The sequence below is a fragment of the Lycium barbarum genome, chromosome 1 (genome assembly GCF_019175385.1).
Source record: "Lycium barbarum isolate Lr01 chromosome 1, ASM1917538v2, whole genome shotgun sequence".
Classification (NCBI taxonomy): Eukaryota; Viridiplantae; Streptophyta; class Magnoliopsida; order Solanales; family Solanaceae; genus Lycium; species Lycium barbarum.
Genome location: NC_083337.1, coordinates 30,270,459 through 30,342,547, shown reverse-complemented (window position 1 = coordinate 30,342,547; position 72,089 = coordinate 30,270,459). Strand labels below are relative to the sequence as shown.

General features: G+C 36.3%; 2 protein-coding genes and 1 long non-coding RNA gene across 7 annotated transcripts; 2 read left to right on the top strand and 1 right to left on the bottom strand.

The window, feature by feature from the left end:
- Positions 1–19,331: 19,331 nt before the first annotated feature.
- LOC132633907 (serine/threonine-protein kinase Nek6-like) lies at positions 19,332–26,387 on the top strand. The gene is made up of 13 exons (XM_060350294.1): positions 19,332–19,836; positions 20,997–21,063; positions 22,559–22,624; positions 22,742–22,788; positions 23,030–23,075; positions 23,151–23,231; positions 23,314–23,356; positions 23,441–23,490; positions 24,279–24,360; positions 24,439–24,488; positions 24,581–24,654; positions 24,771–24,822; positions 24,907–26,387. Exons 1-13 carry the CDS (start codon positions 19,721–19,723, stop codon positions 26,101–26,103), a joined length of 1,971 nt encoding a protein of 656 aa, XP_060206277.1. The 5' UTR covers positions 19,332–19,720; the 3' UTR covers positions 26,104–26,387.
- A 1,929-nt stretch (positions 26,388–28,316) lies between these two features.
- Positions 28,317–35,981, top strand: LOC132633920 (pentatricopeptide repeat-containing protein At2g30780-like). Of its 5 annotated transcripts, XM_060350300.1 has the most exons (8): positions 28,317–28,468; positions 29,630–30,066; positions 30,616–32,175; positions 32,284–32,338; positions 33,667–33,826; positions 34,092–34,228; positions 34,861–35,374; positions 35,456–35,981. In XM_060350300.1, the coding sequence occupies exons 2-3, from the start codon at positions 29,653–29,655 to the stop codon at positions 31,729–31,731; spliced, it is 1,530 nt and encodes a 509-aa protein (XP_060206283.1). In that variant the 5' UTR covers positions 28,317–28,468; positions 29,630–29,652; the 3' UTR covers positions 31,732–32,175; positions 32,284–32,338; positions 33,667–33,826; positions 34,092–34,228; positions 34,861–35,374; positions 35,456–35,981. The 5 variants fall into 5 exon arrangements, with proteins under 5 accessions (XP_060206283.1, XP_060206285.1, XP_060206288.1 ...); XM_060350302.1 differs by lacking the exon at positions 33,667–33,826; XM_060350305.1 differs by lacking the exon at positions 34,092–34,228.
- A 5,397-nt stretch (positions 35,982–41,378) lies between these two features.
- LOC132633899 (uncharacterized) lies at positions 41,379–50,537 on the bottom strand. Its single transcript, XR_009579921.1, has 2 exons — positions 47,778–50,537; positions 41,379–41,592 (listed from the first exon to the last, which is right to left on the bottom strand). It is a non-coding gene; the product is annotated as an uncharacterized LOC132633899 (long non-coding RNA).
- Between the last annotated feature and the right edge of the window lie 21,552 nt (positions 50,538–72,089).

The window sequence follows — 72,089 nt, the reverse complement described above, 5'->3', positions numbered from 1 at the left end:
TTAGCTTACTCTTATACTTACATCTAGGTGATCCACATAATTATACATGCATTTCCATTCATTCGTCAACTAGTCCCATATGGACAACCGCACATTTATATCATCATAGGCATTTATGCCACGTCAATATACATGGGCCAACGTGGCCGACAAAATGATATACAAAACATAGGCCGACAAGGCCAAACACATCTACCCCCACACACACATGTCTACGAGCCTCTAAGAGTATAACATATCACATTAGCGGGACAGGACCCCGCTATGCCCATAATTATATACACAAAAGAATGAGTACCTAAAAGATATGGCTCCGAGGGAAATAGAGCTCTCTATGAAATCTCCGAATAGGCAGCTAAGGATCAAATCTGTCTCCCTGTGCACCTGCGGGTATGACGCAGCGTCCACAAACAAAAGGACGTCAGTACGAAGAATGTACTGAGTATGTAAAGCATGATCAACATCAATATAGAAGCATAATAGATATCATACGAAGATAGCATAGGAGGGGAGACAGTAATATCATCATCATGTCGCTTACTTGCATACATCGTCGTTCGTACCCCATAATAATACTCGTACCATACTTGTGCTCATATTCGTACACATGTCCTTATTCGTATCCCTATACATAGTCTTTTCACATTCATATTCATATTATATACATAGTCATTTCATATACATAGCATTTACATAGCATACCCGACCTCATAGGATCGGTGTCTTATACATACTTGGCCAACCAAGGCTCAAGGTCATACATACCTGGCCCTACCAAGGCATCAGGGTTATCCGTACCTTCTGCAGAAGTGCGCGCGCGTTACGTAATCATATACATACTTTATACATAGTTATATACATATAGTCTTACCCGGCATCATAAGCTCGGAGTCTTATCATAGCCCTTCATAGGCACACATACACATATATCATAGCTCGTAAGCATCTCTAGTCTCATTTTACTCTCATCATCATTACTATCCTCATCATTATTGTTACATTTACATTATAGACTTACTCGTCATACGAGGAACGTAGTATAATCATAGTACATATCAAGGGTCGTGAGCTTATGAGCTCGGAATGTCAACCATGTGAAGACAACATACTCATATAGAGGAATTTAGGAGTTTGGCCAAGAACCATGCCTTATGAAAGAAGGGTTAGCCTTACATACCTTTTCGTCGGACTATTCTACACTTGCACGTTTCCTTCCAATGCTAGTGTTTATACCTTCATTAATATCATAACAATGACCATTAGTCATTCACATTATCCACATTATCTAGATTCCTCACTTTGCCTCTAATTCACCTACATTCATGGTCATTACACCCATCTTCGTCCATTCGTCTAAAGTGTTTAGTTCATGATCTTAATACCATTTATAACACATTCATATCACAACACAACAACATTCATATCTCAATTCAAACTATTCCTCAAAATGTCACTATTCATCATTCATGACCTAGTTGACCACATTTTCTACAATCCGTGTATTTTAATTCTCCAATACCTTAAACATCTTGTAAAAATCATGAATCTTACCTTAGAAGTTGTAGGAACAAGCTTTGGTTGATAATACTCCTTTTTGAGCAAAACCCTAGTTTTTCTCCATTTGGATTTCTTGACTTGGATGATCCTTGATGATTCCCTTATCCTTGTGTCACGACCCGACTAGGGGCCGTGACGAGTACCCGATACTTGTACCGAGCACCCCTTATCTATCATTTTACCTTTACCTCTTAGCAAACCGTATGAACAGTACCATATTTTTTTTTTTGAACATTAACATTAGCAGCGTCATTATGAACATAGACTAGTAAACTTCGCTATCACTTTACATAGCAGCATTAAGATGCCAAAATACCACATATCTAACTGTACATAACTGACTGTGCATATCTGTCTACGAGCCTCTAGACATAGTACACTTATACATAGATAGGGCCGGGTACTGCTGTGCCCGAATATACATACGCAAAATAGTACCGCGGAAGTGGGGCTCCGGAACAACTGGAGCGCTGTCAAGTGCGGCTGATAGAGCTTCTAGGGTTCAAATCCACCTGTCTGCTGACCTGCGCGGCATGAAACGCAGCGTCCACAAGAAGGGACGTCAGTACGAATAATGTACTGAGTATGTAAGGCATGAATGAAAACATAGTAACTAAATATAGAGTGTGAATAATAACAGAATAGACATACAGAGCTTGTCCTGGAGCAGAAGTAAGCTGTACATGTGTATGCCTTGTAGGCAAATACCATGCAAGCTTAGCCCCTTTTTCAGAACACGGTGTTCCTTATTTTCGTATACAGAAAACAGTACATTTCAGTAAACGGTATCTTTTCCTCACATTTACAGACGCCGAATACATCGGCTCTCCCACCCCCTCCCCAACGGTGTCCCAACATATCATATCATATATATCATACATCACATATACAGACGCCGCGTACGGCTCTCCTATATCCCGCGTCCGGGATGGAATCCAGCTGAATCAGGTGGTGATAAAACAGTTGCCCTTCCCCTTTCCCCATATACATATACATACCCATACACATATGCATGTATCTTATAAATAGCATGCATGGAAGCCCAAAGAAAGTCACATATCCATCGGAGTGACGTAAGGTCGGTAACCTCCGATTACATTATGGAACAACCGTAGTCGCTTTGTCTCACCTTGAAGGGACGAGTATTATAAGGCGAGGCTACCAATGAAAAGTGCCATTATGAGAAAAACATCAAATAGGGTCATAAGGTATAGTTTCATTTACTTAGAACCTTTAGAGTAGTCATTCCCTGTAATAGAATTAGGGTATCAAGATATAGTTTAACATTTTTCTATTTTCCTTTTCATAGCAGAACATATCTACCGTAGGCATTTTTCTCATTTTGGACTACATCGTTATCCATATAAGATCATATTCATCATTTTAGTCATGAAATCATCTTTGTCATGCTTGTCATAGGCGTATTCTTTTTTTCTTGACATCATCGTTACCACGGTCATCATGGACATAATTCCATTAGAATGGTACAGTACTTGCCGTTTAATAATCGGAACAAGGGTCAAAAGTTCTCTTTTAGATTCAACTTCGAAACAAGTCAAACGAGTCAACAAAGGAAAACCGGGAAAAACTAGGCCCACCTTGGGTCAACTGAGGCGGCGTGCCAAATTTGTGTACATTCCATTCTATGACGTCACTTATGAGGGTTTTAAGGTAGTCGGGTCCTATGTAGCAAGTTCTAGAGGCTTAGGAAGTTTTTCCAACTTTTTACACCATTTTTAGTTCAATTCTACTGAACGGGAAAGGGGGAAACTTTAGGCGCGGATTCCAGGGGATAGGGTTGTCCCCGAGGCTCATATTCAACTTATTACTTCTAAGACATGCCATAGAAGGAAGGATGAAGCCTTACATACCTCTTGCCGCTCCGTATGCTATCCCGAATTCAAGTCGCAAATCCGCCAAAATCTACAAATTGGTCACATTTACCAACTTTGGTTAGAGCTTTTGGAATTGGAATCTTAAAGTAACATTTGTCTACCGAAATTTCGGCAGCACTTCCCCTATAAATACTCCATCCCACCAAGTTCAACTTGGCCAATTTCAATCAACAACAACCCCGGGAATTCAACCTGGCCAAAGTATCAACAACAATGCCAACAACAATACTAACAATTCAATCAATATACAATTTCCTTCAAGACCTTCCAACTTTCATAAAACAATACTAACCTTATAATATATATATATCAACAACACCATACTAATATCATTGTCTTCTATACATGTAAGAACATAATATTCAATTTACATAAACTTTCACCAAAACCATAATTCACCCACAATGCATTTTTCACCTTCCAATTTCATTAATAACAATCATAATTTGCATCTTGCCACTTTCATTTCCATATTCACATAAACTACAATAAAGTCACATATTTTCCTATAACAACCTCACAACAAATTTTCCATAACAACAAGAACCATTTATCTTCCACATTACACTACAACTATACGGCCAATATCAAGCATACACACTACAACCTCTCCAAATTTATTCAACTTCCATTATTCCACATAGCATTGACAACAATAATAACCAAATACTAGATGAAACAATTGAAACATGATTCCTACACATACATACACATATTACACCTCACGGCCACATCCCATAATATTGTTCTTCATGAATTTCATCCACTTTTGTACACTACAACATGCATAAATATTCATAACATGTAAAAGAGCACAAGTCCTCACATTTCTTTTCCTCCACTTCTTCACTTGACTACAACTTGACAACTTGTATGATTTTGAATTTTTCTTGCTTCAACAACAACTCCACTTTGTTAAGGACCCTCTACTTGGTAGAAAATGATTTTTGAAGGAATTTTAGTCAATTTTTTCTTGTGGAATTCCTCTTGGCCGAAATGGCCTCAAGGCTTTCTCCTTCTTTTTTTTGTTCTTGCTTTTTCTTGAAAGTTCTAGAGAAATAATGAATAAGATGACTAATTAAGTCATCTTATGGACTTATAAATTTTGCTCATATGGGCTTTGGCCCATTTACTATAGATGGCCTAAATGACCCCTTTTTCCTCCAAGCCCATATTATTATTATTTTGTGCTTTTCATGAAAATTTAATTTTTCCACATTCCAAATTTGCCCTTCGTCTCCCTCCACATTTCCACGAGTCATATTGCGAATTTCCTTTTATGCCCTTGACCTTTCTCATTATTTCCACTTTAATATTTTCATAACAACTTATATGCCCAGCAAAGTAAAAATATGGCCTTGATTACTGTCTTCCTGCGATTGTCTTGAATTATCCGATTGTACAAGAATGCGGGATATAACACCTTGATTGACTTGTCTTAATGTTATGGATGACTTATAATCCTTGAAAACTCATATAATAAATGTAGAGAGAAGTTCTAGAGAGAAGTGGTGTAATGTTGTAATGAAATAAAATAAGTCTTGATCCTCATAGTTAATGAATTGGAAAATCTGTGTTGGGTGAACAGTGGTCGTCCATGAAGGTTTACGGTCCGTATTTCAATTTACGGACTGTCCCTCGTGGTCGTTTTTAAGCTTAAGCAGGACCAGAAACTTTGGCCTGCATGCATGGTGATTTACGATCATGGTTTACGGGCCATAAATCACTTTACGGTCCGTCCACCAGGTCGTATTTTAGCCATTTCCTCAGCTGGCAGAAAGTTGAAGTTGGACATGCTAGTTTACGACGTCCAGTTTACGGACCGTATTGCACTTTACGGTCCGTATTTTGCACTATACGATCACTGGGCAGTTTTGCCAACTTTCAATTTTTCTCATTTCTCGACTTTTCATTCTAATCATTCTCGTCCATTTACGCACCTTGATCATGAAACATTATACACTAACACTCCTCGCACACATCATTAGTCCATTTACTTGCGTACCAACGGAAAATTTCCGAGGTGTAACAGTTACGGTTTACTTAAGTTAGACTTTGATTAGTTGATTGTATATATAGTAGAATTGACGGTAGAAAGCATGATTAGGTTTTCGGGCATGAAGTCTGGTTGGATATTACCTAGGTTGGTATGACTTTTGATTATGTGGGCTTGTCGCCATTACTTTACGTATTGAACACATGGGCGGAGCCACCTTAGGCGAAGGGTGGTCAGGTGCACACCCTTCGCCGAAAATTACGCTGTGTACATAGCTTAAATATTAGCTATTATGAGTATATATCTAATTTTACACACCCTTAACACAAGTGAGAAGAAAATTTGCACACCCTTCCCCAAATTTCTAGCTCTGCCACTGATTGAACATGAGGTGTATTTATTGTGTTATTGGAAGGAAGGGGTTAATACTCTTCGTTACTGATTGGGATAGCTTGTATGTTCATGCTATTGTTGAGTTGATTTAATTGAGTCTTGTTATGACTTATGGCATGGTGACTGGTATTTTATTGACACTGATACTATTGATTGATCATGCTTCATATTGGGTTCTGGACTTGTACCATGTTGAGACTTATCTTGTGATCGGATATATATATATACAGGGGGTGAGGATGTGGCCTAGTTATGGGCTCGTGATCCGAGGTCAGTTTCGGAGCGAGTGGTACATGGACACCATGGGTCCCCTGCAGGTCATGACTATCGTGCGAACAAGGCCTTTAGCATGTGTGTACGGTTGAGATACTTATCATTGGTTTTATTTCATTTGACTTCATTTTATTCTTGTGATTCATTGTTATTTGGTTATTGACATTACTGTGGTTGTTGTGTTGTTGTGCCTATCTGCCTATTTTGTTGGTTTTACGAATGTATGCATGATACTAGTCTTCGTCGGCCTATGATATCTACCGCTACATAGTGTTTGTATTGATACTACCTTGCTGCACCCTTTTTTAGTCCAGATTGTGTTTCAGAGACATCATCCAGACCTCATATCTAGCCTGAGGCCATATGCAGTTCAGATCCGAGGGTGAGATCCTATCCATGCCATGCCGCCTGAAGATCTTTCTCATCTGATGTCTTTTTCATGTCACGCCCCGAACCATATCCTGGGCGTAACAAGACACTCGGTGCCTAACTGAATGTGACCGAGTGAACCCATAGGTTGGCTGAATCAACATGTGATATCAAAACATGCAATAATAAGGAAATAAGACTAACACGTGCTGATCTACTAAAAGTCTGACTGAAAATATATTAAATGCAAAAATATTGGTTTAAGTCTGAAACATCTGAATAAATAGCCAACAAGGCTAATACATAAAAGACTGCTAATATATGACTGATTGAACTATGTCTATGAAGCCTCTAAAGATAACTGTCTAAATGCTGGTAAGACTGAAGCAGGAAAACGCCCCGGAGGAACTGGGGCTCACCAATAGCTAATACGAGCAAGTAGGGCTGGGCATAGAATACCGAAAACCGAATTGCCGAACCAACTGGTAATTTCGGTAATTCGGTATTTGGTACCATATTCGGGAATAATATTTCAGAATTACGGTATTTGGATTTGGGTTTGATACGAGATACTAATACCGTTTGGTAATTGGTATTTACCGAATACCGAATTATTTATTAACTAAAGGGAAACCCCCTAATTATAACCCATATTAATTTTATTTTAGAACTGGAGGGATCTCATTTTATTTTGTTTTATTTGTTTGGTAAGGACTTGTAAACTGGGAGTCTGGAAATTGGTATGTTAACTTGAGCATTTGAGGCTATGTTCAGGAGAGAGAAATGATAAACAAAGTAGTAGGAGTAGTAAATGAATAAATAAAAACACTACCTTTGCGTAGCTCTGTGAAACACTACGTGAATTAGCTCAGGGAGTCTACATGGAAAATGAAAAAACTTCAGATCGAGCTGTGACTCTTCAGCATTTGAATACTGCAATAAGACGCACGTCTGTAAAACTACTGGTGTTAAAATTCACAAAACGTGGGCATGTAACTAGTGCAATGTGCAGTGCTTGGATAATCCATTTGGTAGCAGTATTTGGATTATCTTCTAGCCTTTTCTAATTTAATTTTCTAGATGTCTTTTAGTTGTGTCAATTAGCTTTTTGTGATGTCTTCTAACTTGTTGATCTTTCATTATATCGTGCCTCCACATCGAAATATAGAAATAATTGGAGGAACGGTATTAAATTTATATGACAACCGACTCCAACTTTAGTACGCTATTACCGAATACCGTCCCAAATCGAAGTTGGATTTACCGATCACCGAATTTTCGAACTAAACTTTTTTGGTTTGGTATTTGGTATCTACTTTCAACTACCGATTACCGAATTACCGAACGCCCACCCCTACGAGCAAGTCCTAGCTAGCTGGATCGTCAACCTGTATCGATGCAGGCCCCCAAGCAATAAAAGAGACATCAACACATTTGAATTGTACTGGTATGTAAAACAACTGAAAGAAATATAAGTACTGAAACTGAACTAAACAGGAAAGCAAGAATCTGAAGTACTCCCTGTTCTCAATGAAGAATCACCTGTATAACTGTAAATATAAACTGTGGCCTAGGGCCCAAATAATGTGCACAAAAACTGTGGCCTCAGGCCCAAGCAATACTTATGCATAAACTGTGGCCTAGGGCCCAAAAATACAGATACAGGTGTTCAACATTAAATAATTTACAAGGCTGAGACTGGCTATAGCTGATAGCATGATAACTGTTTCTGATTATGGAACTTAAACAAATAACTTATTATATACTGACTGAGACTCATGTGATGTCAATACACAAGTCTATAATGATTACGTACTAAGTTCATGCTATTCAAAGTGATCACCATGAACGAATTATGGAACTATAACCCTAGAAGATAGCAGTGCTACAACTATTCAAGAAACTAGGGCTAAACTGTATTCTGAGTCAAATTACTAATAAGCATGTAGAATGAGGCGTAGGGAGAATCATAAACGTTCCCTAACGTAGATAGTTAGCCTCACATACCTTAGCTGCTTCACAATCCACAATAAAAGTCTGAACTTTGAGAAGAATCCAAAAGCTTGTGTCTCAAACCTTGAATATGGGTTTTCTAGAAAACCCTAGGTTAAGAACAATGATTCCCTAATTAGGTTAGATGAACACATGATTTAATCCACTTGGAATAGGTTAGGATAGCTTACCTTACCTTAGTGTCCTTGATGGTGGAGGAGGAGAGCAGGTCGTTCTAGGGTTTAGGGACTTGTAAAAAAATAAAAATTAGAACTGAAACCAGGTATTTATAGGTTCTGGTGCATATAGAGTTTTACGGACTGAATTACGGTCAGTAATTCTTGGATAGTAATTTTGATGTCTCAAAATAGAATGCCCAGTTAAACACCTCTTCAATTACGGTCACGAATTACGGTCCGTAATTCCTGACCATAATTTTTCATATCAAAACCAGTGATCAACTTAATAATTACGGACTGAATTATGGTCCGTAATTCAAATTACGGCACGTAATTCTGGGCGTAAAATTTCATCTGCTGAACTGAAGCAAAATTCCAACTCCAACATTCTCTATCTGATTTTATACGTCTAAAATCATGGTCAAAGCTTAAGTTAAGAGTCTGAGGTGTTACATTTCATTCTAGACTCTTCAATTTTTTTTTCAGACAGTTGTTTATTTCTTAGACAGTATTATGATTAGAGTTCTTGTACTATGACTTTCAGATTTTGGGGTTGTGATAGTTAGTATTCCGCACTATTTATCTTTATATGGCATGACTAGAAAGTTTTTGGTTGTTTTCATTGTTAATAAGTTATAATTGGATAAAAGATTGAATAACTGGCTAAGGGAATGGTTCGCCCACCAGGGGGGTTAGTGTGGGTGCCATCACGACGGTTTGGGTCGTGACACAACCGATTGTAGGGCTTTAGTAGCTCAGTTGGTTGACTACCAGAACTTTCACCTTGTTGGTGAGGGTTCGAATCCCCACGTTGTAATCTCCTTCCCCATTTCCCCTTCCCCTACCCCTTATGTAATTAAAAAAAAAAAAAAAAAAACCGACCTTTGTCCTCTTGAAAGAGCTGAAGCATAGCTAGAGCTAGAGGTGTCAAAACGGGCTGGCCCTGCCCAACCCAGCCCAGCCCTAAAGGGCCAAAGAGTTAAATGGGCTTGGACGGGTTGGCTCTTTTTACGAAAGGACCTCTAAAATGGCAGCCCTACATGGGCTGCGGGCTAGGATGGGCCAGCCATTTAAGGTTTTTGTTCTTCCGAAATATCATTCTCTAAGTGATATTTTGGACAATCTGAACACGAAAATTTAGCAATTTGAAATAAAATTTTCTGCTGTACCATTCTTACACGAACTCACACTACAAAAACAAATATAAATTACTATCTTTGTTCACTAATCCAAGTCACATCCAAAAAAAATTAAACATAATATGATTTATGAGACTAAAATATATAACTCTCGTTTCTAATTTACCGCTTAGTAGTTAGTACTTTTTTTTTTTTTCCATTAATTCTATCTTTGTGTTTAATTTACTCATAATTTTTTTAAAAAATTAACTAGTTTATTATTTTTTTCCGGCCTCAAGGGCTGGCCTCGGCCCAACCCTTGAGGCTGGCGGGCTAAGAGAGGTTGGGATATTGAGCCTCACTTCTAAATGGGCTAAGAAAAACTTAAACTAACCCTACTTAAATAAAGGGTTGGGTTGGGCTGGTCTCGCGGGCCAAGCCTATTTTGACCGCTCTAGCTAGAGCCCATAGGAATAGGAGGAAAGAAAAAATATTATCAAAAATTAATATAAATAAATATGCATATATAACATAAATAAATATGCATATAAACCCATAGCCCTTACCGATGAAACTGAGACAATTGACAGAAATATGGTATCGCAAGGTAATTAAAAAGAAGTTATGGACTTTAATTTGTTACAAGATCCATCTCTAGGGTAATTTTACTAATATAGGACGTAGTACTTATTATCAGGATTCAGGATAAGAGAGGCTTCTAATTATTCGTGATGAACACTCCAAACAATTAATGATCGTAATTAATAGTGTTTTGTTTGTCCCAAATTCGGTCAAACAAAGAATTAACTAGGAGTTGAGATACAATCCTTTTTTAGTACATTATGGTTCTTTATTATCCATATAATTAACCAATGAATGCCCATTTGTCCTCTCCCCCTCTTGGGTTACTATTTTTTTTGTTTTGTTTTGTTTTTTTTGGGGGGGGGGGGGGGGGGGGAGGAGATAATGTTTGGATGTTTAGGGTAAAGAACCTAATATTAATTTGGGCTAATCAATCTTCACATATAATGCTGTTTTGTCCTTCACCACCTTCCCTACCAAACATAAAAAAGTTATATGTAGTATATAATAATATGAAGAAAAAATGTACTATAATGCTCTTTGGGATCAATCAAATGATTGAATAATTTCTATGTTCCTATTATGTAAGACCCCTCAAATCCCTTAAAATTCTTTTGTCCTCTTGTACCAAGATGCTTTGGGTGCATTACCCACTCAGAAGCTAGAATTAATTTAGTTTAATAAACCTCATAATCTTTTCTTTAAGAAGATTGATTTAGTGGAAGTTGTATCGTTTTAGAAGCTTTAAACCAATAATCAATCAGTGTTTTCAGAGGCGTTTTCGGGATTAGTATCGGAGCGGGGTGTACCAAAAACGCTCCGGACCGCAAATGAAAGGCGTAGATCCATAGGGCGTAAGTCCCCGACGTTAAATTTGATTTTTATTGTTTTAAAAGTATATTTGCTATAAATTATGATTTTTATTATTGGTATAATGATATTTATATTTTATGTTATCATGTTTTCATGTTGTAGTGATTTTTTCCTAAAATATATACAAATAAAGAAAGTAACTCTTATAGAAAATAACACTGCCATAAATTATTATTTTTAGATGATTATGCCTGAAATTGATGTGATAGAGATTTCATAGAATTATGTCCCTGAAGCAACTTTATCCATTTTTTGTCATTGCTCTTACACTTTTTGCCTTTCTACTTTTTTGAAATATATAAATAAAAGTCGGTGCAAATATTAGTTTACGGTGGGAAGGACTAATAGATCTGGAGATTGATGATGAAGTGAATGAAGATTTCATTTTAAAGATTATCTAGACTATTATTATTTTTTGTGTTGTTTTCTTTCTCAAATAATATTTATAATATTTTTTTTATATTATTGGTGATTTATTTGAATTTATTTGCAGAATTTTAATGAAAACTTTACTTTTGCTTATTTTTTAGTAATAAAATTATAAAATTGAAGATACATGAGACATACGCTTCGTAGATCCATGAGACTTACGCTTCGTGTCTCGGGACTTACGTCTCATACCCGTGTTGTGTAAAATGCCTTGTCTCGCGCCCTCGTCTCTTAAAACACTGTAATGAACTTGCACTACCTAACTGTTCTTGATTTTATTCCAAGAAGAATTATAATGATAACAACCGGCTTTGATTAAAGGAAGTCCAATTACCTGATAAAATATTTTGTTTAATCTCAAAAAGGAGTAGAACAAAGGCAAAGGGATATTTATGGTTGCATTGTGAGTCCATCCACTAATATATATACAGACATATAGAATTGAAATACTTTTAGAAATAGTAATATTTTTATACCAAGTTAACGGCCATGGCAAATGAATAGAAAATTCATCATGAATTCGATGATCTTTTTATACTTAAGAAAAATAGAAAATTCATCGAATTAAATTCCTAGATCCTGGGAAGAAATAATAAGTGCTAAAATTAATTAAGAACCAACTTAGAAAACATTGACAAACTAATAAACAGTTTTCCGTCTCCAAACATGTTCAGTATATAGATATGAACGGCCTAATGGATAACAAAACTTAAAATTCCAAGCAGCAAAAATATCACAAATCAAAACTCTGGAGAAAAACAAAACAAAGCTTCAGAAAGAGGGCAATCAAAGAAAAATCAATTAGCTCAAATCCTTGACCCGCTTATAGGAAAACATTGGAAGGTGATGAACTTACACAATTTGTCTCCAGGAAAGAAGTTATTTTATGGCTTAGCTGCGTCGAAAATGAAGTGAGTATTCCGCTATATGATTCTTGTATTGCTCCCAAGAATGCTAGGAAGTTATCACATAAATTGCTTTTAACCTCTAGACGACATTTTAATGATCTTGTCTATATTTACAAGCTCTATTAATCTTTTAATAGCGTGGGCAGGAACATGACCAAAGATTAAGATAATTTCTTAAAATTGTTAGTACAAGAACCGGTTAAAAACGGGAGGTGAAAAATGATTAGCTGCGAATGCGATAACTTAAAATGAGTTTTGTGTTGGTGAGGATTAGGGCGTGGATGAATCAGTTCCTTTGGGATTGGGTCAAAATTTTATGTAGATCAATAAATAAAGGTCATATGTTTAGTTAAAATTTAATTAAATATAATATAATTATGCCATCAATATTTGATATCTTAAACCGTGTCACTGCTCTAGCATTATCAAGTGGTGGGGCAGAGGAATTGGCAAATTAAAAGATGACAAAATCCAACCTTTTTATACGCATATTTCTGTGTCAATCTTTTAAGGAAATTTCCTTTTTTATTTCTCTATTGATAGAGTTGGCCCCCTACCCATCCCCTATTATATATTCCACCGACGAAACTTGAGCACATTTTCCCCTTCTTATTACACAAATGCAAAACTATTCAAACTTACTGTTGATTCCATAGGAAAAAGACATTCTAATCAAGCAAAAATTGAAGATTTCTGACTGGACTTTTGTCGGAAGATTTACAGGAAATATAGGCCAAGCAACTTCCTTTTTTCTTTTTGGGGGTGTATATATTTTTGCTAGAGTTGGTAGTTGGAAAAGTGACACTTGACCCCCCTAATGATTTCGACTGATTGAATATACCACACAGAAAATTTATTTGTCTAAAGGACCACTTATACATTTTCTTGCCCTTTGCCGACTCCGCAGCTGTGTACAATTTCTTGAGTACTTGAAGAAGCTTGTGAATCAATGTGGAAACAACTCAAATAAGGGCCTCACGTCTAAGAGAGGAATACTTCTTTGGTTTTTACTACTTCCTACATCAACCTAATGATAAAATAGAAAAGCAGGAATAGATATGTGGAAAAAGGCAAGAAGTGAAACTTCCAATAAGAGTATAGTACAAGTGTGCAAGCAAAGGTGAATAAAAATTTTAAGTATAAGAATAAGACATTCTAACTCCCTAACACACGTGTAATTGAAAGAGTCATTATATCAGTGCCCTGGGGAAATGCTGTTTGGCCATAGAAACCAAATATTTTTCACTTTATTCAGAATTTTTGAAGTTGGAGTTGTGTTTTGTTATAATTTTGCAAAGAATATTTAGTTGTTTGAATGTACTGAAAGTAAAAACAAGATTTTAGATATTTTTCAAATTCTAGATACAACTTCAAGTTGAATTCGGAATTTTCATGGCCAAACTTTGATTTTCAAATAACGTGGGGAAAACACCCGGAAAAAGTGAATAATTCTCATGTCCAAAGGGGTAAATACTAAATAGATAGAATATTGTGCTATTACTTTATCATTAATATTAATTTTAAATTATTTAATCATATATGTATATAGTCCAAGTTGAAAGTAGTGTGTGCACCTACATTTTACTACTATTTATAAGGGAGAATACCAATTTTTTGTAGCCCTCACATGAATTTTTTATCTTTTTTTTTACCCCTAATTAAAGTTTTTATTACTTTGTGAAATCTTACAAATTTTGGTAAATTTTGAGAACCTCAAGGGCTTTTTTATGCCACTAAAGATGATGATGTAATGGAAAAGATTAGTGATCCCCACAAAATATGCTTATACATATTTGAGTCTTTTATGAGAAATATTAAATTTGTTTAAAATTATATTTTTCCTTAATAATTTATTTTAGACGCTTAAAGAATATAATTATCATGTCAATCAAATTCTATAATATAGTCTTAATTATTGAATTAAAATATTATTTTAATAATACTATTTATTATTTGTTGATGTTAATTACCAATTATCATTTGCTATTTAAAATTTTTATTTGTCCGGTTATAGATAAATATTTTTATTTTCTCCTCTAATTTTATGTCGTACATGCTAGCAAAATAAGTACTTAACAAAGATTTCACTTAAGGTAAGCTTAGGTTTTAAATCAAAAGAATAAATACAAATAGACTATCATTGTTGAATAAATACAAATAGACTATCATTGTTAAATATACTTAAAAATGAACCGAAACTGTAAATTATAGTCCGAAGTACATTAGTTAATTAATCAAATTTTACGTGCCCATGCTTTCAACATAAAACTTATCTAATAAATTACTATATTAAAAGAGGAACTTAAAATATTATAGTTATAAAAACACTGTAGTTAAAGAAACCAAATAATAATAACACTAAACAATTGCAAAAACTGGAGTATATTTTTTACCATTTAACATTAAAATATTTTGCAAAATACCGTATAATCAAAGACAAAATAGTTAAATTCAACATGAAAAAGTTATTACAATGTGAATTTCATAAAATGATTTATTAAATTAAGAAAAACAAAAAGTTGTTATTTTTTAACATGCATCTTTTGGAAGGAAAATGAAAGCTTAAAGTAAGAACAATTTAGTTTTATGGACTTTTCAATATTTTTTTTCGTGTGTTTAATTTGACAAAACATCTACAAAAATATCTTGTAATATCAAGGGTTTTAATTATTTATATTTATTTATAAGTTAACTTTATTGATTTCATCATACAACACTATTTTTTCGCAGTAAATATTCTTGACATTAACTGAATATTGTAATATTTTTTGGTAAAAAATAAGTAAGTTTAATTCAAAAATCAAATGAAATTAATTTAACATATGAAAAGCCGAATTTGGATCATCGGAGATTTTAGTTTAAAAATATTTAAGTAAAATAGCAATTAGAAAAGCCAATATTTGATTATTATTTAAAAAAAAATCTAATATATAAACTAAAAAATGTTTTTCCTTAACGTTCGGATAGAAGTCTATTGAAAGTATCAAATTGATGTTAGAAAAACAAAGAAACAATAGCAGCAAAAATTTACAAAATATCTACAAATTGAATTTTGTAAGATCGGTCTGGACCCGAGCTTAGCACGGGCCAAATGACACTAGTCTTTTCTATTATATATAAGTGTGGAAGAGAAACCAACACAACATTGGTTGCTTGTACCAAAAGCTTTATAAATTATACATGCAATGAATGCTTGTACCAAAAGCTACATAACTTATACACTTTAACCAACTATTCTTTTACCCCGCGTGGACATATGTCATAGTACTTAATATTTATTCCCTTCTCATATATAGACGTATGCACTTCAATTTTAATTCTCCGACACATTTATTTCCTCGATATACTTTTACTTGTTCACTTTTGACTTTTCACGCTCTTGCTGAATATTTATTCTCTTCTCATAACGCCCAAGGTGGACGAACACAACAACAATAATTGCACAAAAAGCAACTGAAAGTCTATTTTAAGCAGAGACTAACATGTGTACATTTCAGAAGTTGAACATTAATCCCACCTCTCGTGTGTTTACTTTTTAAGTCCCCACGGGTCCGCAGTGTTTTAATTGTCCTTTCATTTTCTTCATTTGGCATATACTCCCCCTGTCTCAATTTTAAGTGTCTACGTTTGACTAGACACGAAGTTTAAGAAATAAAGATAGACTTTTGAATCTTGTGATTATAAACTTGACATCTAGGATATTTGAATTGTCAACTTACTAAATATAAAAAGAGGCGAATATAACCAAAATAAGACAATTTTTTATTTATTTAACAACAAACGCCCAAGGTGGATGAACACAACAACAATAAGTTGTACAAAAAGCAACTGAAATTATACTCTAAGCCAGGACTAACATGTGTACATTTCAGAAGTTTAACATTAATGCTACCTCTTGTGTTTTTACTTTTTAAGTCCCCACGTGTCCACGGTATCTCAATTGTCCTTTCATTTCCTTCATTTGGCATATAATCCCTTTGTCTCAATTTAAGTGTCTACGTTTGACTATACACGGAATTTAAAAAATAAAGATAGACTTTTGAATCTTGTGGTTCTAAATTAAAAATGTGCATAATATAATAAAATATCCTTTGAATCTTGTGATTATAAACTTAACATGTAGGATATTTGAATGTCAACTTAATAAATATAAAAAGAAGCGGACATAACCAAAATAAGACAAATTTTAACAACGATTGAGAAATTAAGGGGAAAAATAAGAGGAAAAGAAAAAAATATGGAGACTCACTAAGGAGAATCGCAATATCTTTTGCAAAATATACAAATCATAAAGACTAACTAAATTGAATAACCAAATTAATCATGTTGGCCCCGTGCATCGCACGGGCATAGTTTGCTAATCTGCTATAGATATGCCAAGTTCCGCTTGAGAATAATTGAGTTTGGTAAGGTTTTGCTGTTGCCTTCATGGATAATATCAGATTTTGTTCTTCAGTGTGAAATCAGTTAAATAACTTTAGAATTATGCTTACCCGATTTCCATTAATTACGTATAGGAATATAGAAAGTAGACCAATTAGGGTCAATCATAACTGGATTACGTAATAATCGTGAACTGTTGGATGTTCTTTGGTAATGATCCGACGATCCATAATGACTGCCGTCTATTAATTGAACATTTGACAACCATAAGTAGAACGTGTCCTCCAAATTTCATGATTAACGGCAACTATTCTAGACTTAAGTAGGCAGCACCACCCTAACAAAAGAAATTGAAACACTCAATTGGAGATAATACCAAGTTTGGCCCTTTCATTTCAAAATTGTAGAAAAACATGTACCCAGTACAGTCAATTTCCAATCTCTCTAACTCAGTACAGAAAAACATGTACCTAGTACAATTAATTTTAGGAAAAACATGTACCCAGTAGAAAAACATCATAAGCTTGTTTGGATGGCTAGTACTCATCATTTCAAAACGTATTGTATTGTATTATATTGTTTTGATGAATATAACGTTTGAATAGATTGTATTGTTTTCAGTCGTTACATAATGTCAACACACCAACAAAAGAATAAACTTATACTAACAATTTTAATGATTAAAGAAGGGTACCGTGTAGAGTTATGATAGAAAAGATAGGAAAAAAAGATAAAATAAGTTAGGGGTAAGGTCTGCGTACACTCTACTCTCCCCAGACCCCATTCGTAAGATTACACTGGCCACAGGGTATGTTGTTGTTGTTGTTATTAAATACTACTAATAAGCAAAGGCAAATGAGAAAAAATAATAAGTTAAGTAACTACGGATTTAACGATACGATACAATAAAATTTAAATAATAATCAAAACAAATTTTGTATATAAAGTAACAACACCATATAATACGATAACGACCATCCAAACAAGCTAGCAGGTAAAGCTATTTAATACGTGTGTTGATGAACAATAACAAATACTCAATTAAATAATCGAAGTGCGTGAATGCTAACTCAAATACCATCAATATAAAAAATAAAAAAATTTAGAAAAACCTGTAAGTTGAGGATAGTGACATCATGACTGTGACCCAATTAGAAGATGTTCAATTTTCTCCGTTGTGTGTAAAATGGTCAATTCCCACCCCCTTTTATTGATTCTGGAATTGCAAGCAAAGGTCTTTGGTCCCTCACTTCTTTTGGTTGGCTCTTCCATACCTGTCACCCAAAACTATCACACACACATGTACCTTTTTCTATTCTCCTATAAATTTACTAGTCTAATGTTGCTTTAGGAATTAGGACTATGTTTCACACACACGTACAGAGTTGTGTTTCGAGATTTTTTTTTTTGGAACAACATTTATTTTAGTTAGTGATGATGATATTACGAAACCAACATGGTGCGATAAGACTAAATTTATTTCTAGGCCATTCATGTGTGACAACGCTACATACTTTTCCTAGTCATTAGTCAAAAGATATACTATGAACGTTGAGACCAAGTGATTTATAACTGTTCCTGATTTTGCGGTAAAACTAAAGACTAATGAATTTGACTTGAGTTATTAGCTCCCCCTTCTCACCCCAGGAAAATTCATTCACTCCTGTTAGTATTTGCTTTTCTTTTGCTGAATCCTCTTTTGTGCAAGTTATGAATTATGTCTTTAATTTGAGTCTATCAGAAAAAAAAAAAACAAAAAAAACAAATGTAAAATATCACATAGATGCTCTTTTTGGCTTATTTCTAGCTTTCACACATTGCAACGAGAGTAACTATCCATGTCACTTGACACTACAAGAGACTTTGGACAGAAAATAATATCGTTCAGGATATAACAACAATATCCTATTAGTTAAGTAGGTGTTTGACCATGAAAACCAAATATTTTTCACTTTATTTGGAATTTTGAAGTTGAAGATGGAATTGTGCATGGTTATAGTTTTTGCAAAGAATATTTGATTGTTTGAATGTAATGAAAGTGAAAAAAAATGAAAAAAATGAAAAAAATGAAAACAAGTTTTTAGGTGTTTTTCGTTGTATGTGAAATTCTATTGCCAAATGCTGATTTTCAAATAAAGTGAAAAAAAAATTCGGGAAAAATTCTCATGGCCAAACGAGTACTAAGTATTAAATGGACAAAATACAAATAATTTAAGAGGGGTTTGAGGTATTAATTCTAATCCAACTTAAGTAAATGCTAAATGACCAGCATGGTGTAAAAATTCTTTGCAAGGGCCAAAGGATAAACCAATTTTAATTGACTTTCCAATTAAACTACTCCAATATTGAAAATCCATTGTGTCTTTTTTTGCGGGAGAATCCTTTGTTATAGTTGAATTTTGTTGTGTTCCTAAAATGCCAAGCCCAACCAACCCTTCCATCTTTCTTCCCTATGGGCCCTCTTGTTGCCTTTCTCTCTCTCTCTCTCACACACACGTACACAGAGACACATAGTTGTTGCAGCTTAACATCATTATAGGCCCCTTGAAACCTTTATGCAAAAATTCCAAATATTCCCTTCAAAGAACCCAACTTTGAATGACATCTTTTCCTTAATTTCTGCTTGGGGGGCAAGACCAGAGATTTGCTTTTCTTGCAAAGACTTTGAAGAATTTCTACAGTTGACCCTCAAAGTTTGAGTTGGGTGAGTTCAATTAGCAAAAGATTGTATCTTTGATTGACCCTTTTGAGTTATTGGGGATTTGAGGGTAGAATGGAGACAGAGAGTGGTAGAAAGTCAAAGATGGATGATTATGAAGTGGTAGAGCAAATTGGAAGAGGAGCTTTTGGTATAGCATTTCTTGTTCTTCATAGAGCTGAGAAAAAGAAGTAAGCAAGAAGTTTCCTTTTTTTTTTCTCTTAAAGTACTTTGTTCTTTATTTATTTTGTCGTGTAGTTGGTTTAATCATTCCTAGTTAGCCTAGCTTATGTTGGCTTTAATTTGGGATAATTGGAGTTGGATGAATTTAATTTCATTGATTTGGCTTCTTAAGAGCTTAAAAGGTTGTTTTGTATTTTTGTTTTTCTTGATAAGAATTTGAGGGATACTGTTTGAAGTTGATATTTGCTTAGTCCCTGGTTAAGAAATTTAGTAGAACCACCCCGTGTAAAACTTGTTTCTGGTCTTGATAAACAAAAAAGTAAAACTTGTTTCTGGTAATAATGCATTTTCTGGAACTTCAATGGCAAGTGGGCTATGGCATTTTGCACAAGCGGTGTCGGCCTATTGTCGCAATTTAGCTTGCAAGTGGGCTTGAATTTGAGACACTGGTAGTTTTAAGACATCACTTTGTGTCCTAAATTAATATTTACCTTGTATTGGCTTATTATATATGTACATATTGTTTTTAGAAAAAAATATTATTTACTCAGGCAAACACACTGATATTCTTTGCCAAGTGGTGTGGGATGACACCTCTTACTAAAGGGTGTCTCCGCAACTATCCATGGAAATCTTTAAGTAGCTAGTTTCAGGAGGATATGCGCTTTTTTTTACTTTCGAGGACTATTGGAATACGCTTCTTTCGCATCTCTAATAGTCTTGATGGAGTGTTTCTAACTACTTAAAGTTATAGCATGTGAAGGAAACTTGTTATGCGCTGATGAAGATCTTATCTTCTTCTAATATTGCTAGTTTTTCAATATTCACAATGTAACAGAAAGTAAAGGAATTGAACATGAAGTGATTTCTGCTGGCCACAAGGTAGAAACCCGCAATTAATATTTTCTTGCATTTGCAGTTTTGAAGTGAGAATTTTTGACATGGCTTTTGTGGACTGTGTAGTTGGCTTTAATTATGGAAACATGATGATACAACCCTAAATGACCCTTTTCTGATAGAATTAAAGCTCCTCTGTAGTACTGAACCCATTGTGTAGAACATTGACACTGGGAATAAATTTTGAAAATAATTTTGACTAACAAGGAATAGAAATGTGATTCCATTTGAATGGATAATTGATTTCGCTATTCATTTTTCTCGCTTTTAGGTATGTTCTGAAGAAGATACCTTTAGCAAAGCAGTCAGAGAAGTTCAAACGTACTGCACATCAAGAGGTCACTTTAAATGCTTCTTTATATTGTGTTCTTTTATATGGCTTTGATAATCAATTTGGTTAAGTCTGAGCCTAGATTTCCTAATTTTGAGCTGCCTATTGAATGCACGGGTACATGATTTCAATGCTTAAATTGAGAACCCTAAAGTTAGGTTGCCTGTTTTAATGATCCTTTTTGTTTTTATATTGGGAAGCTATACTATACAAAAGTATTCCATCATAAAGACCTAACAGAAGTGATATCTATCATCAATAGTTTGTGTCCCTTATCCAATATGTTGAGTCCCTAATTGAGGCCAATAAATCCAATGTCTTAGATTTCATGCCCACGTCTTTCCTCGTCAGCCATCTATGTCCTTGCCTTACAATCCTTAATTTGGTCCCCAACTTAATTTTATTTCCAACTGCTGCATTTGCTTTCTATTAATGAGATAAATATTCCACATATTTAAGTTAAGCATTTCATTATCTGCCCTTTAAATTGGTGTTCAGTCATGAATGTCACTAAGACAAAGTTCGGTTCATAAATAGTTACCAGTTAAAAAAAAAAAAAAGAAGTTCGGTTCATAAAGAAGACAAAATTTTCTTCAAAAGTAGAACTTAGTTAATCTAGACCTTCAAAAAATAAGAGCATTTTGAAGAAATGCCAAGGCGTTGATCATCATTCTCATATCTGATAGCAAAGGTTCGCAAATTCAGACCTTACATCATTCTCATATCTGATAGCAAAGGTTCACAACTTCAGACCTTAGTTGAAGGGAACTCTTAGATTGGATAATTATCTGCACATTTTGCTACTTGTGGAGCTTGCAATAAATACTAAAATCACTTTTTAAGGATGTAGAGCTCATTTCATACGTCGTTTTATTTAGGTGCCTATCCTAAAATGTTCTTGTGAAGAACTTTATAAGCCCAAAAGGTCTCTCAAAGAAATATTCCCTTTGGTCTAATTATGTGGTCATTATCCTATCAAAGTTGGGTTGACCTTTAATAAGCAAACCTTCTGTTGCAGCCTTAATTTCGTTTGAGTTTATGATAACAAATAGATAGTGCTGTGGTAACACCTTTTAACTTTTAGACTGCAAATAGTCATTGTAGTCAAGAAAAGTTAACTTTAGTCTTACCTTACTTATACTTTTATTTGAGGTTCTTTATTTTTATTAATAAAACAACCCATCAAGGGCTTCGCCTGGTGGTATATTAGCTTAGGAAAAGTCTAATCGTACCTTTACCGATGAAAAAAAATTTAGTCTTACCTTTGTAACCATACACGTTCGGCTTGTCTTATATTTAGTATTCTCGTGAAGTTCTTTCAGTTTTTGTGACAGATCTGTTTTTGGATATAAATACAAGTGTTACCTTATCAAAAAAAAAAAAGTATTCTCGTGAAGTTAGGTCACTTAAAATGGGATGATACTATGTTGAGTAGATAGGGTTGCACAAGATTATGCTAATTGCTATCTGATGATGTTTGTGTATGTCTCATTCTATGGCAGATGAATCTGATAGCTAAGCTAAGCCATCCATATATCGTGGAGTACAAGGATGCTTGGGTTGACAAGGTATTATGTTATTCAGTTTCTAGCACAGGATTTGAAACAGCAATAGTTATCCTTGACTTGAGAAAATTTATACATCGAGTTGCCTCAAAAAAGGCTTTAACTTTGTTTTTCTTTCAGGGGAACTGGATATGCATCGTTACCAACTATTGTGAAGGTGGAGATATGTGAGTGGTTATCCTAGCCTAGCTAGCATTTTTATGCTTTCCTTATTGACACTTTTATTTTAAGTTTCTTTCAAAAAGATGGTCAAAACATGCTTGTAGAGTGAACTACCCTATGATGCTAGTATATGAAGAATCTTTAGACACCTTTTCCTAAATTTCAAGGTTGAAAGCGATAATAAGATCATAGGAATGTTTTATGGTGTAATATGAGGACAATGACTTTCTTTTTTTGGATAATCAGGGCAAAGATCATAAGGAAGTCTAGAGGAGCTCTCTTCCCAGAAGAGGTAGTTTAGATACAACTTCCATCATAATGGGTTCCCTCTTATAGTTTATGTGTTCACCATCATTTTCCTCCGCAGAAACTCTGCAAGTGGCTGACTCAGCTATTACTGGCTGTGGATTATCTGCACTCCAACCGTGTTCTACACAGAGACGTGAAGGTATAAACATGTCCTGATCTGTTTATGAGCTTTCCTAGTATGACATGTTAACATGTTTTAACATGAACTACTTCGATTTCAGTTATCTAACATTTTTGTCACAAAGGACAATGACATCCGGCTAGGTAAGAATGACAACCAAGTGCTTGATTGCAACCTTCTTGCTTCTATCTTATCAGTGATCAAATTTGCTTACTTTATTTACACAGGTGATTTTGGATTTGCAAAACTTTTAGATGGAGAAGGCCTTGCTTCCTCGGTACGAGTTCTATTTATATTCATACAGCTGTAGTAGAAAAATTAGGTCCTGCTTATTAGCTATGAACTATGATTGCCTAAACAAATGATTCAATATGTTTACGCCTATGTTGCTCGGACTCGGGTGCGGGCATCCGATACGGGTACGGATCTAGAGGTCGGATTCTTCTTCACATAAATTTTAGGATTCGGGGATATGGATCCAAGTGCGGATACAGATGCTGAGATACGTCCAGTAAATGTTTATTATGACATATAAAGTTTATATCTCGATTAATTAAAGCTATTGAACTAAGACTAATAACATTTATCTTTATAAATACCAAAGATTTATTCATAAGATATCTCGTATAACAGAAAAGCATTCTCATACTTTATATAGCTATATAGTATATAACATAAACCCAAAAAAAAGAAAAAAAGAAAAAAAAAGACCAAGTACTCAATCAATCTATACTTCTCGGTCATAGATGTAGTCAAAGCACCCAAGGGAAGTTGCGGTGTGGATCCCACACCCACAACCACGTCGTGTCGACACGGTGCGGCAAGGATTTTGAAGAGTCCAAGCAACATAGGTTTACGTGACTAGCTAGAGGGTACCACATCCTCTCCAAGGTTGAGAAAACCAGGTGTTCTTTTTAGGTATACATAGTATGTATATCTTTTTGTGAATTCTTTGTTACGGTAGTTTTCAATTACAAAAAACCCCACCTTCATGTGTTTGAGGAACGTACTACTAGTTCTTACTTTGCCAACAACTTCTATTAGTGACTTCTTGCCTCCTAACAGGTTGTTGGTACTCCAAACTATATGTGCCCTGAGCTCCTTGCTGATATACCGTATGGCTACAAATCTGACATATGGTCTCTTGGTAAGAGAATTGGCGAAGCAATGCATTTCCTTTTCATTATTTCCTTAATACTGGAATAATAGTTTGATGTGATTGTAGGATGCTGCATGTTTGAGATTGCCGCACACCAAGCACCATTTAGAGCTCCAGTAAGTTGGCCATTTAGCTACCTGTGGACATCATAATAAATTCATTACCTTTATATATTTGTGTGGTATATTGAAAGTTTTTTATTTGGCAGGACATGACAGGACTTATCAATAAAATAAACAGGGGTTCTTTATCACCACTTCCAATTATATATTCCTCCAACTTGTAAGTAGCTTCTAACCATTGTGCAGTGGTTCTTATTTCCTACTAGCACTTATGATTGATCATCTAGCCAAAATACAAGTAATCATCAAACTAACAAAATGGATTAATGCTTCCAGGAAACAGATTGTTAAAAGCATGCTAAGGAAAAGCCCAGAACACAGACCAACAGTGAGTGCAAGCTGCATATATTCAAATGCACATTAAATCTGAAATTGTCATTCTTTCTGATTTGTTTTTCGTCTTCACTTTTAGACTGCGGAGTTGTTAAGGCATCAACATTTGCAACCATACCTCCTTCGCTGCCGCAACCCTTCTTCTGCTTTTCTTCCAGTGAAGTCCCCAAACAGCCCAAACAAGCAATCACCTGGAAAATCTGGCAGTCCTAGATTCATAAGAGACAGACCTCTAAGGCTAAAGGAGAAGAGTCCTGTTTTTCACTTTGATGAAAGTGAAAAACCTCTAAGGCTAAAAGAGAAGGGTCTTGTTTTTCACTTTGATGAAACTGACAACATTCGGCCACAAAATTTATCAGACAACTATGACACATTTAAAGCCAAACTTGAGACTAAGAGAGTTGATCCCACTAGCTACCCGGCAAAGATCTTTGTCGATGGTGTGGATTCTAAATGCTGGGACACTAATGAGGCGGCTATTTGCAATGGAGGCGATCAAACCGACTCTCTGTTGCAAAAAGGAAGTACAAATACACCAAACTCTTCAAGATTCACGGCAAAAACTCACTCTGCAGAGCAAGAGCAAGAGCAAGATTCTGCTGAGCATGTTCAACAATCTGAAGAAGGTGATGGGGAGAGTGACAAAACAAATGACCTTGAGGTGTTGAGCACTCCAAGTGGCAGTGGAGAAGCAGACTTGAATGAACTAGATAGTATCTCCGCGAAGCCTAGCAGAATGAAATTGTCTAGTGGAAGCTCTAATGAGAAAACACGGTCCTTTGATGAAGAAAGCACTTCATTGACTACGCGACCTGCAAAATCTGATAATGATGCTGAACTAAGGTGTCATGCATCTGAAACTGAAAATGTTGGCGAGCTTAAAGAAGTTTCTGTTGACTGCATCGCTTCTGAAAGAAATGGGTCAAGCCCACTTAAAGATGAGATAGAAAAGAAGAACGCAAATATGGTTGAAGATACTAAACAGACCGATAAAGATGCTCGTCAAGCACTAGATGATAGGGTTTCACTGCTTAAGGCACTAGCTGCATTAGCTGGTGATGGGCACAAAAACGACTGGGAAAATCCCACTCAAGAAAGAGCTGAAGCTCTGGAATCCCTTTTAGAGGTTTGTGCACGACTACTCAAGCAGGAAAAAATTGATGAGCTTGCTGGTGTGCTGAAACCATTTGGCGATGATGCAGCTTCATCTAGAGAGACGGCAATATGGCTAACAAAAAGCCTCATGAGTGCACAAAAGTTGGCCAAGGGATTGTGATTTTTGTGGTGGCAGTGAAATACTACTGTACAGAGTGATTTGTTTGCTTTCAGTGGGTTGACATAGATGTTTAGCTTGACTGTGTTTGATTTCCTTCTAAATGATTTGATTTATGGGAAAGCTTACTTTGATGGTATTATTTTTCATCAAAGAACCTTCTCTGGTGTGTAACATGAGAGTGTGAACTAAGTTTTGTTGGAGGCTTGATGGATTGAGGTTGTATAATTGTAGGACATCTGATGGAATTGTGAAGATCTTAAATTACTCCTAACTCAGTTTGCTAATGTTTTTCTATTTTTTGATTGCACTATTATATTACTAAAAGTGTACTGCTAGCTGTTCCTTCTGACTTAGAACACCTTATCACACTAGGTGACCGGGCATAACATTACTTCAGCTTCTTGCTTTTGAACTTCTGGTGATGCTTTTTGATGAAAATTGCTTGTAAATTTGTCATTGTTTAGATGTTCTTTTGGGGATAAGATCATTTTACCTTGGCAGTGGGCAGCCACACCACCCCCTTACCCTTCCCAAAGGTCAAATATGCCCCTCTACTATGAGAAAAAGATCAAATTTACGCTTTGTTATACTATTGATTGAAATATATTCCCGTCATTATATTACTGGTTTAAATATACCCCTCCGTTAAGGTTGTCCAAGGTGGACATCCAATCTTACGTGACACTGATATTTAATGATGTGCCTCAACTTATTTTACCCTTCGCCTCTATTTGTTCTTTCACCACTAGCATATCCTTCCCCTCCTTCCCCATCAGCGTCACCATGACCACCTCTATATCTAAAAAAGATGGCATTCTACAACTGAGAGAACGGGAGTTTACAAGCACGCCGAATTTAAAAGATGTATTTTGTTAAATATTTGACGGACACCAAAGTGCTCATTTTTGACAAACTTAAGCATCAAAACTATTTAGGCTTATATTTAGGGCACTATTTGAACCTACTCAAAAATAAGGAGTTAGAAGCTTGAATAATCACTCAACTTTGGGTAATTAGCTACCATAGTCACTCAATTTTAGTTTGTCTTTCAAAAGTCACTCAACTTTGAGTTAAAAACTTGGACTCAACTTTGGGTAATTGGCCACCATAGTCACTCAACTTTGGTTTGTCTTCTAAAAGTCACTCAATTTTGAGTTAGAAGCTTGGATGGTCACTCAACTTTAGGTAATTGGCAACCATAGTCACTCAACTTTGTTTTGTCTTCCAAAAGTCACTTAACTTTGGCTAGTTAGCTTCAATGGTCATTTTAGCCCTAAATATAATTTCTGATACTTATTTAATGACGTGACAACTATATTTTTTAGAAAAAAATATTTATAAAAAATAAAAATTAATATAAATTTATTTAGGATCCAACTCATCATAATTAGTGCATATAACACTAAATTTTAAAATATTATTCATCCTTAATACATAAAAATAATGAACATATAAATATATACTTATACGAGATGTCTCAAGTAAATAAAAATATTCCAAGTATATATATATATATTAAACAACTGAGCTAATTTTGGGTTTAACTGCACAATTATATTTGCAGAGGTTAGGATTATTTTGTTTTTTTTTTGGCCCAGTTGTTAATTTAATGGAATTTTATATTCTTAGAATAAATTCTCTTATTATTCATGTCTTACAATATTACTTGAGATATATCGTATAAGTATATATTCATATGGTCATTATTTTTATGTATTAATGATGAGTAATATTCTAAAATTTAGTATGATATGCTCTAATTAATTAGTTTACTTAGCTAGTATAGTTTTCTGAATATTGTGTTTAAGTTGCTTTTCCAATCTAAATTTTTATATATTTATATGTTCATTATTTTTATGTATTAATGATGACTAATATTTTAAAATTTAGTGTTATATGCATTAATTATGATGAATTGAATCCTTAATAAATCTACATATTAATAACATTTTTTTTAAATATTCTTTTCTAATAATTTATAGTTGTGATGTCATTCAATACGTATCAAAAATTATATTTAGAGCTAATATGACCATTGAAGCTAACTAGGCAAAGTTGAGTGATTTTTGGAAGACAATAAAATTGAGTGACAATTGGTGAATTACTCAAAATTAGAGTGACCCTCCCGCTTCTAACTTAAATTTGAGTGACTTTTGAAAGACAAACTAATGCAGTGATTATGGTGGCCAATTACCCAAAATTGAGTCACATTCAAGTTTTTTTTTTTTTTTTTTTTCTTTCTAGAATTGCCTTTTAAGATATTTTAACTTGGACCTTCATTGAAGTGCAGAAAAAAAAAGAACAGGATTCTGTCGACGCTCACCGCTCTGTTACTCCGCCGCACGGTCAGCAATCTCCGGCTTAGGTAAACTCTCTCTCTTTATTTCTTCTTCAAACATTAGATGAGTGAAAACAAGAGAAGGCGATAACAGTTTAACCCTAGCTATGCGACAAATGCCAAACCCTAGCTAGCCGATGGCAGGTTAATCTATTGTGTATAACTAAAATTTCATTATTTTTTCAACCATCCCAGTTATCTCCATCTCTCTTTGCTTTCTGTTCGATTCAGTTAATTTTCACTACTTTTCAGTTGATAGCATTCTCATTTGTTCCTTGAAAATATATAAGTAGAAAGGAGTTTCAGTTCTCATGTTCAGAAACACTATATGAAATGAACTTATGCAAAAAAAAAAAAAAAAAAGGAGAGATACGAAATGAGCAACACTAACTTTCAAAATATAGCTACTTTCAAAACTATTATTATGATTTTATGTATGTGCATTATGCTTTACTCTACCATCAGATACGTTATTTGAAAATTGCATCTTGTTTGAAGAGGCTCAACTAAATCTTAGTCCAACATATCGAAGTTACTGGATCACACAACTCAAATGCCGAATTTGATTTGGTTTGATTTCAGTTTAGTATTTTGACAACCGAAAATGCAGAACCAAAGTTTTCGAAAACCTAACCAAACCAGCCGATGAACACTCCTGCAAAATCCACTTTTACGTTTAATTTGTTTTTCTTCTGGATATAAATAATTGTGGAAGAAATCTTGAAATGTTCTATTGTTTTAGTTATTTTGGAGGTTTCTTTTGTTTATCAAAACTCCTACACTCGGTAAACACTTGACAAACGTTGCATTGATAAATGGATATGGTGAATCTTGACTGTATATGTGATGTTATATCAGATTTTTTAGTGTTATTAATGCTTTGGGGACCATCAAGACGATAGCATTCAATATTTCATATATCATATGAATCTTCGGTTTCATTTTCTTTCCAGAATTTTGGGTTTTCAAATAGTTTGCTTGGATAGAAGATGGTTTTCAAAGGAATTCTATTGTTTTTGGGTGAGTTTTGAAATGGTTTCGTTTGGACAGGAATAACTTTTGAAATAAATTTGGAAGTTGGATTTTAATATTGATGTTATGGAGGTTATCTAAGCTGCTGGATGAATTTATTTAACCATTTGAAAACCTCAAAGTTGTCTGACACTTCTGTAATTATATGTAAATTAGGCTACCACTTTACTTATTTATCAATGATGAAGAGGGTATGGAGAATCCCGGATGCTTTCCAGATGGAAGCAATTCTCCGAAGATCTTCTGAAGATTATAGAAAACTTTCATCGTGTTACACAATTGCACGAGGTTCAGCCAATATGTTTTGCATCCGAGGACTGGCAAGCGAGGCGCCTTCTTCGCAACCTGCCTGGCCACAGGTATTTTCTTTGTTCGCAGATAGGTGGAGTCACGCTGATTCTTTAGTGAAACAGGATATGAAAGAAAGGGTTTCACATTTAAGGGATGAGCTGCTAGCATACAGTGGTGATGCTGAAAAGATTGAGAAAATATTGGAAGATAGAGGGATTTCGTTGTTTAGGAGGTATGCAGATGGTTCTGCAGTTGTTGAGCTCTTAAAGCAGCTAAAATCTTCGCCCGGATTAGCGCTCCAGGTGATTTTCTTTCTGTATGTAACATACTTAATATCTGTACTTTAGCAACACACCATAGCATCCTCATTATAACTGAATTGTTTTGCGATGGTTGACTTGATTATTATTTTGTCTGGTGGATATTTTATTTGTCAATTAGAAGCTACATAAACTCTGCTAACCACCAATCTTTGAACATAAAAATACGGTAAAACAAATATATGAATGAAGTTGTGATCAACGAGGACTTGTTGACCCTGCAAAAGTCAATTAAATTGGGACCTCATAGAGTTATTGTCATAATGTATGAGTATAACATTTATGATTAAATTATGTAAATTAGGCGTGGAATATAAATGGAGCTGAGTTTGTGGATGAAACAAAAATGAGTGGTTTCTCTTCTTTTGGCGACATGAAAGAATTCTCCTTTCGATTAATCAATAGTAATCTCGTGCCTTTCTACTAGTCACAGTTGAAGAATTATCTTGTGTGCCTTTACTGTATTAAGTAAATTTCTTCTGCATTTTATCTAAGAGCAAGTGTTAAGTCTATGAGACTCTTTTCTATCAGGCTTTTGACTGGAGAAGAAGACAATTGGATTACCGGACTCCCATGTCACCTGAGGAGTATTCCAAGGCTATTGTTGTGGCTGGAAGGTTAAAGAATGTTGATCTTGCAGCCGAACTATTCAAGGAGGCTTCCAACAAGCTACTCAAGTCGACCTCTTTATATAATGCCCTTATGACAGCTTATATGTTCAATGGTTTGGCTGTAAAGTGTCAATCAGTTTTTCGTGACTTGAAAAGGGAAGCAACATGTACTCCAACTATTGTTACATACAACATACTTATCTCGGTGTTTGGAAGATTAATGCTGATAGATCACATGGAGGCAACCTTACGGGAAATAAATGATTTAAATATCTGCCCAAATGTTAGTACGTACAACTATTTAATTGCTGGATATATCACAGCGTGGATGTGGGATGATGTGGAGAAGACGTATAGAATCATGAAGGCAGGAAGTATCAAGCCTGATCTTACTACCCATTTGTTGATGCTTCGAGGATATGCACATTCTGGTAAGTTGGATAAGATGGAAGAAATCTATGAGCTTGTTAAAGGTCATGTTGATCAGTATGGAATCCCGTTAATTCGATCGATGATATGTGCTTACAGTAAAAGTTCTGACGTAAATAAGGTTCAAAAGATTGAGGAATTGATGAGGTTGATTCCTAAAGATGATTATAGGCCTTGGCTTAATGTCATATTGATATGTTTGTATGCAAAGGAGGATTTATTAGACGAGATGGAAAATTCGATAAATGAGGCATTTAAATGTAACACATCTGTCACAACAGTTGGTGTTATGCGTTGCATCATTTCAAGTTACTTCCGAAACAATGCAGTGGACAAACTTGCTAATTTTGTTAGCCGTGCAGAATGTGCTGGTTGGAAAATATGCAGGTCCCTTTACCACTGCAAGATGGTTATGTATGCATCACAAAGGCGACTCGTTGAAATGGAGAGCGTTCTTAGCGAGATGGATAAAGTGAATCTGGATATCTCAAAGAAAACATTTTGGATATTACTTAAAGCCTACGCAACATGGGGGGAAAAGCATAAATTTCATCAGGTCTTGTGTATGATGTGCAAGCATGGATATGGAATTCCTATGAATGGATGAATTTGGTAGTTCATATTTCAATTTCCTTCCATCATCGTTCTATGGCGGTTAACCGATTGTAATGCTGTTGGAATCTGGGATTTTGATGAAGCAGATGACTCCGTTATTTAGTTCTTCTCCTTTTCTTGTTCCCTGTTATTGCTGATATACGACATACTAGAAAGAAGCTCAAGCGATGAAAGCATTTCTATGATTTAGAAGAGTTAATCCAAGCATGTGTGAACAGCATGTCTGCTTATTGTCAATATAATTCCAATTGAGGGTATTTTAGACTTCTCATAGTACTTAGTTGTGTAACTTGTCGAGTATTTAACGTGAAACTGAAAGGCCACGGGCCACTTCTTTATTTTGCTTTGTTCGTGGCTCTAAATCTTCTACAGCCTTTTTGGTTCATTGCCATTCAGCTTGTCTGGGTTTTAACATCATCTCTAAGCTATTAACCTTGTACGTTCTTTCTTCTGCTATCCTTTTTTCTTCTGCTTGTAGTATCCTTTATATTTACGCTTCTGACGCGGGTAATAACTGCTCTCTATCCTTGGATGTTCTTGCTAGATTCTTTGTCGCTACACTCGCTCGGAGATTTATGTTGTTCCACTGCCTCTGATCGGTGAGTCTCACTGATATTCTATCACTTTTTATTTTTCTGCCTGCTTTCTAAATTTAAATCTGGGTTAATGGTTTTGATTCCAAGGACAAAGCAAGTAATAACATTTTTTTTTTGATTAAGCACCGGGTGTCCGGGTCTCTTTGAGCCCCGACTAGTCCCGGGGGTGCACAGGCCCTCGGCAAGGAGTTTCCCGCAAGTGCACCACGGGTAATTAAAGCAAGTAATAACATTGATGAGGCTATAATAAGATAGATGATTCTGTTTCATGAATTGAGTATTTAATGGCCTTCGCAGTAGTTGTTTGATGCAGTCATTCATATGAAACATCATGAATATCTGGAAGAGTTACGCTCCTTGAGTTCCCATTGTTTCCCTCTTTATTGATGGAAATACTAAAGTTGGTGTTGCCTCTATGCAAGTGCTGGTTTACAAATATATCTCGTTCTTTTTTTTGTTACTAGAATAATGTTGTTCCTTTTCTCGAATGACAGTGGTACTTTTCTATTTTGTTTCGAGGATAGAGTATTTTAACTGCCTTTGCGGTGGTTGATATTGGAAAATATTTACGTAGTTGGCTTCAAAGATGCATTGTGTGTATTAGTTAGAAGAATGTCGCTAAAGGTTCCGCATTTTTCTGTTTGCCCCATTTATTTCTAGCAATGCAGAGCCTTGTGATTGATATTTTACCAAGGCTAGCGATAGAACTTTTGATGACGGTTCTATTACCTTAGAATCAATGTTGATAATTTGGCCTAAGTGAAAATTACTCATTATCATTAAGGGTGGGAATAAAACAAAAAGAAAAAGAAACTATCTGACCAGAATTTTTGGTTTTTGGTTTATGTCGGTCATGGTTAATATTTCATAGTTTCAGTTTCTTTGATTCAGTGGTTGGTTCAAAGGGTTCGTTTTTTCGGTGAACCAAAGAACCGAGGTTTTCTAAAAGCTTTTGGGCCCCTTAGTCCCATACTCGGTTACACTTAGCTTAGCTTAAGATCAAAACAAATTCTCATACTGAAGAAGCCCAAAGCCCCACATCCAAATTCAAACCATTGCTGCTGCTGGGTCACCTGCTCTGTGCCGTTGCCGTCAGCCCTCATTCTGACTCACACTTTCATCTCGTTTCAGAATCTCTTCCTATCAAGGTCATCTCATGCTTTAAATATATGGTGTTCTGGTGTATTTTGGTTTCTATTCTGTTCGTTTGCTGTTTAAGTGACAAAGTACTAAATATAGCAGTGAGATTTGAGTTTTACTTGTTAGATTTAATGAACTCTTAAATGATTTGGAAAAGAAAACCAACAGTTCACTTTGTCTTCTTTCCGCAGCTGTACCCCAAAATATCTGCTCTAGAAGAGCAAAGAAGCAGCTATGCTACTCAATTTTGATGGAATGGCTTCACCGTTTTCTCATTCTTATTATTTGTTTTGGCTTGAAGTTCTGTGTCATTGCTGATTAATTTATGTGAAGAGAGAGAGAGTCAAGAAGGTATTGGCTTGGAGTAAATCCTTTTTTGCAAAATATTGATTTTGAGACCCATTTTTTGGTCTTAAAAAGACGCAAATTTGACAGGCCTGAATTGAAAAACTGAACCAGAATGAACAAAAGTTACTACGCTTCGTTTTCGGTTACCAAAATTGACAAACCGAAAACCCAAAAACCGAACTGAATCAACCGACACCCACCCCTAAGTATCATATGAGGTACCATATGAGATATTGTGCATTATTGATTCTATTTCGACTGTTTTTAGAGTTGAAGAAGATTTCTGTGAACCACATTGGGTAATGCCTATGAAGAGGAGCCTTGGAGTAACTGGTAAAGTAGCTGCCATGTGACCAGGAGGTCACGGGTTCAAGCCATGGAAGCAGCCTCTTGCAGAAATGCAGCGTAAGGCTGCGTACAATAGACCCTTGTGGAACGGCCCTTCCCCGGACCCCGAGCATAGCAGGAGCTTAGTGCACGGGGCTCCCCCCCCCCCCCCCCCCCCCCCCCCCCCCCACTTTTTTTTTTTTTTTCACTGGGTAATGCCTTCCTAAATTCATGTGGCATACTGTCATGCTTTTTGCTCCTTTGGCTGATAAGTCTCCTCTTCTGATGTGGGGTACTTTTCCTAAGTAAGGTGCAAGTGAAGGACTAACTGGTAAACCATAGTAACCACTTGAATCACATGATTGAAAAAAGCTGCACAGATCTTTGTCAAAAGACTGGAAGATATTTATGCCTCTAATTTGTCTCTTACATGTACAAGTAGAGAAAGTTTGTATTTAGAAGTGCTTTCATTCTGGAATAAACTGTGAACTTCAATTGATCATATATGGGTATATAAACGTGGTTTCAAAGACCTGATGAATATTCAGACAGCTGTACTAAGGCCAATTAACACCCACATTATGCTGGTTGATTATGTGTAAACCATTATGAGTTTGGGTTTTCCATCTTTCGCTTTCCTGCTACTGTGCTAGCATAATAGTCAATTCTTCCATCAGTACTTATGTGAAAAACCTGTGTTTCCTGAGCAGACATGCGCAGAGACAAATGACGAGCCATTTCCTGATTATTTTTCGCAAGCACCAGCCAACTTGTTGCGGTTTGTATCTCAACCAAGACCCCGAAATTCCATTATTCTACTATTTCTGCATCCAAGGCAAACGTCTCTCATCTACAATTCAATTTGCGCGATCTCCAAGCTGAAGAGCAGCTGCCAGTTGTTTATATTTAGAACTGCACCGAGTCCCAGATTACCTGGAAGCCGTTCCTTGATGTTTCTGCTGTCCCAAAATGTGAATATGAGACTTTTCTTGCCAATCAGTCAAAAGCTCTGACAAAACAGATGCAGCGGCGTTTTACATCTGTTTTTTTTTGTTTTTTTGTTTATTATTGGATTGTTGGTCTGCTGCTCAGCCTCTGAAGTGTGCTTACTGTCTGAAGCATCAGGAGAAAATAGGGGAAACAATGGGCTTACTGTCTGAAGCATCAGGAGAAAATAGGGGAAACAATGGTGCTTCCTCAAACAGTGGTTATTCACATGGAAAGGTCTGTGCAACACTGACTACTCTGTAAATGGGTGCTTGGTGCATTCTGGACTTATAGGTTTTGTTTCCTTCTTCTTTCCAGGTTTGTTGATAAACTACCAGGCCACCTGCTGATTATGTGAAAGCATCATACAGAAACTCTAAAACCCTTGCTTAGAGTTAGTGAGCGCCGGAGGTGGTGCCGTGTATTACTGACATATGTACATTTTTTAGATCTTCTACATTTTATACATGGTTACGAGTCGAGAGCATTGTGTTTGGTTGAACCTGCTACAAAGGACTAGATCTGCCTCTATTAACTAGTAGTTACAATTGAAGGTATACCTTGAGATGGTCGATGTTTGTTTCGTTCTGCTGCTCATGGTGCTTGTTTAAGGTCGAGAGCCCCCGCATGATGAGAACCTACAGAGACAATTAGCAGATGAAATACGGGCCAGAGTATGTTTGTTTCTTAATAAGAATGTTTGTTTCTTAATAAGCCTATTGTTCCTAGATTTGTTGTCGGGAAGCCTGAAAACTGTAATAGTTCAAATTATTTTGGTATTTTGCAGACTAAAAACTGAAACTTTAAAGTGATAAAGTTCAAAAGGATTGAAATTAGCGTATAATCATTTGCTCTGACTGTTGTTTCTGCAACAGCGTCTTAGTTCTTGCTATTTGAAGAGTCTAATGTTTATTCTCGTTCTTTTTCATTCCCTTCTAGGAGGTCTTGCTTATCGGTTCAAATATGCTTCCAAAGCAATGTTAACTGAACACTTGCGAAAAGGAATTAAAATAGATCTATACCAGAAATGAAATGAAAATAAGTAGGGAGAAAAGGAAAGAAGAGGAGAATCTACAATTTCTGTGTTTTTTTTTTAGGTGGAAAATAAAAATTGCAGCAAATTCTGCTTACTATAGTTCATTTTTGTATTTGGGTGGCAGATGAATTCGTAAGGAGGCGGTCTTCCGCACAAATACCCCTATTTTGGGTTGGTCTTTAATTTTGCCTCTCAAATTTGTGGTCTTTAATTTTTGTGCTTCAGAACTTCTAGTGTGGCATAACTTAGATTTCGCTCAACATAATTTAAATTTAACATCCCACAAGTTATGTTGGATAAGGTAAAACTTTTAACGCTTAACATATATGAGGGACAAAAATTAAAGACCAGTGCGTTTGAAGGGCTATCCATGCAAAAAGGACTAACGAGGCAGGGAGAGACAGAATGGTAAATATACTGAAGAGGGTTGAGCTTAAAAAGGTTGATAAAAGCACATATGCATGTCTGAGTAATTTCATTATAGGTAAGACGGTATTAAGCAATAGAATCATTAAATCCCTACTCCGTTAAGGCAAAAAACTTATGATGTTATTAGTGGTATTATTTATACTAGTTCCTATTAGGTATGAACTTATGAGAATATTGAGATGGGTGTGTGGGCACACTAGGAGCGACAGGATTAGAAATGAGGCTATTCGGGATAAGGTGGGAGTGGCCTCGGTGGAAGACAAGATGCGGGAAATGCGATTGAGATGGTTTGGGCATGTGAAGAGGAAAGACATAGATGCCCCAGTGCGGAGGTGTGAGAGGTTAGCCATGGATGGTTTCAGAAGAGGTAGGGGTAGGCCAAAGAAATATTGGGGAGAGGTGATTAGACAGGACATGACGCAGTTACAGCTTACCGAGGACATGACCTTAGATAGGAAGGTGTGGAGGACCCACATTAGGGTAGAAGGCTAGTATATAAGTCTCGTTATCTTTCCTTATTAGTAGGCGCATTAGCGCATTATAATTTCTTGTGCTCTGATTTATGTTATTATTCGCTACTTTCTGTACTTTGATTACTCTATTTTATCTGTGCCGCTTTCGTTATTTGCATTTCCATATCGCTTTGAATTCCTTGATTATCCTGTTTTACTGTGTCGCTTGCATTATTTCATTACAATATCGTTTTGAATCTTTTAACCTTATCTGACTCCCTTTTTTATGCTTCTATTGAGCCGAGGGTCTCTCGGAAACAGCCATCCTACCTTGGTAGGAGTAAGGTCTGCGTACATTCTACCCTCCCCAGACCCCAAGATGTGGGATTTCACTGGGTTGTTGTTGTTGTTGTTGTTCCTATTAGGTATGACAGAATTAGGAAACATGATCCGCGTCCCGTTCAAGTTTATGCGATTATTGACCTACCTAATTAAGCCCATCTAAAAGTTGATTTGATTTGTAGCCAAAACTGATCCATAAGAAATCTTGGAAATATTTTAAAATATTTTTTTGTTTGACTTGTTATATATAATCATAATTAAAAAAAAAAATTAGGTATTTAATCAAATTATAAGAAAACAAATAAATAAATTAGGACTTAGTGAGAGTTGGTCAGGTTGCGCTACAACTCATTGATTAGCTCATTTCAGCTCAAGTAATTATTGAGTGTGTCATTAACTCACCTATTTATTAACTCAACCTATTTTGATTCCAAATTTAACCTAACCCAGTCATTTGACGTGCTCAGTTCATGTGTACATGCGTTGTATGTAAATGCCCTGTTAGTTGAACAAATAAAGAAATTAGGACTTAGTGAGAGTTGGTCAGGTTGCACTACAACTCATTGATTAGCCCATTTCAGCTCAAGTAATTATTGAGTGTGTCATTAACTCAACCTATTTTGATTCCAAATTTAACCTAACCCAGTCATTTGACATGCTCAGTTCATGCGTACATGCGTTGTATGTAAATGCCCTGTTAGCTGTTATAAATTTAGATCAAATTTTTACTTGTGTTTTGTTATCTAAGTATTTGAATTTAAGATCATTGGATATGTTCGGACCTTAAAAGGTTAATAATTAAATTAATTTAGTTAGATGTTGCTTTGGCTCTAGATTTATAAATTTCTAATTATGAGATCTCAAATTATACAACATTTTTTTTTCACAACCGATATTAGGCTTAGCAAATATGCGGGGATCTCTTTGTATTTTAAAAAAATTTGAGGTTATATCTAAAAATATTTATTACAACCCTCTTTGTCTTTCTCTTTCTTTCCTCTTTCTTCTTCCCCCAAAACATTCCTTTACTCTCAAGTTCTTTCATTCCTAAATCTTCTATGTGTGTAATTGTTGTTGGAAGCTAAACTTGAAGTATATATACATTTGGTTGCTGAAAAAAGTGAAGGAGCTGAAAGGCTTTGATAGTCATTAACAGAGTTTCGGAGTTCTAGTTCAAACATTTGGGTTACCGCACGAGTGGGTGATATCTCAAAAGACCGAAACATGAGGGGAATTCATATTTAAAATTTGAAGCAATTTCATTGAGGTTTGACATGATTTTGGATCGATTTACAACAACTCTCAAGGTCGAAGAAGACGATTGTTCAAAGTTTGGATTACTTTAAACGAGCTCCATTTTGAGTGGGTGATATCTCAAAAGATTTAGAAGTAGTCTATAATAATTTTGTTCAGCGTGTAATAGATTTATGAGCATCCTATAGTTTATACTAAACTGGTGCATTGGCGGTGAAAAATGAGAACAAGCGGCAATATAGAAGAATCAATAGGATTCTCGCTGCTCTTCTCGTTGCTCGAGGAGAGACGCTCGAATACTACAGTTTCCCTTCTTCTTCCCCCCAACTTCCCCTCCTCACAAATTCTGTAGTTCTATTTTTGTCTCTTGTTAGCTAGGTAACCCTTTTGCCATGGTAATATGCACTGATTGAAGAGGATCAAACTTAGCCACTAGATCTGGTGTATATTTAATGTAGTGAAGAATGCAAAAAATAAAATAAAATGCACTAAGAACTAAAGAGGGTCACACTTAATTAGCCACTAAGAACTGAAAGGGTCATAGATAGCAACTAGACCACGTCTTTATTCAAATTGACAGTAGTGAAGAATGTAAAAATAGGCACTGAGAACTGAAGAGGGTCACACTTTAGCCATTAAGAACTGAAGAGGGTCACATATAACCATTAGATCAAGTGTATATTTAATAGATGGTAGTGAAGAATATAAACATTAGGCACCGAGGACTAAAGTAACACCTTTTCAGTCCCATTGGGCACAATATTTCGTTAATTTTAAGTTTTGATTTCTGTTCTATTATAATATTTATCAGATAATTATAAATGACTACAATTTTCGTAAGCAACCTAAGATTTATACGAAATTATCTTGAAAATTGATGAATTAATTCTTGAAATCGTTCTTGGCATTTAAATGAATATTTAACAAAATGATAACATCATTATTAATATAAACACTAATATCAATAAAATTTTACAAGTTGTTCTCGATTAATCTCAAAATTACATGTTGGCCACATAGTTATTTCACCAATTGCAATAAGGCGATAAATTTTCACATTGATCACATGTGTTATGTCATCAATTTCAATATAGATCACATGTAACATATTAACCTTTTCCAAATATAGTTATTTCACAAATTTCAAGTTGTTAAATATAGTGATGATCATCACAGCCTTTTTATCAACACATTATTAATATTAATCATTGATTATTATTGTTTTAGATCATTATCAGTCTTGTTGTTTACCCTAAAAAATAGTACAGTTAAATTTTTAGAGGTCTAAAGTGTTACACCTCGTTTTTCGCGTACGTTAAGGTTTCATCTTAAGTCATTTGTTGTAAGCTTGTATTGGGAAGTTGTGTATCAGGCCTATGAGTGTATCCTGGAGATGTATAAGTTTTTAAACATGTTTGGAAAGGAGTATGAAGGTTAGACGTCAAACGAATCGGAAAGAATATGTTTCGTCAGAAAATTTGACATAGGCAGTTCCTCAGCCCGTGAATAATTTCATGGACCGTGAAAATGGTGTTGGGCCACCGTGGAATGGTGGAAGTGGGGTGGAGCCACTGGAACAGTTTCACGGTCCGTGAAAGGAACCGTGAAATTGAGGCGGTGGAAATTTGTCCCTTTTATTATAAATTGATTGGCTCGACTTGGGGTTCAATTATTTAAAAAACAACAGATCCTTATTGACCCTATAAGCTCTCTCAAATACCCCAAATCATTCCAAACCAACACAAGAGAGGATCAAGCTCTAAATCGGCAACTAGTTCATAGGAAGTGATTGTTCTTGCTTCTACTTGGAGTTGCGGTGAATTTGGTCTAAAAGCAAGTTGTGTGTGGTTGAATTTCTTCAAGTATAAGGTATGTTCTTCACCTTATTTCTTATTTTGAGTTGATTTGAAGGTTTGGCAAGTCTTAAAAGTGAAGAGAATCATGGTAGAGAAGTCATAAGGTATTAAGTTGAAGTTGATGGTAATGGATTGAATTTGAAAGGAAGTTTTGGACTGATTTGAGTCTAAGGTATTAGTTTGGTTTAAAAATGCGAATAAAAGTTCTACTCACTTAATTTCCGGATCAAAACACACTCGGGATTTCTCCCTAGTAGAGTTGCTACTGATTTGGTCTTAATGATATGAATTTAGTTCTTATAGGTTTTTATTACTTATATAAGAAAATAAGTAGAGTATATCTCCTTTATAATAATACTTATAGGTATATGAAAAGAGTTTATTGTTTCCATCATTTTAAGCCATTAAAGCTCATATGCCAGATATATTCTAACACCAAAGTCATCTTATTCTCAAATTGGCCCAAGTATATCTCCCCTTGTTTTTGTCCTTAAAGTTTGGGCTTTTGGCCTAAAAGGTTTAAAATTCCTTTAAGTTTTTGTACTAGAATTACAAGTTCCAAATTCAGTTTATAAAAAAAAGAAAAAAGATTCACCTATTCTTGTGAAATTTTGAGTTTTGTTCCAAGTTGCATTAAAAATCAGCCTAAGTTGTACGAGATATTTTCCATATGTCCAAGTCCAAAAAAAGGGCTGTCCATTTTTTAACTTAAACTGTCACGACCCATTTCAGCCTAGGTCATGCGAGCACCTACCCCTTAACTCAACATTCATAATAATAGAAAGTAACGGAAGAAAGTAAAATAACGTTAAGTCTCACAATATAATATAATGTTAACAAGTGCGGAAGTAAATGAAATCCACCCTAGTATCTGGTCTGGTCATACAAGAGCATCTAAATCCGAATACTAAAAGTCTGAATAATAATACATAAGTAGTCTCAAATCATGTCTCTAAATGTAAAACAAGACATAAGTAACAGAAGAATCTTCGAGGTTAGCGGACACCATGCTCACCCTGGAAAACTCAAGTGGAAGCTGTAGAGTCGATCAGCCACGAGTCAGAGAAGTAGATCCGACCTAATACTCTGCATTCATAAAAGAATGCAACAAGTGCGGGTCAGTACAAACAACAATACTGGTAGGCATCATCGGCCGACCAGGCATAGATAACACAATTTAGAAAATAAGTAGATAGCAAGGAATCCAACAAGTATAAGATAATAAGATGACAACCAAGTGTTCGTCATCGCCTACGTAAAGCCTCTAAACCCAAGTACACTAAGTCTGAAATATATATATCCAATCCAATAATCACAATCAATCACCACGAATCAAAATCAAGCCAATGCAATGCAATGCAATAATGGAATGGATAAAATGTAATGCCATGCAAATAAGGTGTACATATGTACTCCGGACGAAAATATCGACGTCTCGGTAGCACAACCCAGTGTGACTCTGTTATACCCCGGAAAGCCTTCTGTTGGTACGCAAGTGAATGAACTAGTTAAATGCGAGTATCGGGTTAGTGATGACTTAAGGGCATTTTGGGAAAGAGTTATAACGTCCCTTGGACTGCTAATGAAGTGTTAAACAAGTGTTAAGAAGGTTCCATAAGGATCGGAGATCAATCGAAGTGATGAGAATAAGTTCAGTGAACTGGTGAGTTCTACGGCTCATTATACGGACCGTATAATGTTTTACGGACCGTATAATGGACCGTAAAACCATCACAGTGGAGGATGTTTGCTGGTGGAATTTTACGGTCAGTTATACGGGCCGTATAAATTTATACGGACCGTATAACGAACCGTCAAATGGTCATAGTGAAGGGGTGCAAGCAGACCTATTTCACGGTCTATTATACGGACCGTATAACCATTATACGAACCGTATAATGGACCGTCTAGTGGAACCCAACAGATCAGTGGAATGTTATTAAATAAAGGACCAAGTTCATGAAATCATTTCAACATTTCCTCCCTCTCTCTAAAACATCTCTCTACATTTATTATACAAGTTTTCAAGGATTATAAGCCATCAACAACATTAAATAAGTGAATTAAGAGTAAGAACCCATCAAGGATCATCTAAAGTCAAGAAATCAAAATGGAGAAAAACTAGGGTTTTGCTCAAAGTGGAGTATTATCAACTAAGGCTTGTTCCTACAACATCTAAGGTAAGATTCATGATATTTATATGTTGTTTAAGGTATTTAAGAGTAAAAATGCTTGGACATTGAAAAGTATAGTAAAAGGGGTCATGAATGATGAATAGTGACATTTTGAGAAATAGTTCGAATTGAATCATGATTGTTGTTGTGTTGTGACATGAATGTGCTATAAATGACGTTAAGACCATGAAATAGACATTGTAAATGAATGGACGAAATTGGATGTTGTGACCATGAATATGGATGAATTAAAGTGAATTGAGAAACCTAGATAATGTGGATGATTAATGGCCATTGATATGATATTATGAATGTATTGTTGGCGTTTGGGAGTTGAACTACGATATGGACAAATGTTGTATAAATAAAGGAGATGCTGTCCGATTTTCTCTAGCTTTGGCCATGTGTGTTAGTTATCGATCCTAATGATAGTATGACCTTAATGAAGGTAGAAACGTGAGCATCGGAGGAGTACGCGCAAGTGTAGAATAGTGCGACGGAAAGGTATGTAAGGCTAACCCTTCTTTCATAAGGCATGGTTCTTTGGCCAAACTCTTAAATCCTCTATATGAGTATGTTGTCTCCAAATGATTGATATTCCGAGCTCATAAGCTCACGATCCTTGATATGTACTACGATTGTACTATGCACCCCATATGACGAGTAAGCCTAAGATAAAGATGTAGCGATAACGATGATAATAATAATGTTGCTAAAGGTGCCTACGGGCTATTATACTTACATGTGCCTATGAAGGGCTATTATGACACCCCGAGCTTATAACGCCGGGTAGGATATATGTATGTGAATATGTATAAAGTATGTATACGATTACGAAACGCGCGCACACCTCTGCAGATGGTACGGATAACCCTAAAGCCTTGGTAGGGCCAGGTATGAGTAACCTTGAGCCTTGGTTGGCCAAGTATGTATGAAACACCGATCCCATGAGGTCGGGTATGTTATGTAAATGCTATGTATATGAAATGACTATGTAAATAATATGAATATGAATGTGATAAGACTATGTATAAGAATACGAATAAGGGCATGTACACGAACATGAGCACAAGTGTGGTACAAGTACTATTATGGAATACAGATGATGACGTAGGTGTACAAATACGTATGAAAAATGGAAAGTCCTACGAAAGGCAGGTAAGTGCTATGACGATGATATTATTGTCTCCCCCTCCTATGCTATTTCATATGTTGTTCATGATGCGTATTTATTGATGTTTCTCATGCTTTACATACTCAGTACATTCTTCGTACTGACGTCCTTTTGTTTGTGGACGCTGCGTCATGCCCGCAGGTGCACAGAGAGACAGACTTGATCCATAGCTGCCTATTCGGAGATTACATAGCAGAGCTCCATTTCTTCCGGAGTCATAGCTTTTGGGTACTTATTCTTTTGTGTATATAATTATGGGCATAGCGAGGTCCTATCTCGCTTATGTGATACGTTATACTCCCCTTAGAGGCTCGTAGTCATGTGTATGTGGTTAGACATGTCTGGCCTTTATGGCCCGTGTTTTGTGTATCATTTTGTCGGCCTATGTCCTATGGAACTAATACGATTGATGCTTAAAAATGTATGATTTATGATGTGGCTCACCTAGATTTAAGCCTAAGTGTAAGCTAAGAGGGTGCCCGGATGGGCTAGCACCGGGTGCTCGTCGCGGCCCCGAGTCGGGTCGTGACAGACTCACGAAGTCTAAGTGCCACCCGTCCTGGATCTTTGCCCAACAGACAGACGAGACCCTGGCTAATTGCTCACAGGGGGAGTCTCACCGGCACCACCCTGGGGGACCCGCGGAGCCCATGCACTAACAATGATTTCGGAATAACATCGGAATCGGCCATGCAACAACGATGCCAGAATAGATCTTCGGTCATTGGCCTCTCACAATCACTCAAGTAAAGGAGTCGCTTAATCAACGATACCAGATACTTACTGGCTATCGACTATGCATCATGAATATGAGGGATTGTGTGCAATGCACTTATCAACGATTCCAGAATTGAACCTCGGACATCGGCCTTCTCACAATCACTCAAGTAAAAGAGTTTATCAAACATCAGTTTCATACAATCAATTATTCCGGAATGGATCTTCGAACATCGGCCTTTACAATCACTCAAATGACGAGTTTATCAAATATCAATTTACTCAATCAACGATACCGGATCATTACTGGCTATCGGTTATGCATCATGAATATGTGAGAATGAGTGCAATGCGTACATCAAGTATTCAACAATCAAGTTCAATATCACAAGTACCACGAAGGGGTACGACATCAATGTATCATATCACAATACCATCAAGGATATGCCAACAATATATCAATATTACTAGTACCAATAACGGGTACGTCAACAATGTATCACAATGCAAATACCAACAACGGTATGTCAACCATATCTCAATCAAGATAGTAACATAGATTCTGATATTCACCACTACTCGTAGCATCAACCATCAAAATGGAACAATACACACACATAACAAGGTGGCTAGTCCCAACACATATCAGGGCCCAGCCTAAGGAAATATCCAACCCAATTTCATACTCAAAGGTTCGCATGTTGTCTCCGACATTATATTCTAAATATGTGATTCGCTATGCATAGTCTCACTAGAGGTAAGCCATAACCTACCTGGACTGCCGAACCGCAACACCAACAAGTCACTCTATCGCATTGCCCTTCCTCTGAAGCTTAGAACCAAAGTAGTCTAAGCATAATAGAATTCTAAATTAGAAATCATGAAGAATGATATTAATATTGCTACGATATCAACTAGGTCCATTTTAACCCTAGAAATTGAGGAAACGGGCCCCACAAGGGCGAAATGGGAAATTCGCGGGTAAAATACCAAATTGAATCCTAGGTAATCATAACCCAATCATTAATTATTGATTTCACTCAAGAATTGTCCCAAATCTGATTTCAAGTAAAAACGCCCAAATTAGGTATGAATCCTAATTCTCCAAATCCGAAATTCAACGTTAAAAGTGGAAGATATGGGCTTACTAAGCTTAGATTCATCACAATTTAACATTAACATCATCAATTTATCAAGGATAATCTTAGAGAAAAATCTCCCAAAACCCTCCTTCAAATACCATTTCTAAACCCCTGTTTGGATGGTTTTTTCATGTGGTTCATTAATGTATGGTTTTGTATGAAACCATGTTTGTTTCCATTGTTCTTAAAATTATGTGGTATGATGTTGTAAACCCGTGGTTCATCCCATGGTTATATAACCATGAAAAGTCCCAAATTTTGTAACCACGGATTTGGTGATTTTTCCGTGATTACGTATTTCATTTTTCCATTATACCCCACCCTCCACCATCCACCTCACCCCACCCCGCTCCACTCTCCACCATCCACCCCACTCCCACCCTACCACTCACCCCCACCCCACCCTTATCCCATAACCACCCACCTCACACCACCCACTACCCCTCACCACCACCCACTACCCCTCACCACCACTCACCCCATCCTACCACCCACTACCTCCATCCTCATCCCACAACCACCCACCTCACACCCCTCCACCACCTACTACCCCTTACCACCACCCACTACCCACAACCACCCACTACCCCTAACCTCATCCCACAACCACCCACCCCTCCACCACCCCCGCTCACTAGCTACTTATTTTTTAAAGTTCCTATTTTATTCTTTACCTGAATTTTATTAATATATATTGTCTAATTTCTAATTAAGAGTTAAGGGTATTTTTGTAAACTTACAAGTTATTATACAATACGATACAGTTAAACCAAACAATACAAATGTTATTAAACCACAACAAAGATACAATCTATCCAAACATTGTATTTATTAATACAGTACAATACAATACAACGCTATACTATACATTAATGAACCATGGGAAACAACCATCCAAACAGAGAGTAAGGGATTGAAAAAGGAAGAGGAAAATCTAAGATGATTGTGATTAAAGAGGAGTAAGGGATTAGATAAAGTTTTACCTCCAAAAATTCCTTCAATTTGTCTCCAAGAACAGCTTTCCCAAGCTCCAATATCGAGATATGAAATAATGAGGGTTTAAGACTCCTTTAATGGATTTAACTGCCTGTCACTCACTACAGCGGTACTGTGACCGCTTTTAGCGGTCAAGCCTAAATGGCTTGGACCGCTTCAGCGGCACGTCCACCGCCCTAGCGATGCCGCCGTTGCGGTGCTGGTGCCGCCAAAGCGAGCACCAGACACCAAAAACTTTAGCCCAATATTTTCCTTCGATCCGATTTTTCGACTAACTCCCGAGACCATCTGCTCTCATACCAGATACTTATTCCCACCTAAAAACGTGCTACGAACACACCTGTGGCCTCATAATTTTCAACGGAGATCTCGTTGACCGAGTCAACCGCCGATGCCTTAATTCCCATTTCCCATCCAACATCCCGAAATGCATCCGAATGCATTGCGAACCGAACCAAACGCACAGCCAAGTTCTAAACGACTATCCGGACCTCTCAAAATTAAAGGAAATTTGAAAAAAGTTCGTTTACTCAAAAGTCAAGCTCGGGTCAACCTTTTTTCACTTCAAGTCTATATTTTTCCCAAAGTTGCCTGAATCCAGTCTAGACACCTCGGGAAGCGTGTCAACGATACCCTCGGGTCAAAAGCGAGCTAATTAATGCTCGGGAGCGAGCGAAAGTGCCAAAAGAACTATAACGACCAAACGGGTCATTACATAAACTAGGCCTACGGCCCAAAACAACTTTGTTCTTTTCTAGATTTTGCCAAAGGGAAATGAGGCCCAAACCATTCAAGTTTTGGTCCAAAATCTTTTTTAACTAACCAAGTTATTAATTTAGTTTTGCACTTTGAAAAAATCTTATAATAGAACTAAGTTGCCGATTTCATGCTTAATATTAGAGATTAGCCGAGTTTGAAAATCGTTTGAGGCGACTTCCTAACAATACTATGCGTATTTCCTAAGTTCTAAGAATATAAGGGTTTCAATATGTACAAGTATATACATATACATACAAATATACAGAATATATTTGAAAATAAAAGAGGAGGTTAGGCTGGTGAGCCTACCTAAGCCCACTAATTGCCATTTTCACCCATGGTTGGGCCTTCTATGCCTTTATCTCCTCAGGAATCGATTAAAAGAAAAGTTGTTGGGCCGACTGGTTTCACGAGGAATGGCCCAAGCGGCTCGATGAAGTCGAATCATGCAAAAGAGGAGGGAGGTGGGGGGAAAAAACTCGGTTAGAAAGCACCTAGACTCAATCACTAATTTAAATGAAACTTAAAGGGTATGCACGTAATATAGTCATATATGCATAGATTATGTATAAACAAGCAGTAAAAAATACATAGGCTCAGAACGAAGTAAGCTAACACATAAAGGTACAAAGCCTAATCTCAAATAATCACTGAATCAGCAAGGGTGTAAAACAGGCCCAATTCTTAATATCACAACAACCAAGGAAGAGAACAAGCCCAAAATAGCATTTGTAAGGTGGGCCAAGTATAATTATGGAGTCTATTTTAGTAGTATACAAAGTATACTTCTCCCATATACACCAAGATGTATATAGGCTGCATATACTTTGCATATTTCTTGTATACATAAGTATAAACATAATTCAGTAAATATTAAGGATGAAACAAATAAAAGAGCAGGTCCAGATCTGCAAGAAGTCAGGCCCCAAAACCTTATCACAAAAATATGCAAAGTATTATTCATTATACCAAATATGTCCCTTTTATATACACTAGAATGCCTACATGTCATGTATATTCTGTATACTTCAGGTATATTTTATGAATATCAACATAGAACAAGGTAAGAAAAAAGGAAGGTAAATAAATTTAAAAAAAAAGAAAAAGATTCAGAGGCTATTCCTAGAAGCAACCAAACCAAATTTTATAACTCAGAAGGTGCACATGTTGTCTCAAACAAAACCAAACATTCGCATATTTTATAGATAACTCAAACCAAAGTGCACCTCAATCAAGAATGAGTAAAGGACATGCACAGTCAAGGTAGACATCCCAATAGGGTATACAGACAGATAATAAAAGATCTTGAAGACAAATATAACTTTCAAGCATATATAACATCCTTACTACCTCCTAACAGCATGTATGCACATTCAAGAACAAGGAAAGCCAAATAGACATGTAATCAATCAACTGGTTGGGCACAAAAGCTAAAAGGCATTTTTTAAAATCATATCAGAGTTACTCCAGTGCTAAATCATTTGAAATGAATATGTGATAGTGGAATGGGCTAAACAAGTACCAAAGCATGAAATTTCAACTTATATCTGGCAGGAATCAGTTAAGATCGGTACATAATAGGCTCAGATGAATTAAGCGGATCCATAACCACATGAATCAAAGCATGATTAAGTATGAAAACCTCCAACCACAATAGTGAACCATCAAAATATCCCTATATGTAGAGTCAGACACTGCAGGAACTAGATAAGACCAATAAGTATACAAATAACACAAAAGGATTGACTTAGCATATACTCAGTTGATACAAAAATTAAGCTTGACTAACAGCCCCCTAAGGGACTAGTAAACCATCCACCAGATATGAAGTCAGTGTCCTTAACAAAGAGTTAAAGCGCCTATATGTTTAACTAAATTCTCTTTGGAAATGAACAACATACTCAAAGACCTCAAAACAAGACATACATGCTCATTCCGACAACTATTCTAATGTAGATGGTCCATATCAGTCCAAACATACTTAATCATAGAATGCAAAAACTAACAAAGAGTACATAAGTCATCATATGGTTGAAACAAAAATGAATAAGCATAAGGACCTGTATCGAAACAGATTAGGTTGAAATCATCCAAAGGCAAATACTGAATAGGCATGATTGATCTAGGTAGACTTACAACAACAAGAATTCATATCCAAATAAACATTCTAGTTTTAAGCAGGCCAATATCAATCCCAAATCCAACAGTGAACATATGCTAAATACAAAGATGGGTTAACAAGTCTTTTACATGTGATTATATGCACAAATATGGTCTAAACAAGTATAGGTACCCTTCTAATCGCATAGGTGAGTCAATGTGAGCATAGCAAATAAGATTCAGGCCATATTTAAATCAGCCAAGACTTCATAAGAATGGATAAAAACTTAGATATGCTTTGTAATAATAAGCTATATTTACACATGCACAGATTAGTCTATAAGGCTACTTAAATTGATTTATACTATAGGAGATTAACTAGACTAAATCATACTGAAAACTAAACTAAAATTCAAATCAAACTAAATTAACTAGACACAAATATCAACAAGCATATACTAAACACAATACTGAAATAGACACCTAAAACTAGCTAACACACATATTAAACACAATAATGCAAAAAATAAATAAAAGGGGAATATTTACCTCTTCTTTGCGTAGCCTTGGTCGAAAATGGACTGGGAAAGCCTTTTGCCTCCACCTCCGGTGCTCAGCCACAAAGACAAGAAAGGAATGAAAACTTTTAAACTTAAAACTCGGTAAGTTAAAGGTTCCAAACAAAGATTGCTAGATCCCTAGGTATACCGAGTCTATCTTCGAGTATTTCGATATTGCGAGCTATCAAATAGTGAGATATGGGGTTCTATTTATAGAACCCAAATCTGAGAAACATCAAACCCTAATTCGATGTGGGACAAGTGAAAATCTCAAAGGATTCATCTTGAATCCCGCCTAAATCCCAACAGCCAATGAGGTTCGAGTTTTCAAATTAGCAACAGGACAAATCCATTAATGGGATTTTTACTCGTTTGATAGTAAAACGCAGAAAAAGAGAAAAAGGAGAAGGGTTTTACCTTTTTTGGTCGAGACTTGGTGGAATGAGGAGGCAAAATGTTTGCCTCAAATGGCCAGGCCAGGTCTGTAATAGACGACGTACGCTTGAAAAATGACTAATTCGAGTAACGATGACGCGAGGAAAGAGAAACCGCATGTTGGGGGTTAGGGTTTCACCATGCGAAACCCTCACTTCTTTGATGAAATGTTTAAGGGTTCATTTGGTGTCCGTAGTGGCGTATATGCTTGTTCAAGAAAAGGGAAATGGGCCAGGTCGGTCTATCTTGGACCGAGCTCGGTCACTTAAAAGAAGAAGAGGGGTGAGATGGCCCAAATACATATATATACATGATATACATATGTATATACATGTATATATTTTGTATATCCATGTATATATATTGGGGGGGGGGGGGTGAATTATTGAATCTTAAACAAACAACCAAAATTTGAATGGTTTGATAATTAACTAAAGTATTTCAAATATGGCCAAATTAATATTAATTAACTAATTAATCAAACCAAAGACATGACTATTTTGCATAAAAGGACTTAAATTGCAAATATGGTCCTGATTTGGTTATTTCAATTATGGCCATAATTAACTAACAATTGATTGTTTCAATTGTAGCCGCAATTAATCACATAACAAATAATTTCAAATATAAAAACAATTAAGCATCTAATAAATTCGAAAAAATTGCAAATGCAAAATTGATTATGCAAAGTTAAAATTTGAGAGGTAAAAATGATTATTTACTTAATTAATCAAATTTCTTGAATTAAACGGAGTAAAATATTTGTCAATTTGATGCTCGATAATTTAAAAAATTAATTGAATAATTGTTTTGAGTCATTTCCTGATTAATTTTACAAGTACTTTAATATTAATAGTAAAATATGTAAAATATTTTAAATGACTTACAATATATATTTGCATTTATTTTGCCAAATGAAATGGCAAAACATTATCTAAATAGTTTTTTGTAAAAAACATTTTGGCTCATAAGACACATATTTCACTTCATTCGAGATCCAAGAATTTGGGGTAATTAAATAAAATTATGGGAGGTAAAAAATTATGTGTCAATAGTCAAGATGAAATTTCCTCTTCACTTTTGTTGCTAATCGACAACGCTTTCTTTTGTTTATGATCAAGGGTTCCACGAACTCCTGTCACCTCATCATTTCCATTCGGAGGGATTTCCTTGGTTTTTTTTGAGCTCATCAATTATCATGTTGATAACGTGACGTGGTTCGGCCTGAAACTCTTGCTTGACCAAATCCTTATTCATTCCGTAGTTATCTTTGGCCCTGTCAATTAAGAATTCTCTTAAGTGACCATCCTTTAACAATCGTGCGACCTCATCCCCGAGGTACCTGCAGTCAGCCGTCCGGTGACCATGGGCTCTATGGCAATCACAAAATAAGCTCATATCCTTTTAGCTGGGATCTGACCTCATCAATTGGGGCTGCTTCACACCATCAATCCTACTTATTGCTGCGACCAATTCCACCAAATCAACATTGAAGTTATATTTCGATAACCACAAATTGTCAATATTGTTTGTAACTGGATCTACGGTCGCAGTTTTGGACTGCAATCCTCGTCTATTTTGACTTGAGTCGATTTTTGTGTCAGAATTAGGCCTCTCAAATTGATTATTCCGGTTTTGTTCTGGTCTTGAACTGGATTTCTCCTATTGACCATATGGTTGATACCTTCCTTTCCCATATCTGAGATCGTGATTAGCATTCCTTCTTGGTCTGTCATGGTTCCAACTCCTGCCAGTAGATCCAGCTGATAATTCGAACTGATCATCTTCCACTCAGATTTTTAATTCATACTTGTTATGAACTGTAATGACCCGTTTGGTCGTTATAGTCTTATCAGTACTTTTGACCCTTCCCTGAGCTTGTCTAGCTCACATTTGATCCGAGAGGACCTTTGACACACTTCCCGATGTATTTGGATAGGATTTGAGAGACTTTTTAGGAAATTTGGGCTTAAAGCTAAAAATAGTGGACTCAAAGTTGACTTTTGGGAAAACGAACCTTTTTTCGAAAATTCATCGATTACGAGAGGTCCGGATGGTCTTTTAGAACTTGTGTGTATATTCAGTTCGGTTGCCAATGCACTCGGGTGCATTTTGGGACTTAGGTTAGGAAGTTGATGTTGAGGTATCGGGGGTTGACTCAGTCAACGAGACTTCCATTGGGATTTCTGAGGCCACAAGTGCGTTCGTAGCATGTTTTTATATGTGTCTGTGTATGTGGTATGTGAGCAAATGACGTCGGGTGATAGTCGAGATTTCGGGTTAAGATTGTGATTATATTTGGGAATTTATGATTCTGGTGCCCGCTATAGCGACACCAGTACCGCATCAGCAGCATCGCTATAGCGATGGACTTGTCGCAACATCGGCCTAACGCTATGTTGGCTGACCGTTGCAGCGGTTGTTGACACCTAATTTTTGACCTTCCATAATTTACTTTAATTACTCAGAGTCCTTGGAAAATGAATAAAATAAGCTATGCACCTTAAAGGGTTTAAATGATTTTTATAAATTGTTGAGAACAATATTTTGCTCCTTTAAATTGATGAAAGGTTTTTCATGACATCACAAAGTTTTTTAGAAATTAATTGGTATTTTTATGACATTTATGAGATACTTATTTGATTTAATCAAAGAAAAAGAACACATTTGGTTTAAGAGAATAATAATCATTCATTTAACTGTTAAAATTGTCAAAAGTCAAATTTGCAAATACTTTATTCCCTTTAATCCATGGAGTTTGAGTAATTTAAATAAGGGAAAAGGGTCAAAAATACCCCTCTACTTTGAAAAAAGGGCTAAAAATATCCTTCGAACTTATTTTGGGTCAAAAATACCCCTCTCATCCTTAAAGTTTTCAAATCTACCCCTGTCTTGACGGAAATTATCCCCCAAAATAACCCAATTTTTTTTTAAAACCCGCTTCATCATTTAAACCTGACACGACTAAATAATAATCCATAAGATCCCCTTATTCCCAAATTCCCTCAAACTTCAAACCTACATATTGGGGGTATTTTTGACCCAAAATAAGTTCAGAGGATATTTTTAGCCCTTTTTCCAAAGTAGAGGGGTATTTTTGACCCAAAATAAGTTCGAAGGATATTTTTAGCCCTTTTTCCAAAGTAGAGGGGTATTTTTGACCCTTTTCCCTTTAAATAATTGACCATTTCACCCTTAATATTTAAATTTGCATAATTGTGTAATTTGTCAAAATTTATTTATAATTATCTATAAATGTTTTAATTAGTCAATTAAGTGGTCCATATTGAAAATTGATGTTTAAATTATTTAATTATTTTTTGTTATGGCCACAATTAATTTGACCAATTCATGGTTCAAGGAAATTGGGGTCATTTTTGTGAAATTAGCCTCTTAATGGCCCTAATTGAAATAACCAAATTCATTGGCTTAAATTAATTAAGGTCATTAATGAAATTTAATTTTTTAAACCTGCTAATTAGGCCAAATATGACCATAATTGAAATAACCAGCTAGATTAAAGTCAATTAAGGCCAAATTTGGCCATAATTGAAATAATTATTTGGATCAAAATCAATTAAGGCCATATTCGCAATTTTAAGCCCATTGACACAGTTGGCCAATTTTTTTAAATTAATTACTTTAATAGGTTAATTATGTCCAAATTATATCTATAATTAAAATATCATCAATTTTAATCTTTATTTAATTATCTTTATATATATATATATATATATATATATATATATATATATATATATATATATATATATATATATATATATATATATATATATGTATACATATACATGTATACCATGCGTATATATATATATACACCATGTATACATATATATGTATACACGAGGTATACATAAAGGGCCAGCCTTTTTAATTCCTTAAGGTCTGGACTGAGTCCAGCCCAAGTCAGGCCGAGACCCGACCCAAATCCCTTAATAACAGATAAAGGCGTATACCCCTTTCCTTCATTTCATTTTTCCCAAACATCCCTTTACGCCCTTCCCCTTTCTCTCTCTTCCTCTTCTGTGTAACCCTAGCGCCGCCTGGAGTTTCCCTCTACTCTCTCCTCCAAAAATGGCAAAAATACAGGGTGTAGCAGATAAGTACAGCTTTTGCATGTCTTTTGTAGTGAAAACATTTAATGTTTCACTTGATTTCACGAATTTTAATCCAAACACGGTAATAAATCATCCTTTGTTTTTTTTTTCTTTTTTCATTTGTTCTGTGATTTATGTGTTTTGTTGTTGTACCTTTCTTGAATATCATTGGTTGACCAAAGACGGGTAAGATCGAGTCAAGCAAGACTCAGATCTGACCATCCATTGTTGATTCGAGATAATCTAGCCATGTAAAGGCCTACAAAGGCTAATTCTAGGGAAAATATGTTTGTCCCACATCATTTGTTTAAAGTCTTAAATGATTTTTGGGGTTCAATAAAAAAGAACCCCAACCCCCTTTACAAAGGGAGGTCTTTTTGGGAAGAAAAGTTTGAGTTTTTGAAAGTTAGAAGTTTGAAAAGAGTTTTCAGAGGTCAGAAAAATTGGAGAAATTAAAAGAAGGCTAGAAACTTCAAATTTCAAACCTCTTAAGTAAAATATTTTAAGACTTCGACTAGTTTGAGGTTTTTCTGAGTTTAAAAAATTCATTTTCCTTTTGTTTTGGAGTCTGTGTGGCTGAGTGTGGTCTTGGAAGCACAAAGGGCTTTCAAATTCATTTTTTGACCAAGGCAGCGCTTTTAAAAGGTAACATTCGATCCTTTATTTATTTTGTTACTGTTTAGTAGTTAGTTTATATGATTGTGGCCTGTTGATTTTAGTTGGTTGATGTACTGCCTTTTGGTTCAACTAAATGAATGCGCTGCTTGGGTGGTGCTTAAGGTTCATTAGCTTGTTTGGATGTGGAGATTACTTCCCTTATTTTCAAAGTACATGTTTAACATTAGTAAGTAGTTGTTGATACAGACTGAGTGTATAAGTTTCTAATAATGTATTGGTGTTCTTTCTATAGCTATGGTTGAAACAGACAATTGGATGTTGAGGTTTCCTGTTTTGGCTGCTCAATACTTAAACATGACAAGAATGTGATTATATGAGTTATGATAGTAATTTAGTGAACCTTTAAATCAGATGTTGATCCTATTTGAATGCAATGGAATGCTAAAGTACTGTGATGATCTATTTTTAATCATTTAAGGCAGTTGTTTTTTCTTGAATGAGACTATGACAAATTTGATCTTCTTAATTTGTTTTCATAGGTCCGTATACTTGTCTAATGTGAATTAGATAACATGAAGTTATGATTGGGATAAAAAATGAAAAAGATCATGGTCAGACTAAAATAAAGCTTAAGGAATCCAGGCACACTCATAGGAGTCTTGGATGTGTTTAAGGCATTAGAGTTAGGATAAGTGGGATTCACTTGCATTTGTGTGGGTCTGAATCTACCCAAGTCTGTCTGAATATGTTTGAATTAGCCAAATAATTTTGAGTAGTTGTATGTTATATATTAAAGGTAATTTGAAGCAACAACATTCTGGAATACGATAGAGAAGTCTAAAAATGAAGTTTTTGGGATTCAAGTTCATTCATGAGATAACAGGTGCTTAAATGGTTCATTAGGAGCTAATGAAGGTCCATGAAGTTGTAGAAATCATTTAAAATGAAGTAGAATTCGTAGATGCCACTAGGATGATTGTTTGTCCTGTTTGTTTCATTTGAATAGAGTTCAACGCTGACATTCATGTTATCAGACACTCTCTTTTTATATCTAATTCATGCTTGAAATTTTCAAAAGAAGTCTAAGAGGATTAAAAAAATGATTGAGTCCTGATGTGCTCTTAACTACTGCACGTGATTAATCAACTGGAAGAGGGGAGTAGTTTAAGTCTAAAGGTTGGTACTAAGTCTGAACTTAAGCTTTTAAGTGAATAAATATTCAAACATTCTCAAATTGTTGATGTTAAAAAGGAATTCAAAAAATGGTTTTTGCATAGTTGGGACCCTAGACTGAGTTGATTAAAAGTTGTTAACTTATATGGTCAATTAGGTGTTTAGATGAAATTCAGTTTAAGGGCAGTGTCAAGCTAGTCTTGACCACTGGGTCTTGGTGATTGCCATTGGGCATGAGGATAAGGTAGGGAGTTGAGATTGCATTAGGAGAGTAAAAGGTGAGTCTAGGTATGAACTGGAGGTAGTAACCAGTGGGACCTTGGATCCCTTTTTACTGAAAGTAAGACTCAGGAGAGGGATGGGAAGTGATGACCTCACCCTATCCTGTTTCTCTTTCAGGATCCTGAGGCTTCCTTGTCTTCCTAAACCTTGTTCTCATGACTATAGGATTCATTGAGATCTTCAGATTGAGGATAGTTTAACATGCCTTGGGGGATTCTTGAGATTTAATGTTGCTGTAAAACTAAGTTAAAACAAAGGGTAAGAATCTATCACATTTTTGTCAAAATTAAGGGGATTAAAAACTACTATTAACTAAGTACTAAAGAGGTAAATTACTCACTAGGGTCTGAATCCATGTTTTTTTTCAGAAGTTTAACCTGCTTGCTTTTCTTGTTTGCTTCATGATGAATATGCTTAAAACTTGTGTGATATTTATGTGTGGACTTGTTTATGTGATATACTAACCTTGGTTTGAACCTAGGAAAAGGGCATTTAGTTAATCTAAGGTTGGTAAGAACCTTTTGTCCTTAAACCTGAACTATGGCACTTACCTGAACTATGACACTTAGACTTTAGTGGGCATTGTAGGGTAACTTGGGTAAAAGGGTAAAGTTGTACTCTGTTTGGTAAGGTTTGATCCTATGCTGTTGGAGTTATTCAGAATCCTATCATGTATAGAATTATGGAGATGAAATAATTGAGTACTGTATCCGTGTTCTAAAAAATGAATAGTGTTAGGCTGAAATTGGTTTGATGTTGTTATTTGGGGATATGGTGAGTACTCTTAAAGGCAGTGTGAACCACTTGGCTTAGGATGGTCTTTTCAAGACACCTCAAAGAGAGGGCAGGGAAGAGCCAAGCCTAGCTTGACTCATAGTACCTACCCTCCAAATGAGGGATACCATGACCAACCTATTGATCATGGGGAGCATCCCTGTCTTGAAAGTATATATTGACCTTCCTTAACTCTCATCATTTTACCAAAGGGTTGGAAATAAAAAGGTTTGGGAAAATCAGTTTGTTTAAAGGTCTAGAGGTAACTTAGGAATTTACGAAAAGGGAACTGGTTATTTTAAGAAGATCTTTGTTTTTTTTTTTATTTTTAAAAAGAGTAATAAACTAGTTTAAGGTTGTTGATAATAAGTGCCCCTGTTAGGAGTTCAAAAAGTCTGAGTTTATAAAAAGTTATTTTTGAACTTTATGCCATTTCTTTTGAGATTTGTTAACATACATAGTTGGTCTTTTCTCCTTTGACTCCAAGATGAAACTTACATGAAATTTTGTTGTGAATGTGCTCTTACTACTATTGTACCAAAACAAAGGTTCTTTTCTGTGGTCTTTTTCTGAGAATATAAAGTTGCACAGTCTCAGTTTCATTTGATGTTGTTTGGTCCAGACTTCATTGTGCTCCAATCCTGTTTTGGTGACTATAAGTCATAGAATTTTTTCTTTTTTGTCTACATCCTTCTACTTTGCTTCTGTGATCACATTGAACAGTTCTCATTTCCTGCTATTGGGGTTGTTAACATATGAAGTTGATGAATCACTTATTTGATGTGTGTAACAGTTAAAGTTAGACTTTATTTAGTCTGGGTTTTGTCCTTGAGCACTGTTCTAAGGGACAGGATCTAGTTGAGTACATGGAATAACCTTGAGGTCTACAGCTAAACACATAAGAGTGTGGATCTATACAAAATATATACAGGTTAATAAAAAGGAAAGGGAATATAAACACAAGGTGTACATTTGGTATACACATAAAAAGGAAAGGGAATATAAACACAAGGTGTACATTTGGTATACACATCCCATGTGTATATCATAGGTATACTGTGTGTATATATATATGAAAGAAAATAGGCCAATTATAGGTAGCATGTATATGTAAATAGAAGAGCATGGCTTGTTGTATAATTTATCTGATTAAGTATCCTGAAACTGTTGTGTTATTTCTATATGCATCATAGCATTACAATACCTGTCTTTACGATGCTTGTACACAACTCTGGGATTCTGATTATATACTATGGCAACACTGAATTTTGAAAGTTTGAGGTGGTTTTGGGGGATAGGTCTAGCCACTCCCCTATATCCAGACATGCCTGGGGTTCGTGAAACCCCTTGGAACTTGTGCGGTGTTGGGAATAAGGTGGTGACAACCTTTTTCCATTGGTATGGTATGATTTGGAGTTTCCAGTGAAGCAATAGTGTGTAATCAAATCCTTTAGTTGTGCACTTGTAATCAAATGGGATGTATATACATATATGTGTATAGTTATTCTAGTAATAGGATCATCAAACATAGACTAATTCGATTCCTTTTCTTTTTCCTCTTCTCCTATTGCACGACCATTTGGGCCAGAGTCCAACTAGCCTGTTGGGCGAAAGGCCGAATAGGAATATTCTTTCAAAATCTGTTAAGTCCAAAAGAGAAAGGGAAGCTAATATTATTGAAGGCCCAGATATGGGTGAGAATGGCGTGATTGATTCTGAATTCTTTAATTCAGAATAAAGGGGCTCGCTTTGCCCGTTAAGAGTAGGTAACCCGTTCCCTGTCTTTGTTTCTATTGCATTCTATCTCATCGTATCACATTCTGTTCTGCGAGATTAGAAAATCACCATCAATACCTCAGTCTAGGTCCGAGATAATCCTTTTTTCCATAGCCCTGGGCTATTTACAACTAGCCAATTAAGAAGTCTCAAAGGCCCAACCATAGGTAAAAATGGTCTATTAGGGGGTTTGGTACACCCCTAACATCTCTCTTTTTCCCTTAAATTTCATTATGCCCGCTCCTTTATTTGATTAAAGTGTTTGTATTTGTATGATTGTAAAAACAAAACCCACATTATTATTGGAATCATCTATGTTTGGACTAAGCATCTCACCATATGCCGTTTAGTTTGACCTTAGGCCCCAACGTGATTTTCAAAACCCGAATTAGTATAAATGTTTTCTAAAAGAATAAAAACGATAAAAAATGGAGAAGATTTGCTTCGTTTTACTGGAAAAAAAATATGTTATCATTTTTTCCTAAAACCAGGCTTAAGCATTTTAGCTAGAAAAATAGTTTTTCTAGTTATAAGTTCAGTTTTCAAAAAGTTTTCTTTCAGTCGGGCAAAAAATAGGCTTCAAAAATGTGTATAAATGATATGCTTTCAAAAAATGAGTTCTTTTTTTTTTTTGGACTAAAAATCAGATGAAAAATGATTTTCTAAAACATCTATGCAGCGTATTTATCAAAACAAACGTTTTTTTTTTTCTGGAAACAATTCAGGCAAAAGATGGAGTTTTTGAGGGCTAAGGCCCAACCCAATGATTGTATTTTCACGCCCAACTTAACAAATTTTTCAGAAAAGAGGTAAGCGAAAATATGTTTTGGGCTGAGCCCAGTAGCTAAAAAAGAAGTGAAATTTTGGCCAGAAACTAATAAAACATAACCATTTTGTCAGAAAAAGAAAATAGAAGTTTGGGGCCAAAGCCTCTGTCTAAAAACCGTTATTGTTACGATATAAATTGGCAAATTTCAAAGACCAAAAGACAATTGGTTATATAATCAGAACCTCGCAAATTAAAACCGCGTAAATTGTTTATAAAACAAAAAATAAATAAAGTTTTAGATAAGGGTGTTCTAAAAATGTACTAAACGGACTAACCCGAACCATGTATGAGTCTATCATGAACAAATTTATTCATCCCACACTTTTTAAAGACTTTCTATCTTTACAAAAACCACTATTATCCCTATATATGAAAGGAGCTAATTTTATCCGAATTTTATAAATTTAAGCCTAAATACCATTTATGTAAAAGGAATATTCAATTCTTTTCAAAAAATGATATGCAAAAAATGACAGACTTTTTCCGGGAAATAAACACCAAATAAATAGTTCATGCAAATACTCACATTGGAATTCGAACGTCAACCGTATAGTACGGATCCTCAATACTAAGGTGCATAACACCTTCCTTAAGGGATCACCAGAACCCTTACCTAGAACTTTGGATTAAGAAGGATTTTTTCACAGTGTATGAATAAACCCCTCAAAACTGGTTTTCCTGATTTCCTAAAAATTAGGTGGCGACTCTTTTAAAACAAAGTCCGAAAGAGCACCAACAAGTTCGACGTAGCTTTTTCGAGTGCTAACTCTGCTCGCGAAAATGCGAACCGTTACAGCGGTCTGAGTGGGCGTCGAACGGGACCGCTGCATTGTTGCAGAAACGGTATTGGGCAGATAATTTCATTAAATGAGTATTAAAAGCCCTAAGTGTTATATCCCGCATTTCGTACATTCAGATATTTCAAGATAATCGCGATAAGTTAAGGGCAAGGCTATATTTTGATCTTGTTTAATGCACAAGTTGTTTATGAATATTATTGATGTGAAAATATTAAGAAAGGCTAGGGGTAAAAGGAAAATTCACAAGATGATTCATGGTAATATTGAGGAAGGCTAGGGGCAAAAAGGGAATTTCACAAGTGGTCTTGAAAGTTCTATGTGGCCGTGTGGCTCTAGTGAGGGCCCCACCCAAGGCTTGGCCAATGGTTTCAAGCCATAAGTGGGGGCATGTTTCCTCCCTTGGATTGGTGGAAGCTATGTATATATAAGGGGCAAGTGATGATCAAATTAACCATTTTCATCTTTTCCATAACACAAGAAAACTTGAAAAACAAAAGAGCCATGTTCGGCCATGGCTAGCAAAAATTGGTTCCATGGAGTTGATCAAGAAAAAATATTTTCTTCTAGTATTCCAAACAATTAGAACGTCCCTATTAACATGGAGTGGTTGTTGGAGTAATCAAATCGTTCATTTGTGCAAATTCCAACCCTAGCCGAGCAAGAGGATGGATGGAAGAAGGTAAGGTTTAATCTTCTTTTACATGTGTTATGGATGATTTATGCATGTTGTGGTATGTAGAAATGTGTTATAGCCCGTATTTTATACGTTCGGATAATTCAAGATAATGGCGAGAAGTTAAGGGCAAGACTATTTTCCAAAATCATTTTAATGTACAAGTCGTTTGCGAAAATTATGGATGTGGAAATATTGAGAAAGGCTAAGGGTAAAAAGGAAAATTCACAAGATGGCTTATGGTAATATGGCGGAAGGCTAAGGGCAAATTTGGAATTGGGAAAAATAATTTTTCATGAATTCCAAAAAAAAAAAAAAAAAAAAAGAGTTGGGCTTGAACTAAAAGGCCATGTGGCCGTCCAAATTAGTTGGCCAAAGCCCATATGGATGCTAAATGTGTATAAATAAAATATGGTCCATGGATTATTATTCATCTTCTTTTTATTTCAGGAAACTTGAAGAAGTTTCAAGAAGAGAGAATATATAGTAGTATTCGGCCATGGCTCCAACAATTGAGCCATGGAAATTGATCAAGAAAAATATTTTTCTTTTAGCATTCCAAGCAATTGGAAGGTCCTCTTTAACATGGAGTGGTTGTTGGAGCAATAAAATCATTCATTTGTGCAAGTTTACAACCTTAGCCAAGCCAAGAAGTGGAGTGAGAAAGGTATGTGTTCAATCCTCTTTTACATATGTTATGGATGGTTTATGCATGTTGTAGTAGGTGGAAATGGATGAAATTCATGAAATATGGATATAGGGGTTATGGCCGAATAGGGGTAGTGATTGTGTAGATATGATGAATTGATTTTATTTAGCATTTTGATTATTGTGTTGTGGATTCTATGATGTTAAATGAAGATTTAATGGTTGGAAATGAAGTTGTAATCGTTTGCGGATTATGGAAGAAGTTAATGCGATATTAGTATGGTTCCTTATAATTATAAGAATAGAGTTGCTAATGTGTAGGTTGTAAATATAATTCATGAATTTGAAAGTGAGACATGTGTTTGGAAGATTGTAAGTTGGGTTGTTGTAATTGAACTTGAAAGAAGGGAATGTGTTGGTTGGGCCGTTTGGAATGTTGTGCGGGTTGTTGAAGTGTTCTCGAATATTGTTGAATGGTCTCGGATTAGTATTTGAATATGTGAACAATTATGAATTGAATATAAATGGAATGCCGTTGAATTGTGTGACGAAAGTTGTTAATGTTAGAATATATTTTGGATTGATTGTTGAAGTTGCTAGTAGGATTGTTGATATTATTGTTGTTGATAATTTGGCCGAGTTGAATTCTCGGGTTTGTTGTTGATAAATTGGCCGAGTTAGATTCTCGGGGATGGTGTATTTACAGGGGAAATGCTGCCGAAATTTCGGCAGATTATAATTGAAATTATTTGAGAAGCTAAGGCAAAGTGAATGACAATGAATCTAAAGATTATGTGAATTCTTTTGTATGTAGACTAGCAAGCTTGGATAAATAAGCGTAGCTAATAGGACGTGGAGCAGGTATGTAAGACTTACCCTTTCTTTCTTTTGGCATGATCCTTATGAGACAAGCAAATGACGCATATGTATGATTTCAAAGAAATTCCTATTCTTAGAGCCACTAGGATGGCTAATATTTTTGATCTCCATAAGCCACTTCATATGGTTTCGACACGTATCCATGATTCCGAAGTTCTATTTGATAAGTTTCCGAGTTTGTTTACGACTCTTATTGGCCTATTGATATGAGTATACTTATTATGGTTGAGATTAATGCATAATCGGATAATGAGCCAAGTATAAGAGTTCATGTCCTTAAAATGGTTCTGTAAGTGTCACGACCCAACCCCGTAGGCCGTGACTAGTGCCCGAGTTGGACACTCATATCCCCTGTTAACTATAATCTTTTATAACTAGCATATTATGAACTTATTTGTATAAAAAGGCAGGACGTTATTTTAAAGCTGTCACAATTCTGTATGTCGTAGGCACCTGTCTCCTGAGGAGTTACGATCTTCAACAACAACATATATATATATATATATATATATATATATATATATATATATATATATATATATATATATATATATATATATATATATATATATATATATATATATATATATATCTACGCAAGCCGACAAGGCTGCCACTACACGCAACATCCCAAACATATATATATATGCAAGCCGACAAGGCTGCCATTACGAATGGGTACGCCCCAAACATAAGTCGTATTCATACAACGCAACATCAACTATATACAGACCCACACATGTGTCCACAGACCTCTAAGAGTAATGACAGAATCATATGACGGGACAGGGCCCCGCCGTACCCCAACTAAACACATACATATACAACAAAAGGGAGTTATACCACAAGCTAGGCTCCGGAACAAAGGAGCACTTCAAAGTAGCTGAATAGATATCCTAGGCTGGCGGATCTCCGAAACGAGCGTCTGTACTTGCGGGCATGAACGCAGCCCCCCGAAGAAAAGGGGGTCAGTACGGAATATGTACTGAGCATGTAAAGCATGAAATATAGTGATAGACTCATACTGAGACAAGGTGTGTAGGACCCAATGCAACAAACAGAATTTCATAAAACTTGCCTTTGAACATATTTCATCTGTATCGTTCTCATATCAATATCAATATAGAGTTTTGTAACCAAGGCTAAATAATCATTCCGTATATAACATATATAACGTGTCCCGACCCTTTAGTGAGGGACTCGGTAATTATAATCATAGCATCATAACATAAACATATACGTGTCCCGGCCCTCTAGTGAGGGACTCGGTAATAAGGAATATATGCCCTCCTGGCCGCCATCTCCATATCATCATGTCATCATATCATCATATCATCATATATATATAACGTGTCTCGGCCCTCTAGTGAGGGGCTCGGTGAGTAATATAGTAAATATGCGCACAAAAACATGTCCTGGCCCGGGACTCAGTGAAGGATATAGCGGTAAGCATGAGCAGAATAATAAGCAACCGCATACATGCAAATCATCTTTTGAGACTCAATAGATAAGTAACTGACCAGCTCTAAAGCGTTAGGATAATAATCATATTCAGTTCTTTTTAAATCTCATTACAAGTTATAGCAAGGAACGTTTCAGATTTCATGTACATGTATCAATTTGACATGGTGTAACTTTTGATAGTCAAGTATGCCTCTAATTATGCAATTCTTTAAGAGTAGGAACTTCTATACATCATTCATTAGTCAATCATATAGTAGGCTCGTGATCATAACGTTACGGAATGAATAGAATCATAAGTCATGCTTGGAACTAGAGAGTAGAATTTACCCCAAGGTTCATATCATTTCTTACTTACGTCTAGGACATGCCAAAAGAAAGAAGGAATAGACTTTACGTACCTTTAGCGTTTAGTCGTATTATAACTTGTACTTGCTGCCCAATAGTACTTATCCTATATCAAAATATCAAGAGCTACGATTATTCTACGAGGGAATATTATGTATTTTAACGTTAACAACCCCTTTTCCAACATTTAGACGACGTTTCGTTCGCATTCAAACCAACTAGTACTACAAGCTAATATTGTTAGTCATTCTTTCATGTATCAATCCGAACTTGTTTAAACATGACTTAAGGGAACCTTGGGACAGTCCGTACATCATTTAAAACAGGCCCTTATCCACGGCCAAACAGCACACACAACATTTCCATTTTCGCTTCGCAATTTTCCAACTTCAACTACAACGACAACACACGTTTACAACATTAATTATACGATTATTGGAACTGTTTTAGCATCATATTAACTCTTACAACAGCCCACAAACCATTTCAATTTCAACTTGAGTCATTAAACTTCACTTTCACTATACGTTCATAACAATAATCAACATTCAACATACACTAATTCACTCCTAACATTAAAACAGTCCACGGTTTGGACTGTTTTCCCCCTTCAACATGATTCATTTCTTTAACACCTCAATTCACATATTCATAATGCATACAATACACCACAATTTCCATAACAACAACAATCAAAACATGACACAAAACAGTCCATAAATTCCTCTAAAACTGCCCCCTACACAGCTTCAACACAACTACAACAACTTCATGATTTTCATTCATTTATCCACACTACAACACATTCAATTCATTCCCAATACATGTACAAGAAGATTAAGCATGATTCCATTTAAGTCTACAACACACGGCCCACTTCAACATCAAGAAAAAACAATCCAATACCAACATGCAACATCATAAACATACTTCTACAATCTTTGTTCATTTACATATGTTGACACACGTTCAACCCATCAACAATACATGCAAAATAAGACCAACATGGCTTCACCCAAGCTCACGACTCACCTCAACTTCAACCACAACAACAAAACAACAACAACATGCACGAATTATACCTTCAAATCATCATACAACACAAGAAAAATGATCATTCTTACCTTGTAACTAAACACTTCAATCGGCTAGCCCTTCACTTTCACTTCTTGAATTTTAACACTTGTTCTTGCTATTCCAATGAATGCTACACGATAATACACCTTTAGGGGAGTTAAATTGCCTAAGAAACTGATTTTTTTGGAGCAATTTGGAACACCTCACTCTCGGCCAGCTTGTAGCCGAGAGCTTCCCTCTCTATCACTATGTGTTCTTGACTTGTAAAGATGAAAATGATGTAGTTAGTTGATAGTGAATCATCATTTGTGTTATATATATGCATTACAAGATTTGGACATGTGTCCCACTTAAATTCTGGGTCAATTATCTTTGACCATCCCACTAAACTACACGGCCAACTATGGCTATTTTTAATGGACTGATTTAGTTTTCCAATCCCACTTAATAATCTAATCATGGTTAATTTAATCCCAATTTTCCATTAATGCTTCTATACCAAACGAAATTTGTAGGTAACTTGTGACTTGAAACGAAACCGGAAGTTAAAGTCTCTACTTCGTATCTTAAAATGGTCTTGTCTTTAACTTGTCGCGTTTAGTTTAAAACGTCCCAATGTATGAAAATATGGGATATAACATCCTCCCCCCTTTAGAACATTCGTCCTTGAATGTCGATTTTATCCCGTCTGGTTCTATAAGAGTCTTGGGAAGGGTTTTCCTTATCGCTAACATATAGACTGAGCAGACAATTAACACAATCAAGCAAGGGGGTTTAGATTACCTGTAGGCATGGAAAACAAGTGAGGATATTTCTTTTTTATCTCCTCTTCAACCTCCCAAGTCATCTCCTCCCTATTATTGTTCCGCCACAACACTTTAACCGAAGCCACGTCTTTAGTTCGCAGCCTCCTGATTTGTCGATCAAGTATGGCTATAGGCTGCTCTACGTATGATAGCTCCTCTGTTACCTGAACATCATCTGCAGGAAACACCCTAGAAGGATCGCCTATGTACTTCCGAAGCATTGACACATGGAAGACCGGATGTACTGCTTCTAAATCCGCTGGTAGATCTAACTCGTAGACAACTTGGCCTACCTTACGGATAACTTGATAAGGTCCAATGTATCTCGGGCTCAACTTCCCTTTCTTGCCGAATCTCATAACACCCTTCATGGGTGACACCTTCAAGAACACCCAATCGCCAACCTGAAATTCCAAGTGTCGACGTCGATTATCTGCATATGACTTCTGCCGACTCTGGGCTGCCAGTAATCTTTCCTGAATAAGCTTCACCTTATCGACAGCCTGCTGAACCATATCTGGGCCTATTAGCTTAGTTTCGCCCGCGTCAAACCAGCCTATAGGTGATCTGCACTTCCTGCCATACAGAGCTTCGTACAGTGCCATCTGAATGCTAGAATGGTAGCTGTTATTATAGGCAAACTCGATCAGCGGCAAGTGATCATCCCAGCTGCCCCTAAAATCAATGACACAGGCCCGTAACATATCTTGTAGTGTCTGAATGGTACGCTCGGCCTGTCCGTCAGTCTGAGGGTGAAATGTCGTGCTGAGACTCACCTGTGTCCCCAATCCCTCCTGGAAGGATTTCCAAAAGTTAGCTGTAAAATGGGCCCCTCTATCAGAGATAATAGTTGTGGGAACCCCATGAATTCTCACTATCTCCTTAAGATACAATTTGGCGTAATCCTCAACTGAATACGTCGTCCTGACTGGAAGAAAGTGGGCTGATTTTGTCAATCTATCAACGATGACCCAGATAGAGTCATATTTCCGTGGAGTGCGAGGTAGACCCGTGACGAAATCCATATTAATTACCTCCCATTTCCAGGTCAGAATCTCCATCTCCTGCACTAGTCCTCCAGGCTTCTAGTGCTCTATCTTGACCTGTTGGCAATTTGGACACCGGGCCACGAATTCTGCTATGTCCTTTTTCATACCATTCCACCAATACAAACACCTAAGGTCATGATACATTTTTGTTGATCCTGGATGAACAGAATAACGAGCATAGTGTGCCTCCCCTATAACCTGTTGCCTTAATCCTGCAACCTCAGGTACACATAATCTGCCTCTGTATCGTAGTACTCCGTCAGATGAAATCTTGAATGGGGTCTCGTCCTTCTGAAATGCTGTATCTCTGTAATGTACAAGAATAGGATCCTCATACTGACGTCTCTTCACCTCTTCTATAATAGAGGACTCAGCAACACCTCGCACAAAAATTCTACCATTATCAGAATCAGCCAAACGAATTCCAAGACTAGCTAGCTGATGAATCTCACGAACTATTTCTTTCCTTCCTGGCTGTACGCCTGCCACACTGCCCATAGATTTACGGCTGAGTGCAACTGCCACAACGTTAGCCTTTCCTGGGTGATATAGAATATCGACATCATAATCTTTCAGCAACTCTAGCCACCTCCTTTGCCGCAAATTCAGCTCCTTCTGCTTAAAGATATACTGGAGACTTTTATGATCTGTATAAATATCAACATGCACGCCATATAGATAATGTCTCCATATCTTCAAAGCATGTATCACCGCCGCCAACTCCAGGTCATGTGTAGGATAATTTCTTTCGTGCTTCCTAAGCTGTCGGGAGGCATGGGCTATAACTCTGCCGTGCTGCATCAACACGCAACCCAACCCAACACTGGAAGCATCACAATAAATAACATAGCCATCTGGCCCCTCGGGAAGAGTTAGAATTGGAGTTATAGTCAACTTATCTTTCAATAGTTGGAAACTCCGTTCACAAGCATCAGTCCACTGAAATTTAGCTGCTTTTTGTGTTACCCTTGTTAAAGGCGCTGAAATCGAAGCAAACGTTTCTACAAATATCCTGTAATACCCTGCCAGCCCCAGAAAACTACGTACCTCAGTAGGCGTCGTAGGTCTAGGCCAAGTCTTCACTGCCTCAATCTTCTGCGAATCTACCCGAATACCGTCTGCTCCAACAATATGCCCCAGAAACGCTACTGAAGTCAACCATAATTCACACTTAGAGAACCTAGCATATAACTTCTGGTGTTGGAGTATCCTGAGTACTGTCCTCAAGTGATCTGCATGCTCTTCTTCCGATTGGGAATAGACCAGAATATCATCAATAAATACAATCCCGAACAAGTCAAGAAATGGCTTAAACACTATGTTCATTAAGTCCATAAACACGGCTGGAGCATTGGTCAACCCAAAAGACATCACTTTAAACTCGTAATGTCTGTATCGGGTCCTGAATGCAGTCTTCGGAATGTCTGCTTCCTTTACCCGCACCTGGTGGTAACCTGACCGCAAGTCTATCTTTGAAAAACACTTAGCACCCTGCAACTGGTCAAACAGGTAATCAATTCTGGGAAGGTATCTATTCTTTGTCGTCACCTTGCTCAGCTGCCTATAATCAATATCAATACACATTCGTAGCGACCCATCCTTCTTTTCATGTGCTCGCTTTCATTTCCGGCACCGCATACTCTTTAGTCTGGGCTTTTCCTATATAACTTCATAAATCTTCCTCATTCATCCTATATTCTGCTTTTCCATATCACATTTGCCTTTATACCTTAGTCACATAAATCAGGTCATATTCTTTAGTCGCCTCCTCACAAGGCTTTACTCATTCTTATCACAACACTTGTTATATTCACGTAATATCTTGTCCGTAACCAATCCTATAGTGTAACACTTCTTGGCCTTATTCACGACTCTTACTATGGTTTAATTACACCCGGTGGAGTAGGCGTACTTAACCTTTGGTCAATCTTACCCATAATATCTCACAAGCTGTCTTATCAATACATTCGTGTTTGTCATAATTCTTCCTCCCTTGCACTCTTGTCTCAATCATCCTATTTCTTCTTTTAACTATAAACTCGTCGTAATTTACCCCAGCTTATCAGTTCCGTCGATACCTCAATATAACATTTTATTAAGATTTTGTCGGCCCCTTCTAAATCATCCTAGCATTTATTTTTACCATACTGATACCGACCTCATAATTACTATTACCATCAATTCATCGGTTAATCTTTATCTCTCAAAGTCAGACGCACTTGAGACTTAGTCAAACCTTATCATCACTGTTGGCGCGACTTTCCGAAAATATTACGAACTTATACGTCATTTCCTTGTTATTTCTCAGAAAATTTTGGCAGAGTTTCCTCTGTATTTCTTACTATCCCAAAACCTGCACGCAGGAAATACCAACAACGCCTCACAGGGCCAACATACACACATATATATTATATCGTATCGTAGCCGCACAGGGCTTCCTATATCAGTCACAAGATGAAAATGACGAGCTTGCCTCGTGTATCCAACCCAAACTGTACCTGTTACTCTTTCCTGTTTATTTTTCCTTTCCATCTTTAACTGCAGGTTTCAAACATACCTGCAGCATTCATACTATGTCTAACATATATTCTGCTTACAGTTACTGATGCTTTTGATTTTCGCTTGCCGCTATTAGGTAACAATCTATAATAATTGCACATACATAGGAAATTTCGATAAGATCTCATATACCTGTAGTCGATCAGTCTCTAGTGTGATCCGGTGATCTAGAAAGTGAAGTGTGCTCCTCGTCATCGTCTGCCCACCATCTACTCGTCTGACCTTCATCGTCTTCTTCATCTGAATCCGGGAAATGTAGATAATCGGGCAACTCCTGGTTTACCGATGACCAGGACAGGGGGCTGGAATAATCTGTAACACTTACCGGGGTGGCCGGTTTGACGTGGTGCCCTGCCACAGGAGCAACTGGCATGGTTTTAGGGACCGCCGCCCTGGATATCAAAAATTCTAGAGGAATTGTCGCTGGGTCCTCCGAGGGGTCAGTCTCGATAGAATAACTGAGGCTCCTCCTGCTCGGTCCTGGAGCCTGGGGTCCCAGACTTGCCCTAGGGGCCTTCTTAGCACCCTCGCTATCTGAAGCTGGCCTCTTCATCTCTCACAATTCTACACCTACCTACAGGAAAGACGTCAGAAACCAATCTTCCCTAAGTCCAGGCTCTATCGCACGATCTAAGACAGAAGGAAAGAAAGATGACACCCTAAATGTCCTGTAGCTTCCTGTTTATAAATGTGGTGCACAACACATCTATAAACAAGACTCTACTCGACACGGTCTGTAGACACTCCGAGGATTGAACCGCTCTGATACCACTTTTGTCACGACCCAACCCCGTAGGCCGTGACTAGTGCCCGAGTTCGACACTCATATCCCCTGTTAGCTATAATCTTTTATAACCAGCATATTATGAATTTATTTGTATAAAAAGGCAGGACGTTATTTTAAAGCTGTCACAATTCTGTATGTCGTAGGCACCTGTCTCCTGAGGAGTTACGATCTTCAACAACAACATATATATATATATATATATATATATATATATATATCTACGCAAGCCGACAAGGCTGCCACTACACGCAACATCCCAAACATATATATATATATATGCAAGCCGACAAGGCTGCCATTACGAATGGGTACGCCCCAAACATAAGTCGTATTCATACAACGCAACATCAACTATATACAGACCCACACATGTGTCCACAGACCTCTAAGAGTAATGACAGAATCATATGACGGGACAGGGCCCCGCCGTACCCCAACTAAACACATACATATACAACAAAAGGGAGTTATACCACAAGCTAGGCTCCGGAACAAAGGAGCACTTCAAAGTAGCTGAATAGATATCCTAGGCTGGCGGATCTCCGAAACGAGCGTCTGTACCTGCGGGCATGAACGCAGCCCCCCGAAGAAAAGGGGGTCAGTACGGAATATGTACTGAGCATGTAAAGCATGAAATATAGTGATAGACTCATACTGAGACAAGGTGTGTAGGACCCAATGCAACAAACAGAATTTCATAAAACTTGCCTTTGAACATATTTCATCTGTATCGTTCTCATATCAATATCAATATAGAGTTTTGTAACCAAGGCTAAATAATCATTCTGTATATAACATATATAACGTGTCCCGGCCCTTTAGTGAGGGACTCGGTAATTATAATCATAGCATCATAACATAAACATATA

What these genes read in the sequence shown, in the direction of transcription:
- LOC132633920 (XM_060350296.1), top strand. Translation starts at nt 29,653, where the DNA reads ATGATGAAGAGGGTATGGAGAATCCCGGATGCTTTCCAGATGGAAGCA. An exon ending in CGCCCGGATTAGCGCTCCAG is followed by an intron (nt 30,067 to 30,615) that starts GTGATTTTCTTT and finishes CTTTTCTATCAG; the next exon opens with GCTTTTGACTGGAGAAGAAG.
- LOC132633907 (XM_060350294.1), top strand. Translation starts at nt 19,721, where the DNA reads ATGGAGACAGAGAGTGGTAGAAAGTCAAAGATGGATGATTATGAAGTG. An exon ending in CATAGAGCTGAGAAAAAGAA is followed by an intron (nt 19,837 to 20,996) that starts GTAAGCAAGAAG and finishes TCTCGCTTTTAG; the next exon opens with GTATGTTCTGAAGAAGATAC. An exon ending in AAGCACCATTTAGAGCTCCA is followed by an intron (nt 24,489 to 24,580) that starts GTAAGTTGGCCA and finishes TTTATTTGGCAG; the next exon opens with GACATGACAGGACTTATCAA.